This window comes from Cydia splendana, chromosome 15 (assembly GCF_910591565.1).
Source record: "Cydia splendana chromosome 15, ilCydSple1.2, whole genome shotgun sequence".
NCBI classification, from domain to species: domain Eukaryota; kingdom Metazoa; phylum Arthropoda; class Insecta; order Lepidoptera; family Tortricidae; genus Cydia; species Cydia splendana.
This window is the reverse complement of record NC_085974.1, coordinates 9,816,258-9,880,817: the sequence shown is the minus strand read 5'-3', so window position 1 is coordinate 9,880,817 and position 64,560 is coordinate 9,816,258. Positions and strand designations below refer to the sequence as shown.

General features: G+C 36.0%; 4 protein-coding genes across 9 annotated transcripts; all 4 read right to left on the bottom strand.

Moving 5' to 3' along the window:
- Positions 1 to 3,331: 3,331 nt before the first annotated feature.
- LOC134797589 (arginyl-tRNA--protein transferase 1) lies at positions 3,332 to 7,966 on the bottom strand. Its single transcript, XM_063769878.1, has 8 exons — positions 7,804 to 7,966; positions 7,591 to 7,717; positions 7,262 to 7,521; positions 6,709 to 6,792; positions 6,446 to 6,633; positions 6,178 to 6,339; positions 5,362 to 5,543; positions 3,332 to 5,046 (listed from the first exon to the last, which is right to left on the bottom strand). Exons 1-8 carry the CDS (start codon positions 7,886 to 7,888, stop codon positions 4,641 to 4,643), a joined length of 1,494 nt encoding a protein of 497 aa, XP_063625948.1. The 5' UTR covers positions 7,889 to 7,966; the 3' UTR covers positions 3,332 to 4,640.
- Positions 7,967 to 9,949: 1,983 nt separating this feature from the next.
- Positions 9,950 to 20,578, bottom strand: LOC134797587 (sialin-like). Of its 5 annotated transcripts, none has more exons than XM_063769872.1 (13): positions 20,484 to 20,578; positions 20,086 to 20,247; positions 19,502 to 19,611; positions 18,943 to 19,072; positions 18,652 to 18,736; positions 18,111 to 18,328; positions 16,992 to 17,147; positions 15,853 to 15,988; positions 15,406 to 15,533; positions 14,948 to 15,058; positions 11,250 to 11,368; positions 10,623 to 10,703; positions 9,950 to 10,068 (listed from the first exon to the last, which is right to left on the bottom strand). In XM_063769872.1, exons 1-13 carry the CDS (start codon positions 20,508 to 20,510, stop codon positions 9,978 to 9,980), a joined length of 1,554 nt encoding a protein of 517 aa, XP_063625942.1. In that variant the 5' UTR covers positions 20,511 to 20,578; the 3' UTR covers positions 9,950 to 9,977. The 5 variants fall into 5 exon arrangements, with proteins under 5 accessions (XP_063625942.1, XP_063625944.1, XP_063625943.1 ...); XM_063769874.1 differs by having other exon boundaries at positions 14,987 to 15,058; XM_063769873.1 differs by having other exon boundaries at positions 20,334 to 20,556.
- A 262-nt stretch (positions 20,579 to 20,840) lies between these two features.
- On the bottom strand, positions 20,841 to 62,604 carry LOC134797586 (uncharacterized transporter slc-17.2-like). 2 transcript variants are annotated; one of them, XM_063769871.1, is made up of 7 exons: positions 62,405 to 62,604; positions 29,998 to 30,124; positions 27,709 to 27,802; positions 25,045 to 25,287; positions 24,370 to 24,675; positions 23,317 to 23,838; positions 20,841 to 22,847 (listed from the first exon to the last, which is right to left on the bottom strand). In XM_063769871.1, exons 1-7 carry the CDS (start codon positions 62,433 to 62,435, stop codon positions 22,644 to 22,646), a joined length of 1,527 nt encoding a protein of 508 aa, XP_063625941.1. In that variant the 5' UTR covers positions 62,436 to 62,604; the 3' UTR covers positions 20,841 to 22,643. The 2 variants fall into 2 exon arrangements, with proteins under 2 accessions (XP_063625941.1, XP_063625940.1); XM_063769870.1 differs by lacking the exon at positions 62,405 to 62,604 and adding an exon at positions 30,919 to 31,035.
- Positions 42,495 to 46,771, bottom strand: LOC134797333 (uncharacterized). The gene is made up of 3 exons (XM_063769555.1): positions 45,966 to 46,771; positions 45,741 to 45,928; positions 42,495 to 42,549 (listed from the first exon to the last, which is right to left on the bottom strand). The coding sequence occupies exons 1-3, from the start codon at positions 46,602 to 46,604 to the stop codon at positions 42,495 to 42,497; spliced, it is 882 nt and encodes a 293-aa protein (XP_063625625.1). The 5' UTR covers positions 46,605 to 46,771.
- Positions 62,605 to 64,560: the final 1,956 nt, after the last annotated feature.

Here is a 64,560-nt window from a genome sequence, read left to right as displayed (position 1 = left end):
TTTCAGTTCAGAATATTTTATATGTATATAGCCGGTCAAGCAAGTTTGTCAGTAGAAAAAGGTGCAAAATTAAAATTTTGTATAGGACCACAGCCGTTCGCGCGCTTACATTTTCTAAATTTGCCGCTCTTATAATATTTTAAACTTTCGCGTTTTGAACACATATTAACTCACATTATACGAAACGAAACTGATTTACGTCGGTAAATCAAGGTAATATAATATAATTCGCGTTAGACCCGTCTATAATGTGAGTTAATATGTTTGCCGCTCTTTTCTACTGACGGAAATGGCTTGAGAGAGAACCTACATATATGTGACAGTAGAGGGTGGATTCAAATGATCAACATTTTCAGATAATGTGTGTATTTGTTAAATTAATTCAGTGAAAGCATGATAGGAAAAATGTATCTACATATAGGAGACCAGGTATGATTATCTCACGGGTCTCTCTCATGAATAGAACATATTCTAGATATCTTGCCAGGCATCCACTCAATTTCATGTATCTCTAATTGGACAGCTTTTTTCCATAGTTCTCTGCGAATAGCATCTTGTGGGAATCTGAATGGAAAGGAATGTAAAATGACAATACCAAATTTGATTATTAATTTGAAATAACTAGGTAGTTTTTTTATAGCTCCATCTCATGAAATAAAAAAGGAAAATACAAATCTGTAAGAAGGAATTTATTACTACATTTATAATTATATAGAAAATACCTAAACCAAACACAAGTTAATAAAATAGTCTACTTCATTTAGCATAACACCATCCCTATTATCCTCGCAATTTAAAAAGTCGTATGTTGTTATGAAAGTCGTATGCAGTTGTTACGTTTTAGCTTAGCACGGTAGTATTGAAAACAAATCGTCATGTTTTTTCCAAATTCTACTGAAGTTATCTGTTTACTACAAGTGAAAAGTGATTCCACTGTCCTTGGTATGAACTAAAATAACTTCTGCACCACTTCACGACACATGAATATATTATTAATTACAAAAAAACGTTGTTTTTATAAATCAATTTAGTCATTTGTCACTGACTGTCATCTCGGTGGTACTGAGATTGCCAATCGAGCAGTTTGTAAGTACCGCCTATCGCGGGGTAGTTTGCGTTGGGTCATAATTGAGCGGACAGAATACTTCCATGTATAGTATTTCGCTGCTTTTACCATTAGGGCGCCGAAGGCGCCCGGCTTTAGAACGCGTATAACGCGCCTCGTACACGCCCGACGCTTAGAGTAAGAGGGCGCCTTCGGCGCCCGACACTTTTAGTATGAGAAAGTAGAAGTCGCCTGGCTTTGGACCGCTCGCAGCGCGCCACGTACGTCGGGCTACGCCCGACTCTTTTAGTATGAGGGCGCCGAAGGCGCCCGGCTTTGGAACGCGTACAGCGCGCCACGTACGTCGGGCTACGCCCGACGCTTTGAGTATGAGGCCGGCTTTGGTAATCATACAGCGTGTCACGCTACACCCAATACTTTTAATATGAGAGATTTGAAGGTGCCTGGCTTTGGTCTGCGTGCAGCGCGTCACGTACATCGGGCTACGCCAAAACCTTTAAGTGTGAGGGCGCCGAAGGTGCCCGGCTTTGGTATGCGTACAGCGTGTCACGTACGTCGGACTACGCCCGACACTTTTAGTATGAGAAAGTAGAAGTCGCCTGGCCTCGGACCGCGCGCAGTGCGCCACGTATGTACGTCGGGCTACGCCCGACTCTTTTAGTATGAGGGCGCCGAAGGCGCCCGGCTTTGGAACGCGTACAACGCGCCACGTATGTCGGGCTACGGCCGATGCTTTGAGTATGAGGGCGCCAAAGGCGCCCGGCTTTGGTAAGCGTATAGCGTGTCACGTACGTCGGGCTACGCCTGACCCTTTTAGTGTGGGGGCGTCTTTGGCGCCTGGCTTTGGACCGAGTGCATAAACTTGGACAAGTTGCAGGAAGCGCACATCTTTCTTACGCTCTAAGCCGTAGGCCCTACGTGGAGCTCACCCTTCGGCCTTAAAAAAAATGTCATCATCATCATAAATGTTAAAATTAAATCAAACCATACGGTTATAATGATACTTTCACGATTTGTTCTGCCAAAGTCGGTGCAGAGTTAGCTTAGACGGACTCTGTATCGTATCGATTAATAAATAGAAGTTATATTTTAAACTTTTCGATTCCATAAGCGCAATTACGAACATGTTTTAAAAACTATGAGTAGTATGTACAGTCACCTGCAATAATATGTTACACAACGAAGGCCGCAAAAATATCCGACACGATCTTATTTGTAGAGCCATAAGAGCGTGTCACATATTTTTGCGGCCTTCGAAGAGTAACATATTATTGCAGGTGACTGTACCTACCTAATATAATATAATTATATTGTTTTATGATCAGCGATCAAACCCTTTTATTTTAATACCTAAGTATCCCATTCAATAATAATATTTGGTTTTATGAGATTAGCTTCTCTTAACATATTTTGTCAATTCTTACTTTCTCAAATGAAACTTAAATCCACATGTTGCATATATAGTATCAATCGGCTTTCAAAGCCCTTCATTTTGATACCCTACTCGATAGGTTTGCACGATATTTTTTTCTAAAGGTTGCGTAATATGGCGTATTAAGTCCGCCATATTATATTTATAATGACGTCACATAGCCTATGTTACCCGGGATGACGTAAGGATTCTAATGATGTATCATACGTCTAAATCGGTTAAGGCATTCAGAAGTTAAGGTGGAATAAAGAAACTCACATACATACAAACATGAACGCTGAAAACAATACACTCTTTTTGTTTGGGCAGTCGTGTAATAAGCATACTGGCAGCATTATACATCAGCGACAAAGTACTTAAAAGTAATTAAAGCGCTGAATTTTCGTGAAAATTTTCATTAGGGCTAAGAGCATTTAATAATAGCTTCGCCTTTAAGAGCTTACCCCTCTGCCGAAAACCTTGCACAATTGTGCAAACTTTTGTATGGACTGAAGTTTTCTGACATCCGGCTATTTGGACGTTAGGTACAAATCATGTAGAAATAGCCATACATTTGACGTGCCCCTCCCCGCAAAAATCGGCAGACTGTTTTGTACAGAAAATGACAGCCAAGGCGTTTCCAGTAACTAAATGCTCTAAGCATTAGGGCTTGGAATGTAGAAATAAATAAATAAAATAAGTTACTTAAGTGTTTATTGTTAAAAGAGCAATTCAAAAATAAATTCCCTAATTCCATTTTTATAAATAATACAGTACACTTTTTAAGGTACATCTCTAAATCAAAGATACCTACTGAAAAATTCCATTTACACTATGTATATAAATGTGACGTCCCACGGGTAAAGGTACCTTATGGCGGTTGGCGCTTACGCTATTATTAACGCCGCTCCAATATTATTGCGGCGCTAAGCGACGTAAGCGCCAGCCGCCATAAGGTACCTTTTGCCGTGGGACGTCACAAATGAAAAAGACAGGTTTGTAAATGAACATCAATAAAGCATGTCTTTTTTTCGGATATTATATAATAGATTAAAGATTCGTAGGTACTCCTACTGCGCATAATATAATTTTGAGTTAGGTATTCCTAACAAAGACTTATGTATGCAGACTTGCTTAAACATACATGCGGCGTTTTCAGGCAAAAGTTACCACAGTGTCGGTTGACGATAAGTTTATTATTAATTACCGCAATATTGACTAAGTACCTACCGACAGTATGTCCCCGTTTACTTGAAACCACCACAAATGATTTGGCTGCGTTCCAACCTTTCTACCAAAGGTTGACTCGACGAAGATGTTTTTTTTAATAATATTCGCTGTGTGACTGTATGTAATTATTTGCTTTTTATTTTGGTGTACATACATTGAATAACATTAGTATCAGATAACTTGAATTAAACTTATTGATTATGACTAGTTAGACATAATTAAATCAATATCGGACGTATATTATTAGAACTTTTATGAAAATTGATATTCATGAAGTATTTGTATGTTGAGCAACTATAGACCCATATACTCGTATAGACCTTTATTCGGATGAATAACGGCCCAATTCAAAGCATGCTTATATGACAGCGATACGATACCGATCAGTCAGTGTCAAAATTGACATTTCTTCAACCAAAAACGTCACTTTTGACACTGAGAGATCGGTACTGTATCGCTGTGATATCTTATATTATAAGCATGGTTCGAATTGGCCCGTAAGTGTCACCGCATTTGTAAATGTCAAATCGGCCAAGGGTAGGTTGCACCAAACCGTCTCTCAAAGGTAAAGCGTTCGCTAAATGTCGTTGTACTTATGTAAAGTTTCATAGTAAACCGCAGAGAGACGTTCATCAGACATGATAATTTCAGCTCGTCTGGTGCACCGTAAGTCATTTAGTCTGACGGTATAAAACGTCACCTGGGTCCTTAGCCAACGTACCGTGTTGGCTACGCAGCCTGCTTATTATGCTGATGCGGCGTCGATAAATGCGTCACCCAGGTACAATCCGTAAAATACTAGTAAATGGCGAAGGTAGTTTACACTAAATACTATTCCATCACAAAACACTATTTAAGTACAAAGAACAAACAGATTTTACATTGAGGGCGGGAATTAAACTAGAAAGAACAACATTTTCTATAGTAACTACATTATTGACTTACTATTATCATCCGCTTGGCACAAACCACTCCAACTAATTGTGAATACTGCAGCAACTGCTCTTCAAAGTTACCCTTCTTAGTTTTCCTCTTATAAGTCTTATATGGCATTACAACACCTTTGGCCAAGACGGGTACATAATTAATATCGTCATCTTTCGGATGATTATCGTCAACACTATCAATGTCCGGGTCTAGTCTAGAATATGGCGTTACTTCGAGCTTAGGAATACAGTCCTTTAATGCGAACCATTTATAAGTCTCAGGGCACGCTAGATCCGAAGGATAGAAGTTGCCCTTGTATCTCATCTTCTTGCAGGAGTGGATGTAGTAGCCCATGTAGTAATACTTTAGCGCGGGACTGACTGATTGCAGCTGTCTAGTGAATGCTATCTCCCTGAAAAAAAATACAATGAAATGGTTATCTCAGTATCTTGCAAATGTTACTACATTATATAACTTTAACTAGTGAATGTGCAAAATCCAAAAATATAACATTGTACTGAAATTTAAAAACCACTAGAATGCTGGCAAATGTAATCGTAGGACAAATTAATGCATGGCGTCATATGAAATGGCAATCCAATCCGATCTATGAGAACTCTTCTTTGGCATTATAAAACATTGCAAATTTCACCCCTTTGTATTTCTATGAATAAAGAGTTATTTTAATGTATAATGATAAATAAAATGTAATTGCTGTTATAGTTACCTTAAAGCTCCATAAGTGCCCAGTGTAAGATGTGTATATGCTGGGTCATAGAAGAAATAAACTGATGAGACACACTTGGGTAGTATGTCTATAACACCGACGGCTATGAGCTTTCCGTCAAGCCAATACTGTTGATGGAAAGAGCCATAGCCACATGGGGGGGCAGATTCGCTATGTTCTTCCTAAAATAATAAGGAAACATAGTCAGTACCATTGACCGGGGTGACTTTCAAATGCAGGGGCGACTTTAAAATTCTAGTTTTTAAGCCATAATATATATTTATGCGAGATTTTTTACAGTAGGTGAATATGAATATATAGTAATCTAACTAGTTACAGGAACATTTTCAGTAAATAATGAATAATGGTAATTCTATGGCCGTTTTAAATCTATCAAAGTAACGCCAAATTTTCCAAAGTCACCCCGGTCTACGGTACTCAGTACATACTAAATACTTAATTAAACTATGCTTTGTATACAAGATAACAATATACATACTTACATATATAAAAAACCTGGCCATGTTTGTCAGATGATGACTTTAAATAAAATGTTGGACCATTTCCGAGAAAAATATTTTTGACATAAGTACAAACAGACAATCAGACAGACAGATGGACAAGGAAGCAATTCTAATTTTACAATTCCTTCATGCGCAGCTAAATGAAACTTTTTGGCCTTACTAAGATTCAACCAAAAACTGCTAGTATCATATAGGAAGTCACTAGGTCACTACCACATAACAAGCCAGCCACGTCATTGTTTAAGTCTTCATTTATGCATTTTATTTATGCAGCTTAAGGTATAATACTTACCAGCAATGGGCTCTGCACTAAAAAGTCATGGAACTTTGTTGGTGTACATTTTTCAGGTTTGTCATTATGTATGATTGTCTGATACTTGGCATAAACTTCACAAGTCTCTTTCATAGTTGCCTCCCATTCAGGGCTCGGAGGTGCAGTTCGCACTAATTTTATCTGAAAAAATAAAATATCATTTGTCCTTCTGCTATAGAGCTATTTGGAAATTCCCTCAATCAATGCTTTATTATGTTCATTATATAATCAAATTGGATTATCATACCTCTAATTTGTGTTTGACATCATCGGGTAATTCATTTATAAAGTCCTCCACTTCTTTTTCCTTATTTTTGTTTGTATTGGACAAAGAGTTAATATCAATCCCTTTTTCCTTAAGTTTCTCCATTTTCCTCTCCAATCTCAATTGCTTTGCTTTTTTACTCGGAGCTTTAGCTGGGTCAAAGCCTTCACCTATTTAAAAATACAGGCAATTAATAATATATACTCTAATATGGAATAACCCATTTAGAAAATAGAAGTTCATACCTTTTTTCATTTCTTTTGGCTTACTTTTATCTAATGGATTGCTTACTGGCTTGGAAACAGATTCTATTTGTACTTTTGGTTCGTCTGAAAAAATTAAAATGTAAAAAAATAACATGCATATTAGTATCAACTGACATGATATCTAGTTCTCATTGCAACTTGTTATGATAAATCGTTAAGGCTACTCCTCTCATTAAGAGACTTACTTTTATAATTCACTTTTTCAGAATTAGAGCTTGGCACAAGTAAGCATGAACAAGGTAATCGCTCCTAAGACGGCCCAGTTCTTAAGCTCACTTATGTTAAAAATGTCAGTGTAAATGGGTTTAAATTTTACGTCCATGTTTGGTAGTACCATAACAAAACTGCAAGTTCTTATAAAAAATACAAAATAATGATGGGCCATCTTAGGCACAAGTACTCACTGCATAAAGTGCCAACAACTCTTCATGCCTTTGTTAAGTTCTGTCGATCCTAAAACTAAAGATTATTCTGTCTTGGTAGCTAAGTTTAATTGTTTTATTTGTAATAACATTCAGATTGCTTGTCATACCTTTAGATTGCTCTATAGCATCTTCTCCATCTGCCTTCACAATGTTGCTAATGTCAATTTTCTGTGGCACATTTGTACTCTCCAGGAATTGTTCCACCCCCTCTGCCATGTCAGCCTCACTACTGCAAGTAGACATCTTCCTGTTGCCATCCCCGGTCATCTCAGATTTCTCATTTGCATCTTGTCCCACTAAATATTTATTGAAACGCTTCAATACCTTCTTCTGAGACTTTGTAGCTTTAAATTCTAACGCTCTACACCTGTAAAATTAAATATACAGTGATACCTAACGCGCTTCTACAATTAAATCCAATATAGAAGAGTTTTACCTTATAGTGTACATAGGGCAGCAAGTAACATCCATAGTCGGCTTGTAACAATATTTTCCACATCTCCGCCAGCCTCTATCGATGAGATCTTGATAGTCGCTCACAGTCATGGAATGTGCCCACATACCTACGATACCAATCTTGTTTTTAGAAGTGTCGTATAGATTTATTTCATGAATGCAAATTTCACAAACATGACACACCATTACTCACCATGGCTGAAATGCGTATTGGGACTTTTGCAGTAGCCACATCTGTCCTGGCTATCGGCATAATATTCTACAATGCTATGAAACATCAAGATATCTTTTACAAAGACGAATTTAAAAGGCTAGAAATAAAATGTAGCTTACTGGCGAAGACAACTCAAGAGACGTTTTTTTTTTCTTTAACTACTTTAACTATGTAATACTAAAAACTCTTTGTACTTGGCTTCACTTCTTTCCTAATATATAGAGTATCTTATTTTGATCTTATTTGGTCTAAGCGGAGGTTTACTAGGACTTATTATTTTCTTCTCGAAAAATGGTCTCAGATATTATTTATTAGGTATATCAAAAATGCGAGTGTCAAAAGTAAGATAGAAAGTTAAACAAAAACTGTCTCAAACTTGTCAATGTCACCCATGATGTCATGTGTCAACGTGGTTAACGTAAGTGTCAGTGTCAGTGTCAGCGTCAGCTGTCAGATTTTTTTTAATGATGACTACAGCAATTGAATTCATCTTAAATTGGCCGCTTGGGTGATTTACCCAAAGAGTAGTATAATATACAGGATTTACCTACTAGTGTAGTAAATGAAGCAAGTTGTTGTATGGAGACCCATGCATTAATTTCTCAGTCGATGAAATTTAGCTTGGTTATTGTATAGTATGAGCCGAGACTAACATTATAAATATCCAAAAAAAAAACACTCCTAAGTTAGGTAAAAACACAAATCTGATTATATATTGAACCGAGTAATTCCTCAGTCCAAAATTATTTTACAAAATAAGTTATTTGTATCAGTATGTGATACTAGAAATATGTCTGGTGAAGAAAGTTTGAACGGAGCATTTTTCCGTAAAAAGATATTAACGATATAAGACTTTAGGTATTTACTTTAATTCTATTATCTGCTATTATTATTATTCTTTGGAAATGTATACAATACTTTTTATTTATTGATACTTTATCATACTGTAAAGTTTTTTCTGGCTGAGGAATTACTGCGGGGTCCACTACCTTTATTTACTACACTATACAGGTGGCGAACGGTGTCGCCATTATAGTCGCTGCAACCTAAGAATAGGGAATATTAGGCAAAGCTCTGCGTAGGTGGCACCACTAGCACATACAGTAAACAAACTACTCACTAGGTCAATCACATGGCCTACCGTGAAACACGACAATCGAAAGTTCGGTTCCTGCCTCTCTATCACTTGCTTATTCGATCGATAGAGAGGCAGATAAAGAAATTTTGATTTTCGCGTTTCGCAGTAGGCCACCTGTAAGCAAACCGCCTTGGTGCATCAATGTCATAGTGAAAACTTGTCAAAAAAACTGTTTAAGGCCTAGTATGTATAAGTTACTCTATGGTTTACTAAACAAATCAGTGCACTCTGGCGGCAGAACATTGCAATAATAAGTTGCGTTCGGCGCTCGAGGTCACAAACTTGGATTATTCATTGGGCCAACATCATAAACAAGTCTGCAAAAAATCAGAACTACCGGATTTGACGCAAACGCAAAATGTATAATTTTACTGTATTAATAGGTACTTAAAAAAACTTTACTCTCATTATCTCTCATTATTATATTCAACTAAATAGAGTCAGACCAAGAAAATTCTGCAGCGATTTTGATAGCACACGCAGTGCAAGTGTTATTTATACGTCATAATTTCATAGAAGTTGGATGTTTAAAATAACACTAGCACTGCGTGTGCTATACATATGTTAAGTTATGTTACGTGTTGTTTTCTTCCTTTCTTTTTTGCCTCGAATAAATGGTCTCTATTCTCTATCAATATCGCTGCAGACTTTTCTTGGTCTAACTCTCAGGGATATTATGTACCGATACTATTATAATTAATGACCCATATACCACGTTGAAGGTAAACAAGCTTACGGCCTGATGGTAAGCGGTCTCCGTAATCTATCGACGTCGGAATTCCAGATGATGTTCTTTGGTCACATCACATGTCCATTGCCAACCCTTCAAAAATATACCTACAGCTACACACTTCCTAATTATACCCAAACCCTTATTGAAGAACCACAAGTTAACCGAAATTCCTAGTTGGTATATCTAATACCAAAATACTTAATTCATAAACCCCGTTCACTGCTTAATCATAATGTACCTAATTAATAAAACGATTTTTTTCGATCTAAATAAGTACATGATTTATTGAATTGTTGGTAATTTCACTTCTTTTGCTTGTACTTTGTGACCACCGAAGAAGCTGGTATTTTTGTGTTGAAGAGAGGGTCTGTTTCTGAAAAAAAAGGTACTATTTTTCAGGGTAACTTTCTACGACATACTTATAGGTATTTGCTATAAAAAGTAGGTACCTAGAAGACCATTGCTTTATATATCAGATATAAAGTGATCATAATAAGGAAATCCTGGGTCTGGGTCTGGGTCTTATTCTCTTTGAACGCTTTGAACGTGATGGGTGTGAGAGTCATTTTAATGGACACGAACCTTCCTCCACTATTGTGAAAATAAATAGGTACCGTACTCGTCTTATAGGAGCCGTGCACGTTAGATAGTCTGCCAACTTGTTACCTAAATCGAAAACTTTAAGTTGAGATTTAGACCATGAGGCATGAGCCGATAGCAGGCGATGTCACTCGCGCTTCGTTGTGCGTTGTATGGTCTGCCATCTGGTTGTCTAAATCGAAAACTTAAACTTGATATATATATACCTACCTACTTTTCGTTGGGGCTCCTGTCCTACAGTTCCTGCACGCTCCCTGGGTCGAGAGATCACGTGTCAGTTCAGCTTATGTTATGGCTTTGTAGAAAAAGGGGGAAATAAATTCTTACGAAGTATCATCTTCATCCACTTCAACTATGTTTGACATTATAGACGCTGTTGGTTTCACGCGATTGACAGGTCTACGAGTACTGGAACAAAGTAAACCGTAGACAAAGACATACACGGTGACAAAAAAATAACTGCATTCCCGTTGTCAGGGGGTTTAGGGATCGAAAAAAATTACCCTCCCATAGAAAATGGACCAGCCAAAATGTATGATAGCAAAACATTTTTTCGCGATTTCGGGGTTGGTCCCATGGTAAAAGTTGCTCAGTATAATCCCAAAACCTCCCTAGCAACGGGAATGCAGTTATTTTTTAGCCACCCTGTATATCTTAGAATAAATAAAGTGACATATACCGACTATGGATATGGCTGACTTGCCGACTAATCAGCGCTGCACGGCGAATTAATCGGCTAGTGGAGGAAATCCATAATCGTACATCAATATTTACAGAACCTTAACATAGGTTACATTCGGACGGCCACCGCAGCTCGTCTAAGTTAGGATGCGTTTGGAAAACAATCGTTATGCTCCTTGCGCCGCACTAGGTATTCATCATATTAACTGATTAACTATTTTCTAAGGTCTTGACCAGTTAAAATAAAATTTACGTTACATATTTTGTGTTTACCTGTTTACAGCGTTCCAAGGTTGAACGTGGGTCTCGCCCCATATCAGAAACACCATCCCAGCCACAAAGAGCACCGTAGCATGAAAACACCACATATTCTTCCATACGTATGCATAGTTCTGAAATTACGACGAAGCAAAATAAAGTTATTTTTAATTTTGCGAGGCTAGTGATCCTAATCGTGTCGAGTCGAAAATGTACAACAAGGTTTAGGAAGGTATATTATATGTTGGTTATATGCTGGTTGACCAGTGACAGTAGACACTCCGTATGCTATCCTTGCTCTTCTTCAAGGGAGCATGACGCTTAAAGTAGGTACTACCTTCATAGCCACACACAGGCCAATTCGGACGTTCACACATCAGACATTTGAATCATTATTATTATTATTATTTTATTATTTTATTTGATACACTAGCAGCTCTTAGAGCTGATGCGTGTATATCGAAGCACTTGTATTTTATTTTGCACTTTTTAAAGTTCTAAAATGTGTATCTAGTCTATTTTTGAAAGTGTTGACCGATGGTGCACTAACAACAGTTTCTGGTAGAGAGTTCCACACATTTACCACACGATTCGGCAGGAAGTGTTTTCTAGGGTTACTAGCACACGGAGGTTTGACAAGTTTTTTAGAGTGCCCTCTCAACCTTACATTCTGGCTTGATGTGTATAGGTCCTCAATATTTGGAACATTGAAGTGTCCGGACAAGATTTTGTAAGTCTCAATAAGATCGCCTCGCTTCCTTCTGTCCTCTAATGTTGTAAGACCTAATTCTTGAAGCCGTTCTTCATATGGTTTATCTTTCAATGAAGCAACCATTTTAGTTGCTCTTCGCTGAACTCTTTCCAGCATTGTAATGTCCTTTTTAAAGTAGGGGGACCATATCTGAAAAGCATACTCAAGTAAAGGACGAAGATATGACTTGTATATTCTAATAAATAGGTCTTTAGTAATAACATTGAATGCTTTCCGGATCATATACAGCATAGAATTTGCTCTCTTGGTGATTTTGGTGATATGTGTGTCCCATTTCAAGTTATGTGAAACAGTGATGCCCAGGTCTCTTTGACTAGCTACTGCTTGCAGGGGAACAGAGTCAATGTGGTAATTTAGTTTAGGATTTGTTTTCCCTATGTGTAGAACTGTGCACTTGTCAGCATTTAGTGATATGAGCCAGTCTTTAGTCCACTGAATTATGCGATCTAAATCGCTTTGGATAATATTGTGACTTACTAATGGATTACCCATAACTTTGGTGTAATCAGCAAATATTGACAGTTCCGACTGTACCACACTCTTCAAATCTGTTATAAATATGCCAAACAGGATTGGTCCAAGCACTGATCCCTGAGGAACACCACTATAGACGTTGTGTGCATTTGATAAAGTTTTCCCTACTCTTACTTTAAATATCCTGTGGGTTAGAAAGTCCGATATCCATTCAAGGAGCTGACCACGAATTCCAAAGTGCTCCAATTTAGCAATAAGCCTTCGAATAGGTACACGATCAAATGCCTTTTCGTAGTCTAAGTATATGACGTCCGTAGGCTGACGATTGTCCCAGTCACGTGTCCACTTATCAAGACATACAAGAAGATTCGTCACTGTGGATCTTTTCGGTATGAAGCCATGCTGCTCATTAATAATTACATTCTCCTTACTTATGAAATTTCGCAATTCAGTGACTATATTTTTTCCATAGTTTTGCAGATTATACTTGTGAGACTGATTGGACGATAGTTAGCAGCAACTAACTTATCACCTTTTTTATATATGGGAGTGACATGTGCTTCCTTCCAGTCTCGAGGTAGGGTTCCATTCTTGAGGGATAAATTCATTATAAAAGCCAACTCATGGACAAGCACGCTACTGCACTTTTTAAGAAAAACAGAGGGTAGAGTATCCGGGCCCATTGAGGTGGAGTCGCTAAATGTTGCTAACGTTTTTGCCACGTTCTCAGGAGTGAAGTATACTGATTCGATTGAATTTTCCACACGAGGCATCTGAACGTCCGGTATGTTCGCGTGTGCTGGTTCACAAACAAAGGATTTCTCAAATTGATAAGCAAAAAGTTCGGCGACAACTTTCTGATCGTTCGTGATATCCCCCTTCTCATCTCTCAGTGAAGGAGGTACGGATACCTCAGAGGATAGCTGCTTACGAATGTAACCATAAAACGATTTTGGACCGCACTTCACTACTCCTGTTTCAAATTCAGCTCTTAATTTTCTGACTAGTGTCACCAGTTTATTATTTTCAGTTCTATATGCTTTATCATCTATATGCTTAATCATGTTATTGATGTTATTTGCTTAGTTGTCGTATATTTCGCTCGTACTTGTCCGTACATGTATTAGCGCGGGCGAGACGCAAGATAACTAAATAACATTATTGAAATATCATTCTGAATTCTGATATCAGTGTACCTTACGTTCGAATTGGCCTGTCAGATTATACAATAGAATAGAGGATAAATGCTACGGGCTACGGCGTAGCACTCGTAGAACATGTCAACCGAAAGGATTAGGGAGCGGTTGAATCAGACTTTACAATCTGGATATAGATTCTGTTTTAACTATTTGATAAGGTTTTGTGGTCATGTTGTTATCATGTTTCGTCAACATCATACTAATGTATATAATCATAATACAATTCAAATACTCTTTATTGCACACCTCAATAAAAGAAAACAATACTTAAAAGAAAACATAAATACAAGCAGAGGTAAAGAACAGGCGTATAATCTGGGTGCATAATATTATAGGCAAAATACGGTTGGTTAAGTCCATTTTAGCCATTAGGTACCTACTTATTTCCACTATAGTGTAGTAAATGAAGCAAGTTGTTGTATGGAGACCCATGCATTAATTTCTCAGTCGATGAAATTTAGCTTGGTTATTGTATAGTATGAGCCGAGACTAACATTATAAATATCCAAAAAAAAAAACACTCCTAAGTTAGGTAAAAACACAAATCTGATTATATATTGAACCGAGTAATTCCTCAGTCCAAAATTATTTTACAAAATAAGTTATTTGTATCAGTATGTGATACTAGAAAAAAATCTAAAAGTTTTGTCAAACATGAGAATATTTTTTTATGATACTTCCTTTTTTTGACGCTCATTTTCATCGGAAAATTGCTCTATCATTTTTTTCTTCTTATAATTATGATCTTATAATATAATTTGGCGCAGTGGGTAAAAAAATCCAAAAAAATGCGTATCGAAATGTATGTATTATAGAACTATTAAAAACTGAGAGTGGAAAATTTTTAGATTTTCATTTTGTAGGTATAAAACGGCAATAAAATGGCATTCCAGTGAAAAAATTAGACTGAGCAATTTTCCGGTCCAAAACACGCCAAAAAAAATTATTTTATTAATACTGGTATTTCTGCTGGGATATTTTTTTGATATTTCATATATTGTTGCAATACGTTACATGAATATGTCTGGTGAAGAAAGTTTAAACGGAGCATTTTTCCGTAAAAAGATATTAACGATTTAAGACTTTAGGTATTTACTTTAATTCTATTATTATTATTCTTTGGAAATATATACAATACTTTTTATTTAGTGATACTTTATCGCTTTATTTTTAATTACTGCGGGGTCCACTACCTTTATTTACTACACTACTACTAACATAAATCGGGTCAATATAGAAAATATATATTATTATTATAACATGGTAACCTTATATTTTGTAACCACATGACCAACTAGATACGAAACCATGATGCCCGGGGTGTTTCCGATCATTTTGATCACCGTATGCAGGGAATTAACAAATGTTGGTGACAGCTCCTGCAAAATAAAAGAAAATAGCAAGTGTTTAATGTTATCTGATTTAATTGAGGTGCATAAATGCAAAGATTGAAACACGTAATCTCGGAAATTATATACATAGAATTTGTACAATGACCGAATTGTAGGAAGAGTTCTTAGCTCGTGCACATTTCTCGTGCGTTGCCCAGGTGCGACTAAAGGCAACTTGTACAATTTGTCACAAGGTAAGCGCTTCAATTTTGGAACGCCTATAACATATCTTGAGTTATAATAAATCATTGTTTAACATTTGTGATTGTTAGATAAAATTTAACAAAGGTTTGCTAAGATATATGAATATGGGCGTAAAACAGCGGAACTCTTACGTAACAAAGATCGAACGTGAGATCAGTACCCGCAGCAGTGAGGGCCACTGCCGTTGTGAGCAGGATAGGCCCGGGGATCTGCACCACGAACCACGTGCACATTATAAGCAGCCCGGGGATCACGTGAGCTTCAACAGAAATGTGAACACATTCGCCACTAATATCTTACTCAAACTTTACTTAATCTTCTTCTTTAGGTGCCATATCCTCTACGGATGTCGGCTATCACAATACTTAAGCGCCCATCAACGTGCACACTAGCGCCACAGCTAAATAATCGTAATTATTTAAATTTAACGAAAGATATTGAAAAAAGGGGGCCGCTACGTACTGTATTGTGTATTTATGTACCTTTTGAATACATCAAACTAGTTTTTATGTTCCTAGATCGACGAAATCCCACGTTGATGGGCTCTTAATACAAAAAGCAAAATGTTTACTACTTACATACAACGATAAAGTATTTCCTTATGTGCCTTATACGTCTTATATTAGAGTTGTATTTGTACCAGTGAAAAGCATGTATGATGAGTGCTCCAAGCACCAAACGTAGGAAAAATGGTAGACCTGTCAGTGCTGATGCCTGAAATATAATTTTCACTTCTCATGCTCAAAAAGTGCACCTTTATGTCGTGCGTAGACGACATAAAATCGCATTTTATGCTCTAGAGCATAAAAGTAAAATTTTCTTCTAAGACTAAGGTAATCGGTCTCAACAGCCAAACAGTTAAAACATATTGCACAATTTTACTGACCAATAAAATTGTGTAGATGACAAAACTTGTTATATTATTTTATTTTTGCTACAATTTATTAGAAATCCGTATTTTCTGTCATTAAATTTAGTAAATCACATAAAATAGGAGTCGATTATCGTTCAAAAATGCTCCGAAATGTTTGACTTGGCAGAAAACCAAGCGTCTGAAACTCTGATCACATGTTGAAAAAAAAAAAGTTAGTTGGCGGGAATTGGTTATGTATTATGTTCTTTCGCTTTACGACAATTTCGTGGTGTAAATTGCCGTGAAAAATATAATTTCATTTTCCTCGCAATCGAAGTGAAAAGCAGAGTGTACAACAAGGGCATAAATGTCCATTTTTACCCTCGTCTACTATTTTGCCTCGGGTAAAAATGGGTCACTTTATGCCCTTGTTGTACAATCTACTATTAATTAGGTTTAAGATTACCCTTAACTATTTCACGGTCTCACCCAAATTGTCTTTACCATAGATACTCTATAAGTATTGTTTTCCTCTACCAGTCTACCCTATGCATCTATTCTAAAACAAGGTGAAAGGTTAAGACACATTTCGTAACCGAGAAGCTGTCGCTTAACTTCAAATTCGGGTAAATCCATTCGACCCTCGCAGTAAATATCTACCCTAACCTTTTCTTAATACCAAAATCGAATAATCTGACAGATGGATTTACCCGAGTTTGAAGTTAAGCGACTCAAATGTGCCCCATGCGTAACCTGTAAAAACCCTCTCTAACTCTACTGTAAGTATAGATATTTTAGGGAAACGGACTCCCATTTGAACTAGGTTTATTTTTCTTTTTAAAATCTTAATAACAACATACTTACGCTGTATATGTCGTATTGTATAACTTCAGAGTAATATATCGTTCCGTGTAGGCACAAAGATATAATCATCCAGGCGTAGCCAAAGTTAAGGCAACATAAAGCCCAGAAACTTTTCGATTTTAATATCAGATTCCAGGGAGTTCGTGCATTAGTAGTCTATAAAAAAGCAGGCACTTTACACTTAAATATAACTTTAGCATAAATATAGATACATTTACGAGCTTATTATAATACAGCAGACCCCAAAAACTATTAATCTAACAGTATTCAGTATATTCATTGCATCATCATGTTGTTTTTACAAGGTGTTCAGGTATTTTATTTCTGGATCAAACATGAACCCTGTTAGGGCATAGCAATCTTATAACTATATCTTATAGCTAATAATTTACATAATACCATTCTTGCATATAAAAAAAATCAACATACAGCATTAAAAATTGGTGCAAATCATATTTAAAAATTAATTTTCAATAATACAATAAATCAAATCTTTAATAGTTCATCAAACATTCAAATTAATTAGAAATATAAGTACATTGAGACTATAGTGTTCATTAAATTAGTTATGGAAGTAAAATACGAATTATCAGTTTTCCGAAAAAAAATCTGCAGTGGAATAAAAGTTCTTTTGTAATAAATATTTTTTAACTGGGTTTTAAATTTGGGTATACTAGTTTCATTTTTTATGTTAGCTGGTGGCAGTGGTGCCCCCTAGGCTTATAGGCATTCACGAAATAGCAAATGAGTGTTTAGAAATTCAAATACTTTAGATGTCATAAATAACAGCTATTTGATGCCATTAGTCCAATAACTAGGTACTTAGGTATTTGAAATTTCCAACTGCTATTAAATATGTATTTGAATCATTTTGCCACCGGATGTTTTAGATGGTTATTTTTTATAGCAGCCAATTTAAATCGTAATGTCGCACTTAGCATTATTTGACGATAGTATGGCTCAGTTCTTTTAGGTCTATCGAAAACACACTTCGGAGACCATTAGTTAAATTTATTCAAAATTACCTCAGATATCACACCCAAAGCTTTGCACTTAGCTACCAAACATCCGGTATATTATAAATACAACACGTCGAGGAAAGTATTTTCACAAACGTACCTTTATTGTAAATATAGTTCCTATAGTATTAGTCAAATATGTGAGCTCCTCCGTTGAAATAAAAGTATGCTTGCTGGGGTTGTCCGTAACGGTGAAGACCCAGGCGAAGGACCACAAGATTTGTAATGCTCCAAACGTGTAGAATCCAGTCGGCCATGCGGAATAATAGTGAATAGCGGCACACGCCAGGAACGTGAAACATGTGCCCATTGTTATCCCTAGAATATTTACTTTATGCAGGGTTGTACTATGGGATCAATGTTCATATGTATCTACTGGAGGACTGGAGGATACCCACCATTTGCAATTCAGGGTTGTTAGGTCATAGCTGTTTAGAATCGGGAAAAGGCAGTACTTGAAGGAGAATTCGATACGAAAAGCCACGATTACGTATTTGAATATCATCTTGGCAAAGGCCGCACTTTTTTTATTGGAATGTATTAAATCACGTAATGGTTTATAGTTACTACCGTCCTTGCAAATTGATGGTTTAAGAATACTCGTAATTCATTCTGATCAATCGTTTTACATATAGACTTACCACAGTAAGCCCACATGAAGTAATTTCGCTCAATAGGCGGCACCCAATGCCTTAGCACCTGCACCATGCTTGGCTGCATAGCACCCTGTCTTCAAAATGTAATACATTCGTTACTTATTCAGTCATTCAAAGTTTTAATTAAGTACCTACTAATAATTAGAAATTGAGTCGCTTAACTTGAAACTCGGGTAAATCCATGGTAAATCCATCTGTCAGAGAGGGTCGAATGGATTCACCCGAGTTTGAAGTTAAGCGACACAATTTACCTTATTGTTAAGTAAATAAACTAACCGCACAGAATCCTGTTATTATCCTTACGACATACAAAGACCAGTAGTTGTAATAAGAAGAAGCTGGCGTGAGGCAGTTCAAGACCCCGGAGATAAACCCCGCGATGCCAACTATCCACGTTGGACCCAACCTAAGTACACGAATAAATCTAAAATCAGGATTATTAGTCAATTTCATATCATATCTCATTTTCACACATTGAGCTTTTCACGCGTAGAAGCGATATAAATATAACTATTAGAGAAGAAAATAAAATAAAGAAAATAAAATAAATAAAATTAGCGCAGAAATATCTTAGAGCGGTGACTAGGCGGTCTAGCATGAGTTGCGTTCTCGCGCGCGAGTCCATACCTGAAGTCGCGCTAGATGTATAATTCCAGTAATCGCGATGTGGAAGACTCCCAACAAGGAGATCAAGTCAAAATAGCAGGAAACCTTCAGGGACAGTGCACGACCGGTCCCTTGTAAAAAATAGTAAGTACGAGTACTATTCTTATCTAATGTTTATTCTTTTCCATAGTCGTGAAACGTAAAAACTAATCAAGGAAAAAGTTATCACCTGTCTCCAATAGTATGGAAAATAGGAAAGCAGATACAATAGCCAATATGATAAGCCGAGAAAAGTTGCGCCAACATCATGTCGTTCCAATGCATTGTGTCCATGAAACTCTGAAAATGTGACAGAAACAAAGTCAAGAAAACAAAATACAGTCTAAGAATTTCCTATACCTACGCTGTGACTAACAAAGGTTTTGTTTTCACTCTTACTGAATATAAAGTCTGAGTATAAAGTTCTGGCAGGTACAGTCGGCATCAGATATATCAGAGCGGCCGAGGTGCTCAAAATATCTAAACACGCACTCTCTAGCGCCTTGACAATAGAGGTGTGTTCATATATTTTATGCACCTCGTCCGCTCTTGTAAGCGCCACTTGCACCATCCCACTAACTCGGGGTTAACCGGTTAAACCGTTAACCCAGTGTCAAATTGGACTGGTAACCATGGTAACTACAGGTTTAACCGGTTAACCCCGGGTTAGTGAATGGTGCAAGTGACCCTTAGACAAGTAGCTACCTACAAACGAAGTTTTTGGACTAACAATAAGAATATTTTATATTCAGCATTAAATAGTTAGTAACTTACAATTTTTCTGACGCTGCCAAATCTAGTAAATATAGTTGTATCATTTTCTGGTTTGAATTTGAGTTGTCTTGTCTTCAGTTTGGTCATATCCACAATATGGACACAAATATTATATCGTACAATGTAAAGTAGAAAATAACCTAGAAATATCATGATTCCCACCTGTAGACAAATAAAACTTAAAATTGCATCTTAGATATTTTGTGATTATTAGTTTTGTAAACTAGCCTATTAGTCAATAGGCAGACCGAAGACTGAATCATCATTATTTCAATTATAGTTGGTAGTCGGCGACGTCATTAATGAGATTATCCCAATCATGAATAAACACTAAACTATCAATTAAATATTTGGAAAGTATCGTCTCCTTGACCACGTAAATCCATCGTACAACTTACTAGAGCACGGATTTTAAAATTGAACATTGCCAAAGGACTATCAAAATATTAAAATAAACATCCTGAATCCACTCGGGCATGGCCACATAGATGAGTCTCACGTGTCTATTATGGGCAAAGTGGGTTTTTATACATAATACAGGGAGAAGGCGAACAACTTGACATAGGTATTTTAACCACATACCTATTAAGGACAAAAAAAACACGCAGGTTTTTAATGGTTCCGTCTTATGTCTTGGAACCCTACAAGTTTCCGTAGTCTATGACATACCTTCACTCCACTTGATTTTTACTATTATTAAAAATATTAAAGTGATTTCAGGATAGGTATACCTGTTTATGAAATTAAACCCCTCATACTTGTCATATCGAGTTTATTAAAATTTTAATTTTAATCAATAGAGATAAAACAAATAAGAAAGCTTATTAATACCGATTAACGATCATTATTTCCGCATTTATTTAAAGCAGTAAATATTTTACGTTACGTCAAATTATTTTGTCACATTAAATTTTAACTAAAACGGTTTACAAAACGGTCACCACAGCAGACGTTAACGTCACATAACGTAACATCTTAGGTAACATCCGCAACAATGGAATATTAATACATAGACGTGCCGAATGATGCCATACACGTGTCTTGTATTGAACTGTAAATCGTCCACTTACATTGATAATATATGTGCACTCGCAGGTGTAACAGCTTTAACAATAACGTAAATACCTATTGCTGTAAAAGATTTCGTATTAATAAATAGCATTGAACTACTTAAATCAAATCGGAACGAATAATACTGGGTGTCATTTTATAGGTGATACAAGATTTGACTCATTTCTAAATTTACTATATAGGTACAGTAACTCTGAAATCACGTTACATAAATCTTGGTCTCCATACATTGTATCAAATTGAACACCTGAACAGTACGTCGGTACAGTCGAGTCCATATATAATCTTGTATCACCTAAAACATTTCACACATTTTTAGTCTACGAGTAATAACAGAGGAATGTCAAGCTCTTACAGTAATTTGCTTGATATAAAACGATCACACTAGAGAGAAAAATATAGTTAAAAAAATGCTATTGCAGCCACAGCATTTTTTTTATTATCGCTGGGTTACTTACAATAATCTAAACAGGGAATTCTTAGCATCTGCACCAGCGACTGTTATCTTACATCGATACAAAAGTTAATTAAGATTTTACAACAATTTTACATTACAGAGATTATCTACTTATCAGATAGAAAATAACTTGCAACCGTTTATTTTTCTATTGTCGATTACGTTTTGAGCGTAAGCAAAGCGTAGAAAATTTCGCAGTTGCCTAAAATTTATATGGATTAAAGTGCTGAGATTTGAGGCACGAGCCACGGGAATGTCCAATCGGTACTAAATAAACCTAAAACTACATCACATTCCATTTGGTCACGATTTGGTAAAATATAAAATAAATACAATCACAGTCTGTTAAATTTTATACTCGTATATGAATAAATTATTATTTGTCAAATACTATCAACATGATACATCATTTATACATTCAATCTTTTATAAACTTCTACAGTAAGTACCTAAGTAAAATACAGTTCTAAATCTAAATACAAACTACAAGTACAAGTAATATGCAGAATTTGTATTTTACTTGTCTATAAATGCCATTTAATAGTATACTGCTGCTAATCTTCCATTATATAAATAAATATGTTACTCAATAATGGGTTTAGCTACTTTAGTAGGAAATAATCGACAGTGTTTAACACTTTAACTGTCCCTCGCCTTCACTACTGACATGGACCGATACGTCCGTGCATTACAGGTAATGCACAAATGTATAGAGCCATCCATTTCTGATGTCACTTGGACGTGACAGAACTAGTTAGACGGTGTATGTCATGTAATGCATGGACAGTAAAAGTGTTAATAACAAATTCCAAGGTTATCCACTTTTAGTGAAAACAAGTCAAATGGCAAATTATGGCTGAACTTCTTCATGATTCAAAGGCATCATAAATGAAACATTACTAACTGATACCTAACCTTATGATTAAAGTCGATTCATGAAATACTATTTGATACTCAGATCATACCATTATCATATTTAAAAGTCCTATAAATAAAGCTAAATTTGATAAACATTTTTTTCTAAAAATTACTAGGTACTAATTACACTAAGTGGAGTGTCTTTCGCATCTTTGAGATCGATCTTCTTTGATTTGCCATCTGACTGCTCATCCTTCTCTTTAGGAAAGTTCCACTCCTGAGTCTCTCCAGTTCCAAAGAATATAAAGAAGATGGCTGACACTATGTACACCGAGGCTCCGACGAAAAATACTGGCCGCCACTGCTCAAAGCCATTCTGAAATAAGACCAAACAAGAATCAATATAATTATTTCACTTCATTATACCCAAAATGGAGTGCGAATTTTATTCAGACTTTATTTATTTAAACTTTATTGCACATAAAATTGTACAAATGGCGGAATGTACATCTTTTCTACCATCAATAACTCTTTCATGACACCTAATATAAAAATACATATATTTTTCACAAGTAGGTACCTAATGTATCATATTACCTATACATAAGTACTTACTCTGTTTTTATTAGTAATTATGAAGTAACGAGATTGATTAAACATAGATCTTAGAATTAAATTGAAGGTTTCTACTTTGAGCCATTCAGTTTGGCAGATCAAAATGCTTTTAAATAGGAAAAAAACTCTATTATTAGGTAGACGTGTTCTGATGGTGATGGCAATTAATCAAGAAAACAAATTATAAGAATATTCAATTTAGACATGAAACATTGATGTAGTGATCTTACCCCATTCCTTGTAAAGTAGGCTGTAATCATCGGGGTGAAGAACCCAGCAGTGCTTCCAATGGCATTTGCAATGCCATACAAGCTCCCGGCGTAATTCGGTGCGAGGTCCTGGTGATTCTGAAGGTTGGTGAGCGTAGCCGCGCCGTTGGCCCCCATCGACAGAGTAATCAAGGCAACGGATAATGCCGTCGAGCACCCCGCGTACACCAGCAATATCAAAAACACCCCAGGGATTATGTGCGAGAACAAACAAAAGAATTTCCTAATCCGGGTCGTCGTCATAAGATTTCTCGTCAAAATGCAGTCCCCTAGCACTCCAAATATCGCAGATAAGAATAATCTGGCCAAATACGGCAAGGCTGATATGACACCGGCGGCTGAGAGCTGGAAGCCTAGCACGCTTGACACGAACTTTGGCCCCACGGTCATTATAAAATACAAGCCCCAGAGATTTCCGTAGTGCAATATAACCATGGCCAGGAAAGGAAATGATGTCAAAATACTCTTGAACGGCGGGAGACCCTGAAAATGAAATTTATTAGTTAATATTACAACACATTTTGGAACATCTCCAAAAAAAGATGTCTCACGTAAGATAATAAAACTTATCGAATGACCTCGATTTATGCTGCAATTTCTTTTACTTGTAGGTACATTTCTTTGAAGGTTCGATAATGTAAGTCGGTCAATGCAAGACGTCACGTAAAATGCGGTTTTAATAAGCGCGAGGGTTAAATCGTTCATTAGTTATTACTTAAACGCTATCATCGTGCCTCATGCCCATCACAACAGTAGATACTAGAAAATTAAGTGACTTTCTGAATATCATAAATGGCAGTTCTCTACGCTAAGTTATTAAAATAAAATTAAAAATCATAATATGTGCCAGTGCCCTTAAACTAGTTAATTTCTAGTCATGAATTTAATCGATTAACTTAAACCACTCCGATGAATTTATCTGTACTAAAATAGCAATACATGCATACTATATTATTAAGCCATGATTTTCTGGGGTTTTTTTGGTAGTTATAGACTATAGTGTATCTGTCTCACCTTTGATTTCTTGACTTTGTCTCCCAAAGCATCCTGAATGTACTTTCTTTCTTTATCACTGATTCTCGGATGTTCTGCCGGTGAATCGGCCACAATATACCACCACACTGCACACCAGATCAAAGTCAACACGCCTGGAACGTAGAAAGCTGAGGCCCACCCGAATTTCTCCACTAAAGGACCCGTGACAGACCAAGTCATCACAGTACCCATGGTTCCTCCCATCATTGCGCTGACGAATTTTCCCTTTTCTGTTGGTGGCGCCCATCTTGCGATTAAAGCGTGGAGCGCCGGGTAGATGAATCCCTGTAACGGTAAAATGTTATAAGTGATGTAGAAATATTACGTCCTAACAACAAGTAATAGGTATTCTTCTTCTTTTTGCGATCTATTTTAGGGTAGATCGGGACTGCTTTCCCAACAATAACGTTTCAACATTTTCTTGCAATGATGATGTCTCCTGGGTCACCCTTAAAAGCCCCTGTTTTTCCTATTCCAATATGGGATGAGCCATTTAGTGCGCATGTCAGTAGTATGAGTTACATTTTTTAACAAACTGTAGTGTTGTCTCCTGCCCAACGGAACGGGACAAATAAACAACAAGAAAAAGTAAATCAACATTTGCTGTCTTATACTGCGGCTACGAGTACAATTACGAGAAGAGGTAGTACTTACGCCAGCAATGCCGAGTAAAAACCGCACAACGACAATAGCGACATAATGCAGGCGGGCCGCAGCGGGACTTATAATGGTCAACAGTCCGCTCAGCAGTGACATTATCAGCACGACGTAGCGCGGGCCCCAGCGCTCCGCCGCCATGCCGCCCACTAATGACGTCACGGGATAGCACCAGAAGTACGAGCCGAGGATCAGGGCTTGTTGCTCAGGGCTCCAGTCGAAAGACCCCGCGCCAGGTATCTAAAATATTAAATAAGTTATGGGAAAACGAGCAAAACAAGAGAGACACCCATATTAAGTGGAAATAAGGTAAAGGGCCCCTGTTTCGGCAGGTTAAGGCTCTTGAGAGTTTGTATATATTTTTTTAAATATTACTAAGCATATCAATACCTTGAAAGCTTTTGAGTGAGTTATATATATTAGTTCTTTGTTAATAATTTAATGTATAAACTATAGGGTTTTAGTTGAAACTTTTTTTATATGAATTTTTTCGTGAACCTCTTATTTGGCTGCCATTTCGTGATACAAATTTTGCTCAGCTCCTAAGTTCGTGAATTCGTGTCCCCTGTTTCGGAATAAAGTTTTCTTAGAGTAATTAGTGATAATTTGCTGATAATCATTTTAAATATTTAACGGTCTTACCTACTTACGAGTAATTGTAAGGTCAAATTAAAAATAATATTTAAAAAAAAATGTTAAATTGAGAGCTAGCTTAAAGTTTTTTGTGCTCGTCGACTTTAATGATTGAATTAAGACTTCGTAAACCATATGGGTACTTTAATACTTGATTAAAACCAAAACTATATTTAAAAAAAAAAAAATTTACTAAAAAATTTTTTTAACTATCTTAATACGTTAAATATAAACATACACAAAAATAAATCAAATAAATTGCAATATTAATAAAATTGTGCTAGTAGTTAGTATGAGAATATACGTGAAATATACCTTAAACATTTAAACTCGGGTCATATTCAAAAAACTCGTTTTATGAGAATTCTAGTGAAAAAAACATATACCGAATTTCGCTCATACGAAACTTCATGAAATACATTAATTGTTTACTAATTTACTTTTTTGAATTATCTTCGTTGTTTTATTTAAAAACAAGCACTCAAAATGTTTCTAGAAAATCCTTGATTCGTTAGTGGCACGAAATAGGAGACACACGAAAAATAAAATGACCGCTATTTCGTGAGTCGATTTATTGCAACTTTATGGTATTTCTATGCATATGTTCAATCTTTTTTCTTGTCAAATCAATTATTAAGGAACCCACAGAAACACCCCCAAAAACTTTTATTCGAATGGAAACAGCTTTTCCTTCCTAAGCTTAACAAGTGAGAGCGCGCACCTTACGCCTAAAAAAAGTGCACGCATACAACACAGCTGTTCGCGGCCGTCTGACAGTTTCGACCGTCGTATTATTCTCAGTTTAATCACTAAAATATTGGTTATTATTTTATTGAAGAAATTAAATAATACAGATTTTTTTCATATGTATAATTTGATTAAAATATATTTGAATTCCTTATTATTTGCGCCAGAAACAAAACTAACGAAATAACGTCCTAACACGAACTTGGGGCCCTTTACCTTATACTTTGGGTGCATGCATGACTAACTCGTCTCTACATCACACCTCTAATTATAAATTATTCTGGTTATACACCTTTTTAATGGGCTACTTTTAACTTAAGCTTTTTATAATAATATTAAACGAAATTTACGAGCAAATAACATCTTTCATGGTTTAACGATTAAACTTAATTGTAAAACTAAAAACTTCCAGCGATATTACCTATTTCAATACAACAATAAATAAAAATATATTAAAAAGTATGTGGATTCGATAAGCCGATTATGGAAACTCGTTTTATTAGTCTTTAAATTAAATTCCAACGCCAGATTAGGTATTTATACGTTTGGAAGAATGTTTTGAGTCATCAATGTTTACGTGAAAATTTTACTTACTGAAAGTGTGACTAAATAAGTACCTATTGTTCTTTTAGCAATACAAACCGCAAGTGGGTAATATGGGTTACCGATTGGTCTTAACACTTAGTAATCTCCATTATTTAAATCACACAATATTGTAAGTGCTGCACCGATAACCCTTTGAAAATATAATATTACGAGATGTAACAAGATTATGGTAACATTACATATTAACACCTAATAAATGTAACACAATTATACTGGTTCCTTTATCTTCTTAACGATGTATTGTTACTATTTATTTATTGCATTATATAACTTGTATTGTATGAGCTACATTAGATACTTTAGATAGGTATGATGTACCTATATGATGAGTCGACATAGAAATAGAAATACATTTATTTTCAACAGAATAAATATTTTTCATGCCGCACTAGACTTGGCCTGTATCGCGAGAACCATAGAGAACATATTGAACTATAATAGTTAACACTTAATGCGAAGTGATTTTTTTTTAAGTGGACCCGTTTATACTCGTACCAAAAAACTTAAAACTTTACCTTAAAAAGACATGACTTCACATGACATCATTGTAAAAAAACTTAATTCATTTTGAACACATAACAAGTCTTGAAAAAAAGGACTAAAAGACGACTTGAAAAATGCTAAAGCAGGTATAGGTATATATTGGACAGAGATAAAATAATGACGGTATTTTACCTGTCTCGGAGCCTGCCTAACGTCGGCAATGTCAGCGTGCCTCAAAGTTTCGTTCCTTATTGGATCATCTTTAGCGTTACACTGAGAATGTGACCTGAGAATGTAAAAAAATCCGTTTATAAAAAAATTTAATAGAAAGAAATAAAATTATAAGAATAATTTAGCCGATATACATCCCACTGCTGCTACTGATCTCAAGCATAATAACTAAGTATACTTACATATATGTATAATGAAAACTATAGCGGACATGATCAGTGAAGCCGTTTTTGCGTACCTAATCGCAAAAAGACTTCCCTTCTCTTCTTAGTAAAATAAAAAGATGTACAAAACCCTGCGAAGGTACTCCCTTCTGCTTGTTACATACATAGATACTTACTACAACCCCCCGTTCAAGGCAGTCTATTGTGACGGACCAGTAACTTACGGACTACTGAGCATGGCCCAAGAGGATCTATATCTGAATCCCTAAAATCTTTTCTCCTATCTTTGCATTCCCTAATATTGTTTGTCATAATGATCAGATGTCCTAACGCGCGTATTCCCTAATTTTGGTTTCCCTATTATCGAATGGGCGATTTTTTTTTGTCCTAATATCTTTTTCCCTAATGACACTTTCCATATTGAGTATTTATCCTAATGTTATGTAGCATAATTATTTTTTTGCCTAATTATTGTTAGGCCTAAAAATTATATATCCTAACCATCATGTTACCTAATTTCACTTAGCCTATCGTTGCTTGACCTAACACTCGTATGCCCTAATTTTGATTTCCCTATTGCGTTTAGTTTTTACAATGGTCGCAGTTCTAACCTAACCTAACCCACTTTTGTGACAGCAGTTCGTTTTTGCGAGGATCACAGTTCTAACCTAACCTAACCCACTTTTGTGGCAACATTTCGTTTTTACAATGGTCGCAGTTCTAACCTAACCTAACCCACTTTTGTGGCAGCAGTTCGATTTTGCGAGGGTCACAGTTCTAACCTAACCTAACCCACTTTTGTGGCAACAGTTCGTTACCATTCATTATGGAAAGTAATTGTTATGATAATTGATCAATAGGAAAAGTAACTGTTATGACGATTGATCATTAGGGTAATAGCCATTAGGTCAAAACAGTTAGAACATGTTATTTTATGCCAAACATTGTTAGGGATTTCGAAGAATATGGTAAAAAACATTAGGGATCTTGATAGTTATGGTACAAATGCTTAGGGCAAATGAGTCTTAGGCTAACCATTACATTATGGAAAATAATCGTTATGACAATTGATCGTTAGGGCATGTGCCCATTAGGACAAACCAGTTAGGGCAAGTGACTTTAGGACAAACGTTGTTAGGGATTCAGAATGACACCCGGCCCAAGATGCTCTTGGCCGGTTTTTTTGTTTGATAATGACGTTTAGGGGTCATCCATTAATTACGTCACATTGGTGTGACGTCACATTTCTTCAACGAAATCGGCAATTATTTATTTAATATTTTATCAAAATATTTTTGACAAAAGAAATATTAGTGATTTTATAACCCAACACTGATTAAGAAATAAAATTAAAGTAATAAAAACGATTATCGTTTCAAAAACTTATTATTTAACTGTATAGCGAATAAAATAATTTAAATTAATTTTCGGTTACTGATGAAGTTAAAAGTGACGTCATAAAGTTTGTGACTCCCCCCTCCCCCTTGTCACAATATGTCACATTTTCTTGACCCCCTCCCTCCCCCTAAACGTGTGATGTAATTAATGGATGACCCCTTACCACGTCTCGCATCTAAGCGTGTTAGGTACATACGTAGGAAGGCGTTATGAACTGTATCATACATATAGTTAATTAAGCATATGCTATGCGGGCAAGTGAACATGATAATTTATTATACAAATTGTTCGTTCATACGGGTGTAGAATCACATCACACCTTGTAGCGTTAACTAAATACCAGTAATTATGATAAATATCTACCTTATTCACCTCAATTTTGAGGAGCTAAGGTTTTTCATACTAGTATGACCAATAAGGTATCCCACGGGTAAGAAATAAGTATTAAGAAAAAAAAGCGCCACCGTCATTGGTATCCATTTATTTACAAACGCTTTTTTAACGCGCGTTGTAAAAGCGCTCGTGCGAACGAGGCCTAAGGGTTTGACCCATTTGATTGAAAGCTTTACTGCAGTGTTTTTCAAACTTTTTCATGACGCGAACCCCCTTAGTACAAAAAAAATGTTTCGCTTGTGTATTGATTTAAGCCCACAGTTTGAAATACACTGCTTTATTGGTTTTAACTTACGTGGTATTGCTCTCGACTTGTGGCACCATTGCGATGATGTTGAGGCTCATGTTGACCCTCAGCATGTAAGCCACCCAGCAGCTCGTGAACAGCATTACCCATACGTTAAACCGCACGGGCACTACCCCTGTTGAACAAAACTGCTTTAAGAATAACGCTTTTGCTTTAAAAGATGATAGGTTAGAAAACCTTTGAGGAAAATGAGCTACTGAAAAATAAATATAATGGGAAAATATGCGAATGGTTAGTCGAATAAATTACCTAGTTAAAATTGCGCATGGCAGAAATCGCAACTTATAAAATATAGTAGGTACCTACACAACCTGCGCCATTTACCATCATACATAAGTGTAGGCAATAACACCCTTCTCTACACAGCCAACCGTCCTTTTTGCGACACCTGTCGGTAAGCCGAGCTTAGCTAACTACCTACCTACCTACCTACCTTGTTATTTTGAAGTTACATATTTTGAAATTGGTCAACTCAAGAACATAACAGCCATTGGCCCTTACTGTGCCCTTATATTTAAAATCTACCTACGGAAAACGGAAAACCAAGAATGTGATTTTTTGTGAGGCACAGTTATTATCTTCAAAGAATGTAGGTACTTTATCAATTCAATTATCATGTTAAACTTCGTGGATTTTGCATCATCTATTGCGGAAAAACCTGCCATAGAAAAACGCAGATACTTGATGTTTTACACGTCATGCAAATAGGTAAGATGATAAAGAGAATTATTTATTACGTTCAATGGTACAATATATTTTTGTATTTTTGATATACCTTTTTCACATGTCGTAAATCTTAAGCCTACCAACCTATATAGGTATGTTTTATGTATAATATTGTCTGATCATCTTTTGTACCATATTTCATGCAAAATAAACTTATTTGCATTTGTTAAGTATTAAACATACCAATAACAAATAATGTTGCTTTCTTATTATTCACTTCAACAGACTTCATGAATTTCATTTTATAAACGTATTAGTGTCGAAATATTAAAATAAAAGTAATACAAAACTAATCCAGTACCTTTACAAATGTGTCATACTTAATGACATCTGACTGAAATTATTTGACACTGGAGCAACTTTAATTCATTTCAAAAAAGGTTTTAGTTTTAGTTTTGGTTAATAACATTGATTTCTGCCAGAGCATAATAGGGACCGTGCGCGTTGGAGGGTCTGACATCTCGTCGGTACGTTTCCTTGTGCATAGTAGGTTTTGCCATCTTGTGGACTACATCGGAAGCATAAACGACACATTTACGCCTAGCGCCAAAAATCTGACGGCTCCTATGCTGCCCCCTATAGTTCATGCACGGGGCCTATAAGGGAGCGTGCACGAACTGTAGACGGCAGCACAGAAGCCCCGTATTCATTGGCGGGAAGCATTATGTCAGGTCCCTATACACAAACTCCGTCAAAGCCTGTTTATTTTTGATGTCAGTTATAATGTCATAAAAAAACGCGAAAACATCAGGACACAACTCGGAGTAATTAACAATGGAGCCGCCATTAACAGGCGTTCCCCTCTGTCGAAAAACTTTTTAACAAAAAAAATAACCGCCGAAAAAAAACTAAAAGGAAATAAAAAAACCGGCACTAACACGAAACGAGTCGACCAACAAAAACAATAGCACACTGAAAAGAAAAAAATAATTATTTTGTCTTCAATAACGCAAGTGAATACCTATGAACTATGTATATACATACTTCTGAAATCAATCACACAAATCTGCGTATTTATATATTTACAATCTGTTATTTTTGGAGTCGGTGCCAGCCTCAAACAAACTTGAGCACCTTAGTGAAGCACCTGCACCGACTCCAAAAATAACAGATTGTAAATATATAAATACGCAGATTTGTGTGATTGATTTCAGAAGTATGTATATACATAGTTCATAGGTATTCACTTGCGTTATTGAAGACAAAATAATTATTTTTTTCTTTTCAGTGTGCTATTGTTTTTGTTGGTCGACTCGTTTCGTGTTAGTGCCGGTTTTTTTATTTCCTTTTAGTTTTTTTTCGGCGGTTATTTTTTTTGTTAAAAAGTTTTTATTTTATAATTTTCTGTGGCTATAATTTATACAAATTATTACATGCTTAATTTTTGATTACTTTTAAAATAGCTACCTACCTTGCTTTAGCTATTAACTGTTATATTAATAATTCTACTTTAACAATTATTTTGTTCTGTAATATAAATAAATTACCCCTATTTTCCCACCCTTAGGGTAGGATTTTTTTCCAAATTTTTATTATTATTACGACTACTCTGTAAAAGGTTATGCGTGGTCATACGTTACAATCGGTGAGTGAAAAAATCAATCATCCCCTATTTTCCTACCCTTAAGGTTGGATTTTCTTTTCCAAATTTATATGGGACCAACTTCGGGGTATACCCTTTCCAATAAAAAAATAATTATCAAAATCGAACATCTCTGTAAAAAGTTATGCCTGGTCATACATAAAAAAAAAAAAAAAAAAAAATACGCGTCGACTTGAGAACCTCCTCCGTTTTTTTCGTCGGTTGAAAATAGGCGGCCAATCGTCAACCACATGTCAACCATATGTATGGACTGACGTTTATCTGACATGACGTACCTATACATTTGATGTGCCCCTCCCCCGCAAAAAACGGCAGACTATTTTGTACCGAAAATTTTAGACATGGCGTCTCCGTTGGTTATATCCTCTAAGGGACACAACAACATTTTAGCTAACAATCTGTGAGTGCCGAAAAGGAGTGTTTTTCATGCTTACTTATACGTAATTAATGAATAGGACACCTCTGCGACAAAGATGTAAGATCCACCTTGAGAATTATGTGATATATGACATTATTTCGATCACCCAACCGTACCTAATGGTGTGCAGCATCATGTCTCTGGCTTGGATTTGCAATTATTATAATGCCTGTCTACTGGAAACTTAGTAGGTAGATCATTTTCACAGCACGCAATATCTTCTCGGTTCTTTTCTGTGTGACCAAAAAACTTCCTTGATCCTATAAACTTCTGAGCCATTTACAAAACATGCAAATATTGATTTAAAATTATAAAGTACACTACAAACTTTTTTTTTCGAATTTTCTTCAGGCTAGACCACAGAATAAATAATAGTACTAGGTACAGAAGACTCACTCTCTAACAAAACGCGTCTGTTACGATCAGCACAGATATGGCCGCTAGGTGGCGACAGCGCCACGCGCGGCTTATGGCTTTCCCCAAAATTGGGGCGGAACGGATGTACTTTTAGCTACCTGTAGCAAAGCGACGAAATCGCGGAGTGAGCCACGCGCTAGACTTTGATGAGTGCCTAAAATCCAGATAAGCGCCCCTTAACTTTCACCCAATGGTGAAAATCAACCCCACCACCACCACTAGGTGCCGCCCTCGTGATCCGCACTTATCAGTGTACAAAAGGAAAGGAAGGCCTTTGGAAATTATAATATTTCCAACCATTTTTTTCTTAAATTTTAGTAACTATGTGACCACTTATAAGTTGTACCTCTTTTGTGTTCTAAAAACTCGATTACTTACAATTACCGTCATGGGTAAGTAAGACTCGCCGCATGGGTATCAAAACAATTACCGTGTCTGGGGAAACCCATAAAAACATGTAAAAACGCCAAAGAAGTTTTTTGTTTCCGTAAGTTTTTCTTGACGCATACTCTGTTTTTTATACAATTTAATTACAGCCTCAGTACGTTCCGCTCACACTCATCACTCGTATATGGATATGAAAAGGACGCACCGAAATTGGCACCCGTACGGAATTGTTAGCGTTTAAACATAACTTATTAACAGTCCAGTAGCCAAATAAAACTGGGCATAAAGTACAAAACTAATACAGGCTACAACAGCTAGCATTACTAATAACATTTTTATTTTTATTTATTTAATGGTTAAGGATGGTCAGGTTGTTGTGAATCAAGTTTATTTTTTATAATAAATAATAATTTAATTACACTCACGCTGAGTGCCTTTAGCAAATATTCTTCAATTATGCATTATATGATTTACATATTTTTATTTATTTCTCTGTTTCTTGCAACTTTGTAAATATTGACATTACCGACTCAACCATTTATAAATTTACCTATTTATAAATTCTGTCTCCTGTACTAACAAAAAAAGTTGTATCAAAATAGATGAATACCCAAGTGCTTCATAAAATCGTAATCACTATGTTGTACAAGTCAAAGAATTTAATTTCATGCCCATTTTGTATTTCTTTTTGGTCTCGGAAAGAGTGGTAGCACCGATAGAGACTTTTGATCAGGGCCGCGTCTTGCCAAAACGACATATGTATTTGCCAACTGGCGCTTTCGGTTTTACCAATGTACAGTCGAGGTCAAAGATATCTTTCCAACTGAGTGTTACAAAAATATCTTTACATTTAAATAAGTTTACACACGGCGTATCAAAACACCCTTACAACGTGTCAACAGAAAAGTTATCATACATTGTGAAAAATATATTTTAAAATAAAAACGGTGGTTTGAATCAACGTTACACTTTAACGTTAAGTTTCAAGTGACACTGGTATTGTAAACATATTTATGGCACATTGACTGGAAATATTATTTTCTGTAACGTTCAATGTAAACATATATTTGTCACAATGTGTACCTATATGTTATTTTTTCGGTGGAAATTGTATATACATATAACTTTGGTGCATTAATTTAGGTAAGTGAAAAGAAAAAAACTGGTATGTGCCTTGTAAGCATGTTTTGCCACGCTGTGTGTACCTAAACTTATTTAAAATGTAAAGATATTTTAATGGATTCATTCTAGATTTCAATGTATGGGCAACACGGCAAAATTTAATTGTATTTAAGGTTTATTGATGCTGTGTTTAGCACCTTTAGGTGAGTACATTATAAAACACTACTCTCCCCTCCCCCACCTTCGGCGTCACCCCCTCCCCCTTGAAAAGTGTCCCATTTTACATATTTTCTCAATTTTCAGGAAAACGATACAAGCTAAGATAAAATGGTCAAATACATTTTGATACGAGTTATCGTTTTCAAGCTATGGTGCGTCAAAGTTTACTAAAAATCTGCCATTGACAAAAATGTAACATTTTATACTCGGGAAACAATAAGTATATCAACCATTATCAGACATTTTTAACCACGGCTCATGGGAGCCTGGGTTCCGCTTGGCAACTAATACCAAGAATTGGCGTAGGCACTAATTTTTACGAAAGTGACTGCCATCTTATCTTCCAACCCAAAGGGGAAACTAGGCCTTATTAGGATTAGTCCGGTTTCTTAACGATGTTTTCCTTCACCGAAAAGCGACTGGTAAATATAATATCGTACATAAGTTCCAAAAAACTCATTGGTATTATTTTTACAAATAAGTACTTACATTCATTTTGATACGAGTTATAGTTTTCAAGGGCTGCTATTTAACTGATCACCAGATTTAGTAAAATTTAATACCAAAAAAATCTATTTTACCACCCTAAAATCATGAATGATCACCAAAATTATAACACCATTTTAATGTGAAATGATAACCAATTTTATTACATTTTACTATCCTTTTAAAGGAAATGACACCAAACTAATCATTATTAACCCAAAAATAGTCAATGATTACCAAATTTCAAACCCCATTTTAATGTGAAATGATAACCAAATTTATACATCTTGCTATCCTATTAAAGAAAATGACAACAAAATAATCATTGTAAACCCAAAAATAGTAACTGACCACCAAAATTAGAACTCCATTTTAATGTAAATTTTTAAATCTTGCTATCCTACTAAAGCAAATGACTCCAAAATAATCATTGTAAACGCAAAAATAGTAAATGATCACAAAAATTGTAACCACATTTTAATTAAAAATGTGCAAATATTTAATATATCGTTATCCTATTAAATTAATTAATCCACTTCGTCACCTTTTTCTGGTAGCATTTTATTTCTGTAACAGTCGCAGTTCTAACCTAACCTAACCCACTTTTCTAGTAGCATTTTGTTTCTGTATGGGTCGCAGTTCAAACCTAACCTAACCCACTTTTCTAGTAGCATTTCTTTTCTGTAAGGGTCGCAGTTCAAACCTAACCTAACCCACTTTTCTAGTAGCATTTCATATCTGTATGGGTAGCAGTAGAAACTTAACCTAACCTACTTTTCTAGTACCATTTCGTTTCTGTAAGGGTCGCAGTGCTAACCTAACCTAACCCACTTAACTGATAGCAGTTTAACTTACTTTTCTAGTAGCATAACTAAATGCTACTAGAAAAGTAGATTAGGTTAGGTAGATATGCGGTGCGGGCAAACGGGGGGTTGAGCGGGAGGGGCTAGTAATTTTGGCATCAGTTTACTTTATTTGGTAATATGTATACATTTTTTGGTAATTATAGTGGTTTATTTAGGTGAAAATATCGCATTAATTTGGTCTTCAAGATTTGGTGATCATTAATTATTTTTGGTGATCATTCAATATATTTGGTATTTGAATACAATTTGAAGTGCAGTCGTAATTAAAATGGTGGTACTTTTGTATTTTTAGGCCTTATTTTTTTGGTGTTCAGTAATTTTTTTTGGTAAGCATGATTTTTTTATTTAGGGTACCAAAGTATTTTTTGGTGGTCATTATATTTGTAGCCGTTTTCAAGCTATGGTGCGCCAAAGTTTACTAAAAATGTACCATTAACAAAAATGAAACATTTAATACTCGGGAAACAATAATGTCTATTAATTAATAATGTTTAAAAAGTAACACAAGAAATGCGTTTAAGTATTATTATACTTATTATCTAAAGCAGATCAGTGTCGTCATCATTATCTTCTAGAGTTTTGTTGAAGCAACTAAGGCCCTGACAATATTTGCACATGGTGGAGCAACGCAATCCAGCTTTGACACATCCACATCTTTTTCCGCAGCCTTTCTTGCAGCTACATGACACTATTTTTAGTATCGACTGTGGAGCTGGTGACTTTGTTGTATATATTAGTGATAAAAAGTTATTATTCTTTTTCCAGCCCCAGTTCTCTGGGTTCAATGCGTTTCCTCACCATAATTGAAATTGGGTGGAAAGTACGCATTGAATGCTGACGAGCTGCAGCTGAAGAAGGTGGTAACTTTGATAATATCACCGTATTGTTCGTCAGACCAACGTATTTGTTGAAGTGGACGTATCGTAATTCGTCAAGACTTTTTTCGGTTAGCTTAGCTCCATACAAAGCCAGAATATATTTTTCTCCTTCTTCTGCTACTTGCTCGTATGAGGCATTCGGGCTATTGAAAACGTTTATCGTACCTTGTAAGTCGATTTTTTTACTTAGCAGAATAGACTGAACCTTTCCTTTCCCGTAGAACGCTGATGTAGTATAACTTAGCAACAAGAAGCCACATCAGGAACAAGAAGCCGAAAGGAACCAAAATGTCGTAGTGGTTGGGCAAGATATCGACCTATTGGTCCTATTACTGGGTCTTGCTCCACTATCCAAGAACATTTTCATGCTGAAAGAGGGTCAAGGGACTGTAAAAAAGAGACTTTACAGCACTCGAAGCTTAATTGGTGGAGATGTAGTCGAAAACTGCAGGGAATCAATCCTCTTTCTGCATGCAATAAGTGGTTGCGATGCTAGTAAACTTTGGCGCACCGTAGCTTGAAAACTATAACTCGTATCAAAATGAATGTAGTACTTGTTTGTAGGAGATTTATTAATAAATAATTTAGTCTTTGACCATTTTATCTTACCTTTTATCGTTTTCCTGAAAATTGAGAAAATCTGTAAAATGGGACACTTTTCAAGGGGGGAGGGGGTGACGCCGAAGGTAGGGGGGGCGGGAGAGTAGTGTTTTATAATGTACTCACCTAAAGGTATAACACAGCAGTAATAAACCTTAATTACAAATTTTTGTAACACTCATTGTAAAGATATATTTGTCCTCGACTGTACAAGGTTACCTCTTTTATGTTTCTATTTGTTACAGCCTTTACGAATATAAAGATGTTATATTTTTAGAACAAAAATGTCTTTCAAACGTGCCCTAACGTATCTGAAACCATGATGGAGGTGTCATGGTATGCGTAAATTATTTGCGTAGCATTATTTACGCATACCTACCATGTGAAATCTCTACAGTATACCTTCCCTTTACGTGGTTTTAATTTTTTTTTGTTTCGGAAAATTTTAAGAATCAATACAGAATATCAAAGGGCTGCACACACAGTGGCACAGTTATGCCAACATTTAATCAGAAGGTATAGGCAGGTCAGTTTTAAAGATTGACCACTCCTGTATGCAGAATACGGCGACGTTTACGGGCATGTATTTAATGAATGCGATTATCGTCATCTTTTCTTTTTTCTGAATTAAAAAAAACTGAAACACAACTAGGTAGGTTTTATAGCGATAAGTCCAGGTCCGCACAATATTTCTCTCTTAGCCATCGAGTAACTAATAAATTTAGGTCGTAAATGGGTTACCATAAACTCAATGGTATTACAAGGCGCTCGAAATCCTATCAACGATCGAATTATTCTTTATAATTTTTGTTGAATGACGGTAACGATAAATAAATTACGAAACAACCAAATTAGATTTTTTGTGTTGTTAACTTGTTAGTTTTTATTTTTTGGTCATATGACATTCAAGCTAGCGCCCTACCCCCTTAGAATTTACAAAAAAAGCTGCTAAACAAGTTTAAAGGCTGAATAACAGGTTTATAGGTATTTTACCTCATCCACCACCACATCTACCGAGGAATTCCTTTGGCCTCCGACTGCTCATCAGATCAGCTGCATTTTAGCATACTACATTAGGTAATTGTCACCGGAATTACGGAAATACTCCAAATTCCAACTGAACCAGAAATCGTGAAAGGATCTATATCTGAATCCCTAAAGTCTTTTCTCCTATTTTTGCATTCCCTAATATTGTTTGTCATAATGATCAGTTGTCCTAACACTCGTATACCCTAATTTTGGTTTCCCTATTATCGAATGGCCGATTTTTTTTGTCCTAATATGTTTTTCCCTAATGTCACTTTCCATATTGAGTATTTATCCTAATGTTATGTAGCATAATTCTTTTTTTGCCTAATTATTGTTAGGCCTAAAAATTATATATCCTAACCATCCTTCCTTCTTCCTCGCGTTATCCCGGCATTTTGCCACGGCTCATGGGAGCCTGGGGTCCGCTTGACAACTAATCCCATGATTTGACGTAGGCACTAGTTTTTACGAAAGCGACTGCCATCTGACCTTCCAACCCAGAGGGGAAACTAGGCCTTATTGGGATTAGTCCGGTTTCCTCACGATGTTTTCCTTCACCGAAAAGCGACTGGCAAATATCAAATGACATTTCGTACATAAGTTCCGAAAAACTCATTGGTCCGAGCCGGGGTTCGAACCCGCGACCTCCGGATTGAAAGTCGCACGCTCTTACCGCTAGGCTACCAGCGCTTATATATCCTAACCATCATGTTACCTAATTTTACTTAGCCTATCGTTGCTTGACCTAACACTCGTATGCCCTAATTTTGATTTCCCTATTTCGTTTCGTTTTTACAATGGTCGCAGTTCTAACCTAACCTAACCCACTTTTGTGGCAGCAGTTCGTTTTTGCGAGGATCACAGTTCTAACCTAACCTAACCCACTTTTGTGGCAGCAGTTCGTTTTCGCAAGGATCGTATTTTTAACCTAACCTAGTTTTAACAGCAGTTCGTTTTTACAATGGTCGCAGTTCTAACCTAACCTAACCCACTTTTGTGGCAGCAGTTAGATTTTGCGAGGGTCACAGTTCTAACCTAACCTAACCCACTTTTGTGGCAACAGTTCGTTACCATTCATTATGGAAAGTAATTGTTATGATAATTGATCAATAGGAAAAGTAACTGTTATGACAATTGATAATTAGGGCAAAAGCCATTAGGTCAAAACAGTTAGAGCATATTATTTTATGACAAACATTGTTAGGGATTTCGAAGAATATGGTAAAAAACATTAGGGATCTTGATAGTTATGGTACAAATGCTTAGGACAAATGAGTCTTAGGCTAACCATTACATTATGGAAAATAATCGTTATGACAATTGATCGTTAGGGCATGTGCCCATTAGGACAAACAAGTTAGGGCAAGTGACTTTAGGACAAACGTTGTTAGGGATTCAGAAGGACACCCTCGTGAAATGGTACTAATTTACGAAGCACACATTTATACATATATACAAATATACGCAGTGAAGCTAAATAAAAATGTGTAAAAAGAGTACAGGTACGAAATCGGAGATCAGATTTATACTAGTGCTTGAGATGATGCCATCGGTAAGCTATTAGAATACAACACTCCACCGCACGGCCACGGCTCGTTTCTTTTGCGATCAAGTTCAAGAGCAAGTACACACACAGCGGCACCGTCATTTTGCGTCGGGGGTTAATAAAATACAGATTCAGTCCAAACTGATCGTAAGTAACAATCTTAAGCACTATACTTAAGCGTTTAAAATTTAAAACCACAAGGCGCCTTGACGCAAAACCACAAAAGTGTAACTTTCTAACAGGTACCTACACAGGCAACGTGACGACATTACAGATGTACCTAGTGCATAATTATTTGCTATCGTATTTTCTGTATATATGGACCTACCTATATATCAACCGCATGTTCTTTTAGTCTAGTTTTCATGAATTGGATAGCTACCATTGTTATGAATCATGGAGTCCTCATTTATAAGTTTTATAACAATGTGACATACCTACCTATATGTAGGTATAATATCTCTTTATTCAATTGTTCCTTATATAATTTTAAACGCAAAAATGTGATAGGCTAATCATACAAAGCATTAGGTATTTCCAATAGTACATTTATTCTTTTGTTCAAAACGTGCACGTGCTAAAGCTCTTTATAAAAATACTGTTTACCTTTAAACCTTTTGAACGAAGTAATTTCGAATTACACCCCCCACAAGGTGGACTGACGACCTGGTTAAGGTCGCAGGAGTCCGCTGGATGCGGGTGGCGCAAGACCGGTCATTGTGGCACTCTTTGGGGGAGGCCTATGTCCAGCAGTGGACGTCCTCTGGCTGATATGATGATGATGATGATGATGATGATGAATTAATAATAGTAATACCTAGGTACGTATTAGTTGATAATTTTGTTCTGTTTCCAAAACGAGAGCGCGGTACCTATACTTACTCTTATTTTAACTAAAATTCGTTTTCTTTGTGTTTTCACCGCCGCTTCGGCATACATTTTCATAATATTGTGACGTCCCACGGTCAAAGGTACCTTATGGCGGGTATGGAGTTATGCATACCCCAGTAATCTACAATAAATAAGCTATCGATAACACAAAAGATCAACCTTCTAGGTTGCGTAGTTACAGAGATATGATTTTTTGAAAATAATGTTGTGAAATGAGCAACTTTACGATAGAGAAGTTTTAAGTTTAGCCGCCTAAAAAACTATGTTCCTGAAGTAAGTTACATAGTTGACTACAAATAATAATACCTTATATATCTGAGATTAAAAAAATATTGCGACTTTTTCTGTAATGCAAATAGAAACTTTTACATTTGATATCGACTGATTTATGTGTATACTAACCAATCTCTTGAAAATAAAGTTTTATTTAATTTTCACGATTGATTGCAATGAGCTCTCAAGATTTAAATTTTATTGTAAAATATGTATTGTGACGGAGGAATAAATGACACACGTAAGCTGGTTGTAAGACTGATCTTTATTCCACTACCCACACATATCCAAGTAGGTATATATGACATATCCCTTTTTATAAAAATAAAAAAAAGAAAATAAATAATAACTGACATGCTAAATCCATGAAAGGATTTCTTAGATATTTTGTGTAATTACATGCAATTTTTATTACAAAATTATACATGCTGATTATTTTACAATGCAGTAACCTATATACTTTATTATTGATTATAAGTGTACTACTTTTACCGTAGCTTTATTACATTATTAGAAGTATAAGAACAAATTAAATTATTTTCAGAAAACATTTCAATACACTAGGTATTATATGTATTTATTTATTATTTCTTGGTCACTATTTCTTAGTATATGTAGGTACATGACATTTATTTCAGGTTATAGTTATTACATTGTTATTAAATTTCTATTTATGTTTAACATTCATTACAATTATTCAGTATCTCTTATTCGTATATACTTACTTGCTGTGCTAAACAATATAGGTGTATTGATGTAATTATACAATTATTTTATGTTATATTACCCTGTACATTAACTTTATTTTATTGCAAGTATTCAGAGCGCATTATGCTAGACAATACCTATTGATAACTATAATAATTAGGAATAATTCCTAGTTCATTAACTAACCTAAACGGACAATACTTGCAAAATCAGTTTATAAGTAATTATTATTAAGTATTACATATAGCTATTACATCATATATTCGCTATTCATAAACCAAATATATGGAGTATTATCTCTAGGTAGGTATAAGTCTCAGTTCCCTCGGTGCGTGTCGGTGTAACCCCAGCGATCAGGTGGTCTCACTGTCCTGCCGTAACGAGTAATGTATAAGTTGTTGTTTTGGTTACACGGATTGTTAGATAAGCTAGAATTTAAATTAATCTGGTTGTTCGGGATGACAATATCATCGTATGATTGGGATTGGTTTTGAATATTATTGTTGCGTCGTTCAGAATCGGCAATCACGTGCCTACGATTCCTAACTACCTCACTTCCGGTTTCCAAACGAATTAGGTAGGATCTTATTCCGACTATTTTTTCTATAGTCCCACTTTTCCACTCTTTATTTATGAGAGCTTTTACTTTTTGGCCTATTTTTAACGATGGAAGATCATGAGCATGTTTATCATAATAATGTTTTTGAGTTATCTGCCTGTCTTGCAACTTTTTTACAATATTTTGCTGAGATTTAGATTTAGACAGGGTAGACGCACATGGTACTATGCTACGAAGTTTTCTTTTATATAGAAGTTCTGCAGGTGAAGGTATGTCATTACTTATAGGTGTATTCAAAAATTCGAGAAGTGCGAGATTGAAGTCCGAGTTAGTGTAAGTCGTTTTTCTTAATATGTTTTTTACCGTTTGTATGCTTCGTTCCACAAGTCCATTCGACTGAGCGTATCTTGGAGATGATGTAATATGTTGGAACTTCCAATCACTTGAAAAATGCTCAAAAAGTTCAGAACGAAATTCTGGCCCATTATCAGATATAAATATAACCGGTATACCTTGCCTTCTAAATATCGTTTTCAAATGACCAATAATTTTTTCTGATGTTAAAGACTTAATTTTGACAACTTCAATAAATTTGCTATAGTAGTCCACCACTAATAAATATGACTCACCATTATAATGGAAAATGTCTGCCGCAACTTTATACCACGGGTTGTTTGGTACTTCGTGCGGAATCATCGTCTCTTTACAATTCGACCTCCTATAGGATAAACAAGCCTGACAATGTGAAATCATATCGGCAATCTGCGAATTTATGTTAGGCCAGTAAATCGTTTCTCTAGCCCTTAACTTGCTCTTCTCAACGCCTAAGTGATTTAAATGTATTTTCTTTAACATTTCAGACCGCATACAAGTAGGTATTACTATGCGAGTGCCTTTCCAAATTAATCCATAAGACAAAGTCAACTCATCTCTTACGTCCCAATAACTACGAATATTTAAATCAACTTGTTTTTTATCAATAGGCCATCCCTTTTTTATCGTTTTCATCAGTTCTTGTAGTTCGTTATCTTCGCGCGTGCATTTCTGTATTAATAAAAAATGTGTATCTGTGAGCGGGTTGCATGCGGTCAACGCACACACCTGTGCTTGCGCTTCCAGATGATCGCGCGGCTCTGTGTCAAGGTCAGCACCCGTATTGTTATCACACGCCCGAGATAAGGTATCCGCTATGTATAGGTATTTACCAGGTTTATAAACAAGTTTAAATGTATACGGCTGCAACCTCATTAGCATTCTTTGTAATCTAGGTGGTACGCAACCTATGGGTTTATTTATTATAGAAATTAGGGGCTTATGGTCTGTTTCAATTGTAATATCGGAACGTCCATATAGATAAGCATAAAATTTCTCGCACGCGTACACACAAGCGTATAATTCTTTTTCTATTTGTGCATACGCTTGTTCGGTCTTGTTAAGCGATTTAGACGCATAGCATACTGGCAAATTATTTTGTAAAATACAAACCCCAAGACCATTTTTGCTCGCATCAACTGAAACCGTTATGGGTATATCCAGTGAGTAATATTGAAGTACGGGCGGATTTATAAGGCACTGTTTTAGCAAGTCAAAGCTTTGCTGATGTTTTTCATGCCAATGCCACTCCACATCTTTTTTTAAGAGTTGGCGTAGCAAATGTGTCTTTTCAGACAAATTTGGCACAAAACTACCTACGTATGTAATTAAGCCAAGAAATCTTTCTAGGTCCTTAACATTTTTCGGCTCTGGCATATTTCGTACAGCTACTACATGCGAATCGTCGGGCGAAACCCCATGTTCACTTATCTTGTGACCTAGGTATTTTATTTGTTTTAGGCCAATTTTACATTTATCTTTATTTAATTTTATATTTATTTTACGACACCTGTCCAAGACTTTTCGCAATCGTTCATCGTGTTCTTCTTTGGTTTTTCCATAGATTAATAGATCATCGATGAACTGACACACGCCTTCTAAATCATCAAATTGTTCTAAAAGTTTTTTGTGAAATACCTCACTAGCTGAGGATATTCCGTATGGCAACCGTAAAAATTTATATCTGCCAAAAACAGTGTTAAAAGTGCACAAGTCAGTGCAATCTGGGCTAAGTTTCACCTGCCAAAACCCTTGCTTGGCATCTAAAGTGCTGAACCATTTTGCACCTAATAATTTCGATGTAATTTCATCTAGGGTGGGCAAACGAAAATGTTCCCGTTTTATGGCCTTATTTAAATCCTGCGGATCTAAGCATATACGAAAATCACCATTTGGTTTTTTAGCCAGAGTCATACTATTCACCCAGTCTGTTGGACCTTCGACCTTGGAAATTATTTTCTGTTGCTCCATTTCTATCAATTTGCTTTTAACATGTTCTCTTAGTGCGATGGGTAACTTTCGGGGTGGATGTATGACTGGACGCGCGCTATCATTTAACCGTATCCTGTACTCTCCAGGAAGACAACCTATTCCTTCAAATATGTCAGCGTAATCAGCCAATATGCCATGCTCGTTACTAGGTTCTATCGACATTACGCGCTTCACTAAATTTAGTTCCTCACTAGCATAGCGACCTAGTACGGGGGGAGAATCAACGTCGGCAACAATAAACTTCAATATATAATTATTGCCCTTATAGCATGTTTTCAGATAGCATTTACCAACTACTTTGATACCGTCACCCGAATAACCTCGTAATTTCATAGACGTTTGCGTCAACTGTTGCACTGAAATATTCATATTTCGCAAACTGACTAAAGGTAAAACATTTACACCGGCACCAGTATCAATATTAAATTGTATTAAATGATCATTAATTGCAAGTGTAACAGACCAATCGGTACCCGAAGTATTATTATTATGTCTTTTTACCTGATCACTGGAGGCTCCCTCCACAGCATACACCCGGCACATCTTCGCATAGTGATTATATCTATTGCAACTGTCACAACGCGCACCGTATGCCGGACACTTATTATACGCGTGATTACTACCACATCTCGAACACACTTGATGTGATCGCGAATTATGAGTCGAGACGTTACTAGGTCCAGGCCTTGGATCCCTGTCCGCCTGTACGGGGACTGCAGCAGGAGCGCGACGACCTCTTCCTCGTCCGCGACCGCGCCGGCGGCGCCCGCGCGGCTCCCAGGAGCCGGGGGCGGCGGCTGCGGGGGGCGCACCCCTCGCCGCACGAGCTCCACAACGACAATACGAATTGTTTACCCAGTTTACCGCTTCCTCAACGTCTTCATGTCTACCATTACTACTTGTACCACAATTTGTACTCAATTCATGAACATGATGTGTCTCCGATTCTGGTTTTATAGTACTGGCTTGCACCTGCGACATCTCCACTAAACGGCAAATATCCAACGCAGAGCTAAGTTTTAAATCAGGCTCCCTTAATAAACGTTCACGCAAAGTCGTATTTCGTATCCCACAAATCAAACGATCTTTTACAAGGTCATCACACAAGTCTTTGAATCCACACTTGGCAGCCATTTTATTGAGTTCAAAAACATATTGTTCCGCTGATTCTTGCGATTTCTGTTCCCGCGTGAAAAACCTATGCCTCTCTACTGTCGTGTTAGTTTTAGGTAAAAAGAAATCGTCAAATTCTTTTAAAAGGGCCTGCAAGGTTGTTGGTTTCACCGAAAACTGCTGATAAACCTCTCTGCATTTGGGTCCGATGACGTGCAAAAGAATGTTAGTTTTCACCTTTTCGTCTTTTTTATGAAGTTCGCATGCCTCACAATATATGTTAAACGCATTTTTCCAGTTTTGCCACGCCTTACTCAAATTTCCCGAAGTAACACTTGAAATATTGTTCTCAAATAGAAACGGCGCGGGTGGTTGTAACACAGCTTCCATTGTTCATAGGTTAGTTTATTTTCTCATAGGAAATACACTTATTTTGGGCACTTCACACTCAATTTCTTTATTACACCGGATACGGACCGTAATTTAGTGCGCTATAATTCCGATTTCACGTAGATTTAATCGACTGCGCCATGTAAAATATGTATTGTGACGGAGGAATAAATGACACACGTAAGCTGGTTGTAAGACTGATCTTTATTCCACTACCCACACATATCCAAGTAGGTATATATGGTAGGTTATCTATTAGAAAACGACACTGACAGACAGTTTAAGCAAAAAACAATACCGATTTAGAGGTGAAAATGTATTTTCTGACTTTTTCATATAAAATCACAAAATTGAATATTTTTACTTTTAATGTGACACACAATCAATTTTTCTGAGCACATATGAAAGAAATTCTGTCATTCAAATGAAATAAATCCTAAAACCGCAACTAAATACTATATTAAACCCCTTATGCCACTTTAAACTTACATAACAATAACAGTATTTGCTCCATACATTTACGAAAAGGTACCTTATGGAAATAAATCTAATAATACATCACTACAAAATATCAATCATATTACAGTTTATCTTTTATGAATAGAAAATATTAATTTACATTAAACTGCCCCAAATTTAATTAGTTCTTCGTCATAATAATCTTAAAAAAGACCAATAATTTGTATGTAATGAAAAGGTACCCTGTGATTAAGTTACATGATGAGGCATGATGATGATGGAACAGTTAGGATAAACTAATAATATTTTGGGGTTAAGATGGTATAAATCGTCTATTTCCTATCAATAATATATTTCGGTTGCTATTGAAGATAAGACCATTGAGGTTCAATGACCTCAGATATTCCATAAGGTAATGCGTCGGATATTGGCATTTTTCAGCACCAACCAATGGCTGATTTACTGCATGCGACCAAACCATATGAAGATTATTCTAGTTAAGAAAGACTTGACGATAGTAACTTTGGTATAATAGCAGGCTACTTGGATTTTTGATGTCGGTCGATGTACGGTTATAATATTTGCGAGGCGCCCCAACCAGAACTGAAATTATCAAATTAGTTTTGCAGAATGCTAATACAGTTCTCTACCAAACTTCTTTTCCCGTATTGACTAGTTTTTTTGGGAATTTTCAATCTTTTTTCCATAAGGTACCTTTTCTACTAAACTCTGAGACGACATTACTAGGCTTATAACTAACTTATAACAAAAATAAAAACAGGTAAACAAACGTTACGCATTAAGGTTTCAGATCACACAATAAATAAAAATTGAGCATTTTTTCACCTCTTTACAAAACATTTCATATCTCCGAAACTAGAAACCCTCATAAGGTACCTTTTCCCGTGGAACGTCACATATTTTTTGAAGTTTTAGCTTATTTTAGCTTACATCCCTATTTGTTGTTATGTTGTATATGTTTATGGATGTATTGTTTATTGTATAAGTATAACCAATTAACCAGAACATATAAAGGAGCAATGACTGTGCCGTTAGGTTGACTGTCAGGTGTACCTACTTACATGTCTTTAAAAATATATTTCTTACTACCTGTGCCCGCGGCTCCGCCCGCGTGTAATTCGGTCTTTGTCAGTAAGCGGCTAATTTCTAATCCTAATTTCTCTCCCTCTCCCCTGGAGGCGGAACTTGAAGTAAAGTTGACATATGGATATGCTAGAGGACTGAAGTCCAGATAAAATATTTTACAATTAGGTACCACTAAATAAAACTACACTCCAAAATCAATAGTTTTATTCGCCCTTATTCAAATTTTACACGTGATTTAAACTTAGACAATATAACCAAACGGAGTGGTCATTAACAGGCGTTCCCCTCTGTCGAAAATAGGCGGCCAATGGTCAACCGACGTTTATCTGACATGGCTATGTTTACGTTACGTAGGTACACATTTAGTGTGCCCCTCTCCCGCAAAAAACGCCAGACTATTTTGTACCGAAAATTATAGACATGGCGTCTCCGTTTATTATATTCTCTAAGGATTTAAACGACAGAGTAGTAAGTGTATATCGGACGACACAGCTAGTAAGGTATACGCGCGCGAGCGAAAGCGAAGCGCCTGGCTAGAGCGCCACTTACCGTGGTCTTCTTCAGACTCCTGAGGAAGACCACGTGTCCCTTGTAACCTCAATGCGTTGCGAAACTTTTGCGAATGATTCGATTTTTTTCGGGAAGGCATAGTAATGCGTATAAAATGCGAGTCCCAAATCGTTTGACTCCGCAAACGACCAGTGCCGGATTAAGATATTTTGATGCCCTAAGTATTTCTAGACCATGGTGCCCCCTCTCCCTAGGGTCATCAAGATTACATTAAATTTTTTTGGTAAATTGATTGACGTTCATTGATGCATTTCAGCTGAGAATGGAAATCAGTCACATCATTTTATCACGAAAATTGACAGCGCCGCAGCAGTAACGTTGCAACAGAGTACCTAATGCTGCTGCAGTCGCCACCCGAATGTCACTGTTATTGAAAACGCGAGCGAAGCGAACGCGTAAATTTTTCGATAATTTTTGGTGCCCCCTAGACATGGTGCCCTAAGCAAGTGCGTATTTGGCTTAAAAGGTGCTTAATCCGGCACTGCAAATGACAGAGGTCATTGTTTTTTTTTTAAAGTACCCACCTTCGTGGCTATTATTAAGTGCTTAAGGAGGCGATACGTATGAATATGGATTTGATATGAATGCGATATAATTACGATTAGGTATAATTCATGACGGAGAAAATAAATAATTTTAAATAATTTTATGCAATTATACGCGTGTTGATGTGTGTTTATTTTACCACTACGTAACTATGTAAACTCATTTTTAGTTTTCTTGGTTACTTAATGTTTACTCAGCTCCCCAAAAGATGGCACTGTGCAATGAGGGGCAATTAATTTACTGTCGTTTAATTTTGTTGTATTATTAAATCAACACAATTATTCAATTAAATTTGTTGATATCCGTACGATTGATTGAAATTTTAGAAGAGGGGTCTTCTAAACTCAGAGTTAATTTGGCAAAATCCTTCCTAGGTGGCTTATTTATGTCACATCGTATTAAATTCAGCGCCATCTGTTAGTTTACCAGGGTACTCTATAGTGTTAGCACATATTTGAAAAAAGTTTGCCCCTCCTTCCTAAGTAGCTCCATACGATTCAGGGGCAAACTTAAGTCAATCGAGTGTTGTGGCTACCCCCCCTTTTAGGGGTTGAATTTTTATAGCCTATAACCTGGCCGGGGATTTTCTCGACAGATTAGTAAAGTTTTCATCAAAATCCGTTCAGCCGTTTTCACGTGATGCGCGTTCAAATAAACAGACAAACAGATAAACAGACAAAAATTCTAAAAACTGTTGGAACGTGTTCTGTTATCAATTCTAAGTATCCCCAGCCAACTTTTTTTCAAATATCTTCCATGTACAGACTTTCGACCCTCTTCAGCTTTATGTTGATTATATGTATAGATAGAAGATAGATAGATTGTAGGTACTTTTTACTTTTCTATTACCACCCCCTCAAGATCTAATTCTACTGAGGTAAAATTCGATGTGTTTACATGTTTAGTCAGGGCTGTAAAACCATCCACTTTTCTACTATTTCGTTTCTGTAAGGGTCGCAGTTTTAGCCTCACGAACCCACTTCTCTGATAGCAGTTCGGTTCTGTGAGGATTGCAGTTCGAACCTAACCAAAACCACTTTTCTAGTAGCATTTCGTTTCTGTAAGGCTCACAGTTCTAACCTAACCTAACCCACTTTTTTTGCGGTTCTGTGAGGATCGCAGTTCAAACCTAACCTAACCCACTTAACGGCGCGTGCGGTGCGGTGTACGGGGGTTTGAGCGGGAGGGGCTAGTTAGTTTATCAGTGGTTTTCCGGGTCAAGGTCCGAGTCCGGGTCCGAGTCCAGGTCCGGGTCCAGTTCCGGGTCCTGGACCAGGTCCAGGTCGACGTCCAGGTCTAGGTCTTGGTCCAGGTCCAAGTCCAGGTCCAAGTCCGGGTCCAGGTCCGGGTTCAGGTCCAGATAAGAGCCCGGATCCGGGTCAGGTCTGGCTCCAGGGCCAGCTCCGTCAAAATCGAAATTCGAAATCACCAAACGTGTAGTCATTGAAAAGTTCTGTTCTGATCATCATCAGCAGTTCCACTTCAACAAATGCGATAGTTTTTTATGTAAATTCTTGATTTTCTGATGAAAATACACAAATCTCTGTACGCATGCTTTTAAGATTTGAGGAGTTCCCTCGATTCCTCATGGATACCATCATCAGACCTCGAGCTTAAAAATGTGGCTTAAAAACTTAACTTGCTTAACAAACATAGCGAAGAGGACAAATCGCCAAACGTGAACTATGCGTCGTTGAAGAGTTCCGTTCTGATCATCATCAGCAGTTCCACTTCATCAAATGTCACTTTTTTTGAATGTATAGACTTGATTTGTTGATAAAACACCAACGGGACCAATCTATATGCATATACATACAATCAAAAAAAATTTTTTTTTTTAAATCGGTCCACTAATGACGGAGATATGGAGGAAAAAACAATTAAAAAAATCACAATCTCTTCTCCTCGTTTTGAGATTTGGAAGTCGGTTAATAAATGAGGGCGCCACTTTCTACGTCGCTGTCACATTTTTGACGTAAAATGCTTACACATGGCAACAATTTATATAGTCTGTCAAGCCATTTCCGTCAGTAGAAAAACCGGCCAAGTGCGAGTTGGACTCGCAAACGAAGGGTTCCGTACCATTATCTATAAAAACGGTTACCCATCCAAGTACTGACCCCGTCCGACGTTGCTTAACTTCAGTCAAAAATCACGTTTGTTGTATGGGAGCCCCACTTAAATCTTTATTTTATTCTGTTGCCGCTATAACAACAAATACTAAATTGTTGTTATAGCGGCAACAGAAATACATCATCTGTGAAAACTTCAACTGTCTAGCTATCACGGTTCATGAGATACAGCCTGGTGACAGACGGACGGACGGACGGACAGCGGAGTCTTAGTAATAGGGTCCCGTTTTACCCTTTGGGTACGGAACCCTAAAAAAGCGGCTAAAAAATGTAGGCGCGAAGGGTTATCGTCCCATAGAAAATTTGAATAAGTATCTTTTTCTACTGACAAACTTGTTTGACCGACTATAGTATGGAAATTTTAGAGTTCCTTTTTATTTAATTTCTACTATTTTATGTCCCACTATAGGCTGCAATGGATCAAAAATCGCGTGGATATATTACAAGGTCTGTAGAGCCCTTAACTGATACTGATACTGTATCTGTGGTAAGCCGAAATATTTCCTGTCAAATATGTCAAATACCTATATTATGTTTATTTTTATCTTGCTAATTCTTTCAAAATGGTAAATTTAAAAACGATATTATAAAAGTGCAAGCCGAGCACTTTCATTTGATACCAAACTCGACCATACTTTCTTGCAAAAAGATGACCAGAATAGCAAGACCCCTCACAAATAGCTTTTTAGCCTTCTAAGCTCTTCTAGCTCAATAACCCCTTGATCGAGCCTGCTCATAATTTAATGACTAAAATATAAAGCCCTCAACTACACGTTTACCCAATTTCATTTAAATTAGAACAAATTTACTTAAGTTCTTGAGTATCAAACTATCCTTTGATAGGTCAGCTTAAAAACATCGAAATGCCGGGACGTGCCCCTAGCCAGCCGCGTGTCCCAAGTCGAATGTAAGAACTTCGTTCGCTTCGCTCGCTCGTTCGAATATAATAATAACGACTTGATTATATGAAAATAAATATTAGAGCATTAAATTACAAATACTTACTTTGTGTGGCTGTTGGTAAGCTATTAGAAAGCAGTTTCAGACCAAATAAAACATCATTATTCCGTTTTCATTGATAGTGTATTGTGTGGTGGCTATAATGTGAGTTTCCGTTACGTTACCTGGAAGCATTCAGTGTAACAAATCGCACCAGTTCAATGTCACGGGTATTGTGTGACCTCTAACGTATTAAATGTACCTACCTACTCTAGTGATTTAGTACATAATACCTCCCAAATATACCACTCGCACTCATTTGGGAGTATTTTATCATGTAACTTAGCAGCCGTAGGCGTGATTTTTTGTGATATCAACGTCAATGTTATGAACATCCTTACTTTACCTATCTGCCATCTACATTTTTAGCAGTTAGCAAAAAATTCGGACGCGGACGGAATCCTCACACAAAATATGAGAGACCTTACCGGATTTGAAACTTGTTCTTGTTTGAAACTAGATCCACGCGCATCCTAGACATGGTCGCTTTACTACCAGTACCGTTTAAATGGGCACACGTCATATTTAATATAGTTCCAGTTTTTAACTTCTTATACCTACTTGCCTATTATATTCATGTCATTATTTTACTAACCGCCTTTTTTAGAGTAAGTATCCGATCTTCTTCTCGTATTTATTGACCCTAAAATTGGAAGATAGCTCACGGGTATATGAAGGAAAACATCATAATTATCCTGGACTGGACATCTACCGAGTTGATATTGAATGTTAGGAAAGTATGAAGAAGTTCCATCATCATAATTAATTTAAAATTGTCTTTCTATAAATAAATTGGCAAAAAAAGTAAATAAAAGGTACAATAGGTATATTCTAACAAATTAAGGATGACTCACGTTAGTCCGGGCCGTGTCCGGGCCGGAGCTACCGGCGCTTACTTTTCTATGACATGACAGGTGATCACGTGATGCCTTCCATAGAAAACGATGCGCCGGAAGCTCCGGCCGCCTACCTAGGAATGATCGCATTGGTAGGTTAAACAGCTACCACTGATCTGCAAATGCAAATCTTAGAGTGAGTACTTAAATAATACTTATCTTATACCTTTAAACGAGCAATTCTTGTTTATTTGTTTATTTATAATATATACACCGTGTTTTTATTGAATTCCGCTAACTTCGGGGTATAGTTAAGTACGTTTATAAGAACTAAATGGCATAGTTAATTTAAAAAAAAAAATATTTTTTATTTTGTTTTTTGTTTTTTTTTTGTTTAAAAAGTAATTAAATGTAGCATATAGCGTTGTTGTAACACGGGCATTACATTTAACTCAACCAAACAATTGAAATCTGTGACATATCAATGTCATTTCGTACATCAATCGACCGAGATTGTACTTAAGTTTAGTAGCAAATGTATGAACTCATTCTAAACACTAATCAATATGTAAGCCGGTCCTAAGGCAAGTGTACACGCTTGTAGAGGCCTTATAGGAAAAAAATAAATTATGGATTATCTCCGAAATGGACTTAATTAGAACATCGGTGTCTTTGAGAAAGTTACTTGATTTAAGCTCAGGAATGCACCCTTGAAATTAACGGAAATCAAAAAAAACACGGTGTATATATACACCGTGTTTTTATTGAATTCCGTTAACTTCGGGGTATAGTTAAGTACGTTTATAAGAACTAAATGGCATAGTTAATTTAAAAAAAAAAAAATTTTTTATTTTCTTTTTTGTTTTTTTTTTGTTTAAAAAGTAATTAAATGTAGCATATAGCGTTGTTGTAACACGGGCATTACATTTAACTCAACCAAACAATTGAAATCTGTGACATATCAATGTCATTTCGTACATCAATCGACCGAGATTGTACTTAAGTTTAGTAGCAAATGTATGAACTCATTCTAAACACTAATCAATATGTAAGCCGGTCCTAAGGCAAGTGTACACGCTTGTAGAGGCCTTATAGGAAAAAAATAAATTATGGATTATCGGGGCTGTCCATAAATTACGTCATCGATTTTTGACGATTTTTGACCCCCCCCCCCCCTATAATCATCCAAAAATCATGCTTCAAATGACCCCATTTCGTCCTACTTCATGCTACCGTCATCCGATGTCCAGACCCCCCCCCCTAATTTGAAATGACGTAATTTATGAATAGCCCCATCTCCGAAATGGACTTAATTAGAACATCGGTGTCTTTGAGAAAGTTACTTGATTTAAGCTCAGGAATGCACCCTTGAAATTAACGGAAATCAAAAAAAACACGGTATATATATATATATATATATATATATATATATTTCGGGAATCTCGGAAACGGCTCTAACGATTTGAAAGTTGCTATACGGTTTTCGGGGGCGAAAAATCGATCTAGCTAGGTCTTATCTCTAGGAAAACGCGCATTTTTGAGTTTTTATATATTTTCCGAGCAAAGCTCGGTGTCCCAGATATTTTCTGTAAATAAAGTAAGATATGTAGCAAATATATGCTAAAAGCTTGAAGAATTATTGAGGTAGTTTGTTCTGGAATTCCTGGATAAGGCAAATTACCTGCTCATCGCTGAAATGCGATCGGCAGGCCCACTGCAAAACGCATATCGCCCGCGCAGGCCGCGCACAATAATGTTGCTATATTATTTATTCGCTCAACAACGTCCTTGACCAAGTGATAGAGGAACTTGCATCAAGTGACAGGTCAATGTACGAAGTCTTCGAATACGGAAGCCACTTTTGTAATAAATAGCGTACCGTAATTCATAAATATCTATTTATTTAATTTGTAATTTTTGTCTGTTAAAGTGATTGGCCAAAACAACGATTGGCACCCTAATGACCTTAAGAGGAAATACCAGCTAGCAACCCCTTCTTACAAGGAAACCTACCCAACTGTCCGTCTCCGATTTAGTTTATTTTTAAATTATATATGTTATAGAATAGTCTAAAATAACAGACACGTATTTTTTTTAGATGCCCTAACTCAACCTATTGGGAGAAATTGTCCTCCAAAGTACTGAAAAGTGACCAAACCCTTGGTCTTGGGGTCTAACTTCTCTAGAGAGTTTGTAGAGACTTATAAAATTACTGTAGGTAAAGTAAATCTCTCAAATAAACCCAAACAAATACTAATTATGTGGATGACAAGTTAACAAGTGTCATTTGTATTGTCAGCGGAAATATTTATTTAGCTATGTTTGTATTGTAATCCTATTCGAGCATAACTGAGTAGTACCTACCTACTAGTACATAAGTACTTAAAGCGTATCGATGTTAACCACACATAACATAACTCTATCGTATCGAAACGGATAAGAATCCAATAAAATCACGTTCGTTATTCGAGGGAAATTCTTTTATCGTCAGCGGTTCTTACAAACCGTCAACATTGGCCAGTATTTGATAACATGGGAGACCACAGTGGCAAAACTGTTGACGTTCAAGCACCGGCTTAGAACTCGAAACTCACAACACCATTCATTTAATGTTATGTTATGACATATCCAGATAGCGTTAGGTGAAAAATGACGAACGTTTAATAAAAAGTGTTTACGAGGGAAAATTATTTGAAGTAAAACAACTTAAGGCTGATTTTTAATCGTCAATTTTCAGTCAATTCTACTACTCTTTCTAGAACTTCCTCGTTCCATACTACAGCCCTTTCTAAAGTGACGTGAGTCATAGGTACTAATATTAATCTAATTTATTAATTTACTTTATTAATCATCGTTATTCTAATTTAGTAATTTCTTTGTTTCATTTTAATATTTATAACACAGTAGGTATATATTAAATTAAATTTAAATCGCTTTAAAAATGATGTACCTACCTTATACCTACATACCGATTGCGTCTCGTCTATTATTGGGTCTGACAAATGAAACCATTTAGTATTCCAACTTTTGCATAAAAGTATTCAGAAAACAATTATAAAATAAACTACTTAAATAACTTTCCAAAGATTTAAACGCCTGTGGGTTAGCGGAAAACGATGTCCAGGATAGAGCGAAGTGGAAGGAGAAAAGTAGGAAAGCGGGCCCCGTCACAGTACGGGACAAACGCTAGGAAGTTGATGATGACATACATAACATGAAAACCTGTCCCTTTTTAATGGATGTTAATTATTCAGAAGCTAGTAGCTTAGCCGTCGTTTAGCTAAATCCATAAAATACATAATCCCACTCAGGCAAATGCTTGTTTTCTAACATGGAGTAGGAGCATAAGGTAGGTAACTAAATAACTTAAATAAACAGGTGCTATATTAGGAGAATCCTTAACTAGATATTTATGAACCTAATAATTTCAAGAGCTACGTATGTTTATTTCTATTTACACGGTTGATTGTTAGTGCCAGTGCCGGGTACGGCTACGTTCTAAGGTTTATGTCGATTGTCGGGTATTCGGTCTGCTGATCAGTACGGTTACCATAAGTTTGTCACTGACATAAACGCCGTCGAGAACGTAATTTACTTTCTATACATCCCGTTTGCACTAATATGCGAGTGCGAGCGAGATGTATAGAAAGTAAATTACGTTCTCGACGGCGTTTATGTCAGTGACAAACTGATGGTAACCGTACAGGTATAGTATAGCGCAATATTTACGTAAGCCTGCGCTTGAACTTGGTTCTGGAATATTCCGCATAAAGTACTGCCGAAGTGAAAGCCAGAGCAAACCAAGCGAACTGCTTCCAGAATAAATTTCCAATGGCATTAGCACTACCACCTTCTGTACAAAATATCTGCACAATAGGTGATGAGTGATGACTGATGATATGTAGGTAAGTAAGATGATGTCACGTCGCTAACTACGATGTTTACTCTGTTTTTTGATGACCTTAAATATGTACAATACTCGCCTGTATTAAAACTGTCAATTGACAGTTTAAATTCTTATTGTTTGCAGTTACTATGAGGTAACACGAGGTATCTAATAAACTTAAGTGAACAATTTCGAATACCTAATTACTGATTAAATAAAACCTTATTTACTTTCAATACTTACACCAAAACAAACAACTGATAATCCGTGTTAACCGAATTTAAGTAATTTATTTACCATTAACATTCGTTTACCGTAATTTATCTGTTTGGAGAGAGTGGTCAGGCGTTCTCAGAAATTTTGCCTGCATGTTACCTCATTATCGTTAAGGAAATTTACCCGGATTTAACCATATATAATGTATTTTCTCTTTTACATTAACAAAGGCTGTATGCAAGTGGTGTTTCTAAAAATAACGATGTGTAGAACTCGTTACATGCAAACCCGTTCGTTAAATGCAGTTACGGCGAGCAGGGCAGTGACATCGGGATATAGTCGACGAAATATAATTTGCACCGATTGGTCATATGACTTTATCTTTAAGGGGCCCACTGATTAACAGTCCGCCGGACGGTATCGGCCTGTCAGTTAGAACAAAATTTTGACAGTTCCGAACAACTGACAGACCGATACCGTCCGGCGGACTGTTAATCAGTGACGAACGACTGGTAATCAGACGAAGTCAAAAGAGATGTAATGTGCTTTGCCGCACACCCCATCCATATAGTGGAAATAACTAGTTATGATACTTTGTGTTTCTAGGATAATAGCGACACGTTATTAGGTAAGTAAATGTATTTTTCCGACACAAATCTTTACATATAGGTACATATGTAGGTATGTTTTATTTTTTTTAACAATAGGATTTTTTTAACCAACGTTGGAACACTAGGAATACTTAGAAATTAAAATGTAGAAAAGTAGCTGGAATCAAGATTGTTTAGCACAGTATACTTTAAGCAAAACAGGGTGCTAATTGTTTTATTACCCTACTCTAAAAGAGCCATTAGCGATAACATTAATCGGTGCAAATAATATTTCTTTAACTATACTAATTTCTATGTGGACCTAAGAGCACTTCCACATTAAGAGTCACATGAACCGCCATTATAATCGGAGTTACACTCTCATTTTTAAACGACATTCTAAAATAACACGAAATTTTATATGAATATTAAAGTACTCAACATTCATTCATACCTATATGGTGGGTAAGTACCTACTTACTAGTTTTTGTTCCTAATTGTAGTAATATTAGAGCGAGTAGAAGTTTTACATAGATACAAAACTTAGATAGGTAGGTACATAATATGTTATGTTACTTAATTCATGCCAAGTTTGATACAATTTAAGCATGTCGTTTTAAAATGAGAGCGTAAATACGATTGTATAGAAGCGGCTTTTTCTTTCGACTTCTGTCTTTTTTCTTGTGACTCCTTAAATATTTATCCAATAGAATAGCGGCGTCTCCGCTCCGCTCGGAACTCCGCTCTATCAGGACTACGAGTATTACGGGACTCATAAAATGTACGAAGTTATGTATGCACTATTTAATTTACCTAGGTTGCTCTTTAACGGCCTATACAAGCTTGTGATCAGTTGTCAGACGGTAATATTTGTGTCCTATCATATATGCTCGTTAAGATAACGAGCCAAGCCAACAATATCGGAAGCACGTAATAATGATAGGTAACTATTTGAGACTTCGGCTCTCAACTCCGATACCGATATACGGGATATTTTTTTAATCACCTGCAATAATTTACGGGTTGAATAACTGAATATATAAAATATAAATAATATTTAAGTAGCAACTTTTACTATGGGACCAACCCGGAAATCGTGAAAATAATTTACTCTCTCCTACAAAATAAAGTAACATCAGGCCAAAATGTATGAAAAGGCCAAATTTTTTTGCGATTTCGGGGGCGGTACCATGGTAAAAGTTGCTCAGTGTGACCTATATATTTACTCCGTAAATTATTGCAGGTGACTAAAAAAACGCTCTATAGTGTCGGATAATGTGAAAAGGCCCTTAGAGTGCTTTAAACCTTAATGTGAAAGCTATGGTTTTATTATTATATAACTGTCCGATCAATGACTTATGGCATCGATAATGAAGTGCTTCGAAGAAAATCTATCTATATCTATCCAACCAGGAACCTTTGAGGACAAGGAATTTACTAACTGCCTAGTTTTTATCTTATTTACGACCGCTTTATTTTTCTAGGTAGGTACAAGGTTAATAAATCATTTGAAATGCGATACTTTGTATGTGATTGTCATTCCTTATATGACCAGTTTTTTTTGTAATTTATGTTTTGCTTCATAGAAAATAACATACTTAGGTAAATGTAATCCATATATTTAATTATTCTATACGTCGTATTCATTTTATGTATTTTCATTCATCATTACATAAAGTACCTAATGATTGTAATGAAACAACAATAAAGTCACAAATTAATTCAGATTTATGTTTATCGAATCCTTTTTCTTAACACTAACATAAACAACACTTCATTAGTGAAGGTAAACATATTAATGTATATACCTAAAAGTACATAAAATAATATGCCCTAACTGATTGACTGGCTAATCAACATATGTACACACACGACATGAACGACAGGAAGTTGAAATTTACACAGGCGGTTACGAATGTACATGTGTGAAATGATATTCAAAACCCTTATTTGTTTGTATGAGAATTTCATATGAGAAACTTTTATATAGTATTTGAAAATAATTTTTACATTCTTATGTCAAACAGCAACTTAGGACATCCATCACCCCCACCATAAATTTGTTTATTTTGTGGCCCTGGGTCAACATTGTTCGATTTCACTTTTTCCTGATTGTTGGCTAAAATGTCGTTAATAATACGTTCTAATAACAAGATTTATTATTATTTGAAAAGTAAAAAATCGGCGCTTACTTGTCCAAAATGTGGTCTATAACCAGACAAAACCGTATATAATTTACTGGGCTAAAACTGAACTGTGTAAAATCTATTAAAAGAATAGGTAGGTACTTTCAATGTTTTCTTATAATTACCCGGATTTAGGGCGGGGAAAAGGGAAAAAAGCAGATTATATAAACGATACGTTGCCACGAACTATGTATGTAGGTATGTACAAGTAAAGGGCCATAAAGTTTGCACATCGGTATTTAGAAAGAGAATATTGGAGGCAACGAGAATGAAAGAGACAACGCTCTACGAAGCCGAAATTCCGATGTGCAAACTTTATGGCCCTTTACTGTACCTAACAAAATGAGAAAGCCTAACAACTAATGTACTTACACATTGAAATATGTGTAAAATTTTGGAGCGATGCAAATAATATGAGTATAACCTATGTAGTAGGTAGTAAAAATAAAATTATTGATAGTACCTAATTAAGTATATTTACGGCAAACGCACAAATTGCACAAAAGTTTTTTTTTGTTCAGATCATATATTTTACAAACAAAGGAACTCAAATAAAACAACGGCCAAGTGCGAGTCGAACTCACGCCCTAGGGCTCCGTAATCACACATTATTCATTTTTTTTTTGAGGTCGACCCACGCTTGTCCTTTCTTTTCTTATAGATTTTTCTGTAATCTATGGGTAATGATAATGATCTATTTTCTGTATTATTTTAAAAAATTTAGGTCTAGTAGTTTCGCCTATTATTTATTAATTAGCTTGAATATTACCAAACTTAAAGTTAAAATTATAATATAACAATAATTGATATGTCACAGGATATAGTTTGCAAATTATTGTTTTCTTTTTCTAGCCTCTCAAAAATGACCGCCAGGTTAAAATTCATTCATTAATGTTACTAGTCTGTCTTTGGGTCACCAACTTACATATGTGTACCAAAAATTTCAACTCAATCGGTCCAGTAGTTTTGGACCAAATCTGGCAGACAGACAGACACACTAGTGATTCTAATAAGGATCTGTTTTTTTTTTTTTCATTTTAAATTACGGAACCCTAAAAACGCAAAATTATCTTCGTGATTTCGAATGTGATACATTGCCGAAGGAAAACAGATGGCGGAAATTTTTCAAGCTTGTTTATATCCCGGGCGAGTTTTGTATTGTAGGTATTAAGACAGATAACCTGTTTGTTATTTATTTCTAGTGCTTCTATAACCTCAAATGAAATCAAGTGTGTTTTTAGGGTTCCGTACCTCAAAAGGAAAAAAACGGAACACTTATAGGATCACTCGTGCTTCTGTCTGTCCGTCTGTCATAAGCGTCACAGCCTATTTTCTCGGAAACTACTGGACCAATTAAGTTGAAATTTGGTACACATATATAAATTAGTGACCCAAAGACGGACATATAACGTAAATAAATGAATTTTAAACATGGGGGCCACTTTTGGGGGGTTAACCAGAAAATTAAAAAATAAAGTTTTTCAAGCTATATCGTGTTATGTGTCTAATGAAAGATAGAAGCTAAGCTAAGCTCATTTTGTAAATTGCAAATATATTTTTTTTATAATTTTAAAATATATAGGTTAGAAGTTATTTAAGAAAATAGCCAAAGAATGACCCCCCCCCCCCCCTTTATCTCCGAAACTACTGGATCAAAAAATTTGAAAAAATTACACAAGATAGTTCTTTACTTAGATGCCAGGAAAACCTATTAGAAATGTGCAGTCAAGCGTGAGTCGAACTTAATGTACGGAACCCTTGGAACGCGAGTCCGCACTTGGCCGGTTTTTTTTATATATTTTATTTACTTTATGTTTTGTCCCACTTGTAGCTCTATGAACGGTTGAATAAACTTTTATTCAGCTTTACCCGTTCATAAAGTGCAGCAAATCTTGCAAATCCATTTTCACGCATTTTTAGAAATACAATTGGATTTTAACGGCGCATAACAACAACGACGATAATATAATACATAAAATAGTAGCCCAAGGGATTCTTGAAGCCCTTTACTAACTTACCTACTTTTATACTTAGGTATCCTTCTTATTTTTTTAAACGATTTTTAACTATTGAGTTTAGAAGTAAAAAAGTTTAGAAAAGTTTGGAAACACTTAGATTAGAGACGCGCAAATGTAGTTTTTAATTTTTTTTAAGTTTTACAAGAGATATAAACTAGGGCATGTATTTGTTGGAGCTAAACAAAAATACCGGTAATGTAAAAAGAGTGAAACTAAACAACATAAACAGTAATAAAAAAAATAATGAAGACTCACCCGTAATCTTTTCAAAAGTTAAAATAGCCATTTCGTTGTCAAATAACTATCTAAGTTCAATTTACTAATTCACTTTTTATTTTCACAATACCACGTTCATTTCACGATTTGTTAAGCAGTTTGTAGGTAGGCGCCGGCGCGGAGTTAGCGATAGAATGCGAGCGCTCAAAGAGTCTGCGCGAACGCAACAGTGATGTTTAGCTTAACGACAACCAGCTCGAGGTGCGCCTGCGAGGGTCGATTCAAACCGCTTAAAGAGCACGCACCGTTTACGAAACTTGACCACTATTTTGTGGTCGCCGTTCACACATAGTTTTTAAGAATCTTGATGTCAAGTTATAAAAAAAAACAGGCTCGCAGTAAACACAATCTTTGCAAATAAATTAGGAGGTGTGTCTGTAAAGAGGTTTAGGAATAAACAGACGTATGTTAACTAATAATTTTACTAATCGCACCTTTTTGTGATCAGAGTTTGTTGACGTCATATTGTCACCACATTTCCGCTTTAAAACCAAAAGTCAATGAGATTTGGTCAATAATTACCAAAGATCCAAATTTTTGCAATTTCCTACGTAGGCTACGTAACTTAGACCGGTACGGTAGGTACGCACTTCCATGTTTGTAGATGAGTATTTAAATGCGCATTAGATATAACTAGGTATTTTTTTTACAATAACTATACTTTATGTAAGTAGGTATTTATCATCCAAATGATCGTGAAGTTTAAGTTCAATGACAATTGCGAAGGGAAGATGTATACCTAGAGGTAAAAGGTAGTATTGTGCCTAATATCAGATATTGTTATGATGTATTTTTAATGAGTACTATGAGTAGGTATTAGTCACTGCTCAATCTTTTTACATAGTATCAGCCTCTGCTGATATGTAAGCGATGATGTCTAAATAGAATAAAAGGGAATAGGAAAGGAATATAAATTTTGTATTGTCCACTGTGTATAAATAGGCTATTGATTTTACTAGGGGGTAAAGTTACTGTTTGACCCCTCGTGCTAATATAAACAAGCGAAAGATTCCAAAATGGAAAAAGTGAAATCATGAGCGTTGCAAGGGTTTCAAGTATGTCGGTTACCGTTAAACAAACATTGCTACCGAGCGAAACACAAAATTTATCACCATACCAACGGGAGGAAAATATTAGATTAAGTACCTATTGATCATTCAAAATTATTACTTACAGTAGGTACTATTATTTATTCTGTGTTATCCTTAAAAATATATCCCATCACTCCCATCAGCCAACATGAGGAAACAGCTCAAAATACTACTTTTCTCAAAAATGGACGGCAAAATCGACTTTGCCGTTTAAAAAATAGGTTGCGAAGCGCGTAGTTTATGGTCAGTCAAAAATTATTAAAAAGTTAAAAACATTGCAGTCTCGATTTTGGGACTGCAATGTTGCATACAAATTCCATTATTTGTCGAGTTCCAAACTTTTTAAAAGTTGAAATGGCCATATCAAATGAAGGCACAGGCCCATTAAACAGCCAAACAGATGATTAGTACCGCGACTATTTAGCTGTCTCAAATAGGTTGGCGTATTTTCGGCAGAAAAATACACTTCTATTTTTTTATTAAAAAAATAAAAAGGCGGCAAAGCTAATTTTTTCAATTGTTTCTACTTTTTTCTGTGAAAATATATACTTAAGAAAGTTGCTTTTGTAAAATATTTCTATGATATTTATATTTCTTGCACCATTTTTGAGAAAAGCACTATATATGACTCGGCTGGAAGGCTACTTGCTGGCTTTCAATTAAACGGACTCCCAAGGTCGTCCGTTTAAAACGAATCCTCAGCCTGCAAGTAGCTACTTCCGAACCTCGACAATAATGTACTATTACGTAGCTGTTTAGCGTTCGCAAAGTTGTTTTTTGCGAACTAGTGCTTTTTACTTTTCGAGCTTTTTAAATTTAATACTGACCGTATTCGATACGTCCACAGCAAAGAGTTGGGATATTCATAAACTTTATATATTTTTATTTTGCCATTGCACATTTATTACGTACAAAAAGTATTGTTACACGATATAAAGTAAATATTTATTTGTTAATTATATAAATAAAACGTTATAAAATACGATATTTCACTAAAAAACTTTATTATTATTTGGCTGAATGGAACTATATCATTGCCACGTT

Excerpts from the sequence above, each read along its gene's own strand:
- LOC134797589 (XM_063769878.1), bottom strand. The coding sequence starts at position 7,888 with ATGTTTCATAGCATTGTAGAATATTATGCCGATAGCCAGGACAGATGT. Across the intron at positions 6,793-7,261 it reads TGCTATAGAGCAATCTAAAG|ACGAACCAAAAGTACAAATA; the intron begins GTATGACAAGCA and ends TAATTTTTTCAG. Across the intron at positions 5,544-6,177 it reads TAGTGCAGAGCCCATTGCTG|GAAGAACATAGCGAATCTGC; the intron begins GTAAGTATTATA and ends TTATTATTTTAG.
- LOC134797587 (XM_063769872.1), bottom strand. The coding sequence starts at position 20,510 with ATGTTCAATTTTAAAATCCGTGCTCTA. Across the intron at positions 18,329-18,651 it reads CTTCATGTGGGCTTACTGTG|GGATAACAATGGGCACATGT; the intron begins GTAAGTCTATAT and ends TAAATATTCTAG. Across the intron at positions 15,059-15,405 it reads TCACGTTCGATCTTTGTTAC|GAGCTGTCACCAACATTTGT; the intron begins GTAAGAGTTCCG and ends TTTATTTTGCAG.
- LOC134797586 (XM_063769870.1), bottom strand. The coding sequence starts at position 30,976 with ATGAAATTCATGAAGTCTGTTGAAGTGAATAATAAGAAAGCAACATTA. Across the intron at positions 30,125-30,918 it reads AGCAACATTATTTGTTATTG|GGGTAGTGCCCGTGCGGTTT; the intron begins GTATGTTTAATA and ends TTTGTTCAACAG. Across the intron at positions 22,848-23,316 it reads CCTACTTTACAAGGAATGGG|AATGGCTTTGAGCAGTGGCG; the intron begins GTAAGATCACTA and ends GTCTTATTTCAG.
- LOC134797333 (XM_063769555.1), bottom strand. The coding sequence starts at position 46,604 with ATGGAAGCTGTGTTACAACCACCCGCGCCGTTTCTATTTGAGAACAAT. Across the intron at positions 45,929-45,965 it reads ATGAAGACGTTGAGGAAGCG|CTCGTGCGGCGAGGGGTGCG; the intron begins GTAAACTGGGTA and ends GTCGTTGTGGAG. Across the intron at positions 42,550-45,740 it reads ATAATTCGCGATCACATCAA|GACAGTGAGACCACCTGATC; the intron begins GTGTGTTCGAGA and ends TCGTTACGGCAG.